The sequence below is a fragment of the Octopus sinensis genome, linkage group LG14 (genome assembly GCF_006345805.1).
Source record: "Octopus sinensis linkage group LG14, ASM634580v1, whole genome shotgun sequence".
In the NCBI taxonomy this organism is placed as follows: domain Eukaryota; kingdom Metazoa; phylum Mollusca; class Cephalopoda; order Octopoda; family Octopodidae; genus Octopus; species Octopus sinensis.
In genome coordinates, this window is record NC_043010.1 from 30961866 (window position 1) to 31028009 (window position 66144).

Sequence of the window (66144 nt, forward strand, 5' to 3'; positions counted from 1 at the left end):
GTGAAGTTTTGTCAGTAACCAGGTCACGGTTTCAAAGTGATGAAAATATTTTGACACAAATGAAATTTAAATGTTGAAGTGAAAGTAACAGTTTTTGTGTGTTCTTGAATGGCTCACAAGCATCTTCTACACTGCAATTGGTTTTTTTTTTCCAGAAAACAATCTTAGATCAAATCACTTGCTATGCAAGTACATCTCCATAGTTTTTTTAAATTACTGTGGATGTATGCCAGCAACAACCTTCTCAGACTCTCCAATATTTTAATTTCTAAACAGAAATAATTGGGGGCAGGGAGTGAGATTGCAAAAATTCATAATTTCCCAACTTCTCTTTTTTATAGCATATATATGTATTTATGGGGGGAAAATATTGAAAAATATCAATACATGCAAGAGTGATAAAGAAACGAAGTGGGTTGTCTTTAGATGGGCTAGAAACAACAACTAAATCACCCCTAAATCACTTTTCCCCTCTGAATATATTAACAATTTAAAAAATTTCTTTTTACCAAAAATGCTCTTCCCATAGTTTTGAAGTGCAAAAAATTTTCCAAAATAGGTCCAGAGTAGGATGATGAGGGAGGGGGGTGTAAACAATAAGAGATTTCAAAACATTTTTCATACAAAGATGACCCCCTCCCCACCCCAACCCCATCATTTCGAAGGTTTTAGTTTTTAAAAAATGGGGAAAATCCCTATAAATTTTCATTAAAAGATACCTATTTTCCTGAAAGTTATGAGGGGAAAAAAGTCAGATTGTGTGAATTTTCCAAAACTCCTTTCACCACCCCCTTGGAAAAATTCTTTCCCATAAATCCCAATATACTCTGAAGCCACAAAATCTAAGCAACAAGAAGGACATCCAGCTATAGAAAATTTGCCTCAACAAATTCCAACTGACCCATGTGAGCATGGAAAAGTAAATGTTAAAATGATGATAACAACAATGATGATGATCTCATTCTTTGTAAGTTCTAATCTAATGTAAGCATTTTGCTAGGTTTCAAACCAGGATATTTTTCAGACTCTAGCTGCCAAGTCTGTACTAGGTACCTGTATAAAGTGATTTTTTCCCCCATCTGTTGCTTAATTCTACCATAATTAGATTTAAATACTAGGTCTCGGAGTGGTTGGCGTTAGGAAGGGCATCCAGCTGTAGAAACTCTGCCAGATCAAGACTGGTGCCTGGTGCAGCCATCTGGTTTGCCAGCCCCCAGTCAAAATCGTCCAACCCATGCTAGCATGGAAAGTGGACGTTAAACGATGATGATGGTGGTGATAATGATGATGTCTCTGCTCTTTGAAAGCTTACTTAACTCACCTAGTTTTATATTAAGTTAATTCTTTCATGAACATTTGACAAAAGACTCTCCATGTGTTTTAAGGAATTTTGAAAATAATTAAGAATTTAGAGGGATTTAGTAAAATGATTCACATTTTGGTATTTAACATACTCAAGATAAATATTTGGTGCATAACAAAAGATTCCTTCATAAAATTATGACAGAAGGTTCTAAATTGACTATGAACATTTTAAAATAGGTAAATTTTTGTATCACAGAACCAGACACCAGGTGGATCAAAAGAGTGAAAGAGTTTAAGTCCAGATTATAGTTTCATTTTAATAGTAGGAGTATAACCTTTTAGCCATTAGATTATTCTGTCAAAAGTATACGTATTCATTCACATTGTTTTAAATTAATCATGCATTATCTCATAGCTTTGAAATTTTGATGATGTGACTGTATGTTTTTACTATGGCATTGGAGGGTAGGTGTGATAGGCTGGATCTGGCTGGTTAAAACATAAAACAAGTAGCATATTTGGACCAGATATAGCCAGTTTAAATGCTAAAGGGTTAATGGAGAAAAGTTTTGTCTATTATATAGGCAAGTCAAGCAACTATATAGAACTTCTTTCCTAGCTCATGACGATGATATATGCATCATCAATTTTATCCTTTTTTTTTCCATAACCACATATGTAGGAGTTTGCTATCACACTACACACAACTAACTAGATATAATGGTTTCAAATTTTGGCACAAGACCACTAAGTCAATTAAATTAACCACAGTGTTCAACTGGTACTTATTTTATCAAGGCTGAAAGGCAAAGTTGACTCCAGCAGAATTTGAACTCAGAACGTAAAGCCACACGAAATTCCACAAAGCATTCCACCCAGCATGCTAATGATTCTGTCAGCTTGCCACCTTAAACTAGCTGGATATAATGGCATCGTATATATATATATATACTATGTTTGAGCATTCAATTTTTTTTTTCACACCTAAGAACAAAACTAATTATTTAATGACACTGATGGCAAGTGCGATCCACACCTGGTTTTTTTTCCATTTATTTAAAAAAACACAACTAGTACAGGCATCCCCACTTTCTCGTGCTATAGAAATGGCAACATTCCAGAAAATCTTATCATAACATGGTATCTTGTAATGTGAAATCTATTTCCCTCATGCACTTCCTTGTAATATAACATGGAAATTAATAACATGGTATGGAATTCCTTGTTACAGCAAGATTTTCAGTAATGTAATACTTCCATAACATGGGGGATGACTATTTATATTCCATGACATTTTTAATGTTTCCAGCATGGTTCCTTATGTTGAAGGAAACAGACTTACCTAAAACGTTAGTTTCCACTTCTCATAGTACACACCAATGGAGAAAGCCTCTATCACCACTTTACCTTCGGTGAAATCTCCTTCAAATTGTTCTTCATCAGTTTAAATAACCAAATTACAGAATGGACAAAAGTCAGCTTTTATACTCTATAAAGTAATTGGTGTTAGGAAAGACATCCAGCTACAGAAATCATGCTGAAATTGGACTGCACAATTGAAATGTGACCTTCTGACCTGTTTTGAAGGCAAGTACCTTCAAATATGAACTGACATGGGCCATGACAACCCTTCAGTACTATTCCAGCTTGGAAAACAAATGTTAAGTAACATTTTAAATACACACACATACACACATGCACATATATATCAGTTCAAAAATGTTTGGGACATATTTGACTTGTAAAAAAGCAACTTCACTGCAATCTGTCATGGAGAAAAATTCTTGCTTTAAGAAAAAGGTGTTAAAAAACATCAAAGTCAGTTCAGAGACTCCATCCACTCTGGGTTGATTGGTAGATGCATTTTGAGCTTTTGCTCTCTGCAGTTACAGATACCAAGCAGGGCAACTCTCAACTGACTGGAAGTTTTAACTTCCTCTTAAGAGATCAGTAAATATTATTTATTGATTACATGGTACAGCTGCTGGACCAGAACAAAATACCTGGACAGCACCCAAAGCAGTAATGCAAAATAAACAAACTTTACTTAGTGGCCATGAATGACAGCTTGGTATACATAGATGATGAAGCATAACAATGCAGAATTGCATGCATCCTACAATCCAGTGATATCATTCATAACCTAATAATGTTTCCACTCATACTGTCTCTAAGGATACTTTCTTCTCTCAAGACAATCTTCATGGTGTATTGTAATAGTTAACATTAGGAAGGGCTTCCAGTTATAAAAACTATGCCAAAATGGACATTGAAGCTTGGTGTGCTCTTCTGGCTTGCCAGCTCCTGTCAAGCCATCCAACCCATGCCAATGATGATAATGATTGTTTATCAGTCTGGACGTACACAAACATGTTAAATAGGATTTCATATAACTCTGTACACATCATCATCGTTTAACGTCCACTTTCCATGCTAGCATGGGTTGGATGGTTCAACTGGGGTCTGGGAAGCCAGGAGGCTGCACCAGGCCGAGTCTGATCTGGCAGTGATTCTACAGCTGGATGCCCTTCCTAACGCCAACCACTCCGTGACTGTAGTGGGTGCTTTTTACGTGCCACTGGCACAGGTGCCAGACGGGGCTGGCAATGGCTACGATCGGTTGGTGCTTTTTACGTGCCACTGGCACGGAGGCCAGTCAGGGCGGCGCTGGCAACAGCTACGTTCAGATGGTTCTTTTACATGCTACCGGCATATACGAGGTGGTATTAAAACATTCCCGGACTAGTTATGTTTAATAAAAAATAACTTATTTACCTAAGTATCAGTCTGATATTATACTAAACTAACAGTACCTGTATAAGACAATACTGATTTAGCTAATATTGTCAGTATGATACTATATTAACTAAGCTAATAATACCAATTTAATACTATATTGACATGTTAACAGTGTTGATATCATACAATGCTGGCTTAACCTTGTTTATCTAGCCAAGATTTATTGATTCTGAAGAGTCAAAACAATATCTACAGATTGTGTCTATCCACTACTTAGTTACAGATTGTGAATTTCTAGTCAGCATCTAGAGATTATATCTATCTAGCAAACATCTATAAACTGTGTCTATTCAGTCAACATCTATAGTTTTTAAATGTTTTTGTTAAAATATGGTCACCAAAGGATTACTACAGTGAAAACATTAAAGACATTATGTAACGTGGAAAAGATAATATTAACTCTATGGTTACTATTACTTTAAATATTTCACCAAGTATGGGAGATAACTTTGGGCATGTTTTGGTTTTAATAGCTCTCCTCAGTGAAACACTGGCTTCATTATACTTGCTGAATTATTGGTGGAAAAATCACTGAGTATTATGTCATTATAGCCGCCAATTTCAAACTGAATATCTAGGTAAAAAAAAAAGACTGTTCTAGTTCCAAAACACTATCATATACAAACCAGAAAATGGACCTCCACATATTTACTCAATCTGCTAGAAGTAACTGCCAATATTTTTCAAATAACATCCAACTGTTTTAAAGAAGGTCATGCGTATCGAGGAACACTACACCTGGAAAAAAACAATGGAATATCGTCGATCTTAAATCAACTCAAAGTTGTCTTAGGACTAATTAAGAGCCACAACAATGTACTAATTAGATATGCCTAGCTGCAAAATAACAGCTCGTAGAAGCTTTCAACAAAAATTAGGGTAAAACTGCTAATAAACTTCAACTGAAAATTAATTTCCATTGATGAAATTTAAAAAATTCGCTATTTTTACCAAATAAAGGCTTTTTACCATGTCAAATTCCCGTTTGTCCCATCTAACCTATCAAAGACTAAATCCATCTTAAGTAAAAAGATATTTTGTTCTATGATGCTGGTTGGAACTGACAGTAAATTTTGTACGAAGCGGTATTCTTTATTTCATTGAAGTTCATTCTCCCTTCCCCACCTTCTACTCATGTTCCTCAGCTTCTTTCTTTTATATGTTCGCTGTTTCTTCTCTCTCAATCTCATGGTTGTTCTGTTTTAAAAATACTTCGTAAATAAAGTACAGATGAGAATGAAAATTAAATAACTTTACGAATTATCACCTTAATGGAGAAGGGAGTAAACATTATCCTAGCAAACAACATATTTCCAAAATTTCTTCAATAAATTCTCCTGTCAAACAAAGAAAAATTCCATTGATCACTTTTCCTTGTACGTATGTGTGTGCGCGCGCTACAAAATATCAGGTGAGAAGAGGGCTAGTGCTTCTATACTAAACAATATGATAAATATTTTGGGCAGTTTTGCTGGTAGGAACAGTCAGCTCATAAAGTACAACGTTCTGAAATTTAACTTTCCGAACTAAACTTCATTAATTTCCTCCTTCTGGTCAGACTTCGTTAACGAACTATGAGCGTGCCCCCTCACCGAGTAATGAAAGCAATTAAAAATGAATAGACCTAGATAATATAACCTTAAATTGGAAAAGTGCGCGGTACGCTGGTAAATTCTTGCTGAAATGGGTCAGCAGCCAGGTTTTGATTCCCTTTTAGCTTACCTTATTACATTAATACCTGACAAAGGCTTGAAACAACACAATCCACATTTATCCCTATTCCATAACACTGAGACCTTTTCATTAATTCTAACATAATATTTCCAACAGGCATTGAAATGATAGTGATGGTGGCGGCGCGATGTAGACTGCCCCAAACTGTCTACACCACCATTACTATAAAAGACAGACGAGTTATACACTTACAAAAAAAACATGAAAACTAGCCTCTAGACAGTTATTTTATTTCGTTAGCAGTATTAGTTTTGCTAACTTACCCTTTATTTGTTGTAAATTGGTAAGTGTAATAGGCCGGAAGTAAATTCTACATTGCTAGGTAGATTATGTTAACGAAGTAGTCAATGTTAATTGTTACATATTACATTCACCTAGCGAGTTTGAAATGGCAAAAATTAATCATAAAGAAGCAAGACATATCGCTGAGAAAAAAAAATTATTACAAAACCCATTCCAGAATATTACATTTCATTTTTACTTAAGTTGATTATAAAATAAAGGAAATTAGATGGCGATCGAGAATAAAAGAATTAGAGTAAAGAACAAACATGGAGACGAAAAGGGGAAAACGGTAAGGGGAGAAAGAATAAAATACAGTGGAAGACAAATAGAGTAAATGAAGCGGGTGAACAGACAGATGGGTGAGGTAAGAAAATGAAGAGATGTGAAGAAAGATAAGCGCGAGTAAGGAACAAAAGCGGGAAAGATGATGTCAAAACGAGAGAGAGGGAGAGATTGAAGCTGAAACAAAAGGAAAAGGATGGGAAACGTAAGTAGTAAGGGGGACTTTTTCACCGCTTACACCGGGTCGCATCAAATTTTATCACCCGCAGACAATGGTACGGAGGAACTGGCGCTGTAGTAATTCGTTCTGCGACTACTTGGTGACGCGATCCTAGCTGACGCTTGGTTATCCCTCCCCCAACGTTGTGTTTGTCCTGGTCGGGACTGTTTATGGTGTGTCAGCGGGCCAGCAACCGACCGCAGCCAAACTGGCTCTCTTAGCAACGGCCCCGCCTCTCTGTAGCCGAAATACTAGTGAGTACTTACAATTAGTTCCTTCATTCTAACACATTCTCGGCAGCACGTCACAGTCGTTTCCTGCATGCATGTTTCCACTTAAATTAAAAAAGAAAAAACAGAGGGAAGCAGTTAAAGAATATATATATATACACACATACTAAAAGTACACGCGCACACACGCATACATGTATATATATATATATATATATACACACACACACACACACACACACATACATATAGCAAGTATGGTTGATTACGAGATAAGGGGATTTGAATGTATAGTTAATAAGAAACATAGGTTTTAAAATATTCTTATTTCTTCCTTCGGATTTCAAAGACAAACAGACACGGAAATATTTACACCTTGGCAAATAAAACGCTAATATTTATAGCCCTTTTATTTTAAAATATTTCAGTTGTTTGTTTTCTACACTTTATTTGTGTATTTATTGATATTACTTTGTTAAAGAAATAATAGTATTTGAGAAATGTCGGCAGTAAGATTCCGAAGGAAGTCTTTGTGAAAGAGGTGGGGGCATGTTAAAAATAAATAAATAAAAATGCATAGACTTCGGTGTATATTTGTGCGTCTGATCGTATAGATTTTTGGAAATCCTGTATTCTCTCCTACCACATCTGTTCATTGCTGACCCATATCTTCCGATTTTCGGCGTAAGAGGGTCTGTACAAGAAGAAATATATAAAGGAAGCAAATTAACGAAAAGCTTACACTAATGTCTTCTGTAAGAGTACAAAAGTGTGTACATGTGCTGTGTTTTTTAACAAAAAGTTATATATATATTCCTCTATATGTATATAATATATATGCACGCGGGAATTTTATGTATTGTGTATATGTACGCGTGTGTAATATATATATATATATATATATATATATATAATATATATATATATAGGAAATACAAGTGTTTTCTTGGATGTAATCATCCCTTCAAGAGGTTAACATATTCTCTAATTAACTTATATATATATTCTCATTCGTATATCCATATTGAATTGATGTATGTATTATATGCATGTGTATAAATAGTCATTATATAACTACATGCGTTTGTATGTTTTTGTATATATCCATGTACGTTTGCGTGTGTATTCTGTTACATGTAAATATTACTAAAATCAATCTTTAAAGTTTATTTATTAACTGATTTGTGTGTATATAAACCTCTAGAGGAAGAGAGTGGTTTAAATTCTGTAGAGACTATTGATTTATGTAGATAAATTTTTCACACATAGAGCTGCAAAAGAGCAACTTTTAGGGTTTGCTTTACCTGCTGAACGACAGTTTGTACTTTGTCACTCGTAGCGGGTTGCGCCCGTGCTCGAAAGAGAATATTCTTCAGTCGCCGGATCCACTAAAAGGGTACCTCAAAGCGTTATACTTCACAACGTCAATCAGCGGCAGGACTATAAAGAAAATTCTGCATTAGTTCGTCTCTAACCAGTCTTGCTACGAAATATATTGATGGAGTCCTTACTGATATCCCGATGTCAATGGGTTATTAAATTATGTATTTGAATTGTAGTCTTTATACTTATGTAGCTATATGCACACACAAAAGATTACCGTTGGGTTAAATAAATTACTTCTAAAGTAAAATATATCTATAAGTATTAGCTAATATTCTATGTGATACAAAGGTATAAACATTTTGAATTTATGCACGCTATGTTCCTGGATAGAAAAAGTAATGTGCTGCATAATCTGCATGCCAAGAATGTGTGATATATGAAAATTGGTTTCTTTCATTTATTCGAGCCCTTACCAATAACTAGTTTAAAAGCTGTCTCTTCGTAGTCAAAGGCAGTGTCATTAACTGAAAATATCTCAACACAATTCAAATTACTTCGATTATCCCACTTTTTTCTGCCCGCTGTGGTGTTTGGAATAAAGACAATGTGTTTATGTCTATCAGTTATTTAATATTAAGTACGTATGTGTAATATAGGAATTGTGTGTGTATGTGTAGACATATATATATATATATATACATATACACGTGTGTATATATATATTTGTATACGTGTGTATATATATATTTGTATACGTGTGTATATATATATTTGTATACATGTGTATATATATATATTTGTATACGTGTGTATATATGTATATACATATTTGTATATATGTGTATATATATATTTGTATACGTGTGTATATATATATTTGTATGTGTGTATATATGTATATATATATTTGTATGTATGTGTATATATATATTTGTATATGTGTGTATATATGTATATATATATTTGTATACATGTGTATATATATATTTGTATATGTGTGTATATATGTATATATATATTTGTATACATGTGTATATATATATTTGTATATGTGTGTATATATGTATATATATATTTGTATACATGTGTATATATATATTTGTATACATGTGTATATATATATTTGTATACGTGTGTATATATTTGTATACGTGTGTGTATATATATTTATTTACGTGTGTGTGTGTGTGTGTGTGTATTTGTACCTATACATATATACACATGTATACATATTTAGAATTCATTTTTCAGGACTCAAAGCACACACAAAGTTAAATAATAGCATGTAAATATTGGGTTGAAGACCCCTTTTGGATATGAAAAAAAGTTGAAGGCTTCCTGTGAAACTTGAACCCTCATCTCCTGTACACATGACAGGCATTCTGCCATTCATTTTTCAGGACTCAAAGCACACACAAAGTTAAATAATAGCATGTAAATATTGGGTTGAAGACCCCTTTTGGATATGAAAAAAAGTTGAAGGCTTCCTGTGAAACTTGAACCCTCATCTCCTGTACTCATGACAGGCATTCTGCCACAAGCAGCCTTTGACTTTTTCTGTCCGACAGGGTTTTTCAACCCACTATTTACATGCTATTATATATAATAACTTTATGTATGTGCTTCGAGAATTTCAAAAAAGAATTAGTTCATGTTCTCTCAAAAGTTATGAAATTCTTCTGATGTTATATTTATCTGTATACAAATATATATATGTGTGTGTATCTATATCATTTGTCTTTTATTTGCTTCAGTCATTAGACTGCAGCATGCTGGAACACCTCCTTGAAGAATTCTTAGTCAAAGGAATCAGCTCCAGTCCTTAATATTTTTTAAAAACCTGGTACTTATTTTATCAGTCTCTTTTGCCGAACCACTAAGTTATGAGAGGAGATAAACACACCGACACTAGCTATTAAGTGGCGGTTGGGGACTCTATCTTCTATTAAATTGCTGTTTCATTAAAATTATGTTTCGCAAAAATCCCAAAAGAATTATCTCTCTCCCCTTTCATGCTCTACCCTAACACTGGCATTGTCTCTCTCTCTCTCGCCATGTTTCGATAACCATTTGCTTCTCCAATCACTTACCTCCTCCTCCACCATCCCACTCTATATAAACCTACTCTCTTGGATTCCTATACATTTCAATAACCCTGCCAAAAGAACACAAACCCAGAAGATGTTGTTCAGATAAGGAATCTTGCTTTTTTTTTTAAACTCAGTACATCTATCACCTCTATTTCTAGTCCTGTAAACATAGTTTTCATCTTCTGTCTTAAAAACAAACTTAAGTTCACACGAATACCCTTGTTGTCACTTATTCATGCATCTATTTACTTTTGTCACATTGTAAATTATTCATTTCTCTAATTTTTTTGTCACAGATTGGCTGACCAAAAAGTCTAAGAATTTTAAATTCTGTCTACTATTAATATGCCATTCCTAACACCAGTATTGCTATTTCGCAGTTCGCCCGCCCTCCCTCCCCAACCACCAGTACCAGAAGTCCCTATCCTCTGACAGCCTTCAGTTGTCTCTCATGAAGACTTCTAAAGGCTTAATCCCATCCCCACCCCTACTTAGGCTCTATCTCCTATGTAAGGTTGTGATCATATAGTACATAAAAATGATAGTGTAGTGTATGCAGGTTGAAGGCTGTTGTTTGTTTATGAATTCTGCCAAATGCAAGCTTTCTTTTCAGGTACATGACACTGCTGTCCCCCATCCCAGGGTCACGTGGGCCCACACCTCCCACACCCTCAGGGTTGGCACAGTGAAAGGTAGGTCTGGTGAGATTGTTGAGATGCTTGAATGGGGATGTGTAGATTAGCACTGCATCCAAGATGTAAGGTGGAGAGAAGACTCTGCTAGGTTTCTCACAGGCAAAGAACATAGATACAAGATCTTCTGGGCAGGGAACACTGATGGGATTGGGAGCGTGGGTATACTTCTTGCAGAGAAATGGGTTGATAAGGTAATCGAGGTCGTGAGAGTCTGCAATAGAATACTTAGGATTAGATTAGTACTACATTATGGGTTAGCTACCATTATCTTAGCCTATGCCCCTCAGCCAGGGCTACCTGATGGACAGAAAGACCAATTTTATGACACTCTCTTGCTAACTACATCGTCGACGAATGACAGGGACCTTCTCTTTGTGGCTGGTGATTTCAATGGACATGTTGGACAACATGCAGGGGCCTTCCATGGCATACATGGAGGCTATGGTTTTGATTCCCACAATGAGGAGGGAACCAGGCTGATCTTGTGGTTTGCAATACTAACTTCAGGAAACCTACCAGTCACCTAGTCACCTACCGATCTGGTAGACACACTAGTCAGATTGACTACATCCTCACCAGGAAAAGGGAAAGAGGGCTACTTATAAATGCCAAAACCTTCCCAGGCGAAGAATGTACCCCGCAACATAGACTGGTAGTTAGTGACTTCAGGATCAGAGCTAAATGGATGCCCAGAAGATGACCAGCATTGGAGGAGAAGGGTCTGGAAGCTTAAAGATCCTGTGAATGGACAGAAATTTTTAAACATATTACTCAAAGCTTTTGACGAAATAGAGGGGGATATAGCATCACATGACATGGAAGACAACTGGAGGTTTCTACGGAACAACCTGCTGAGGGCCACTGACCAGATCTGTGGATGGTGCAAAGTCCCCCCTCGACCCAAGGTAACATCGTGGTGAGACAATGTTGTTGACAGAGAAAAGAAACAGGTTTGGAAGAACGGTGGTGGCAGGGAATCATATCAGACTGCCAAAAGGGGAGCTAGGAGACAGTTTATTTAGCTAGGGGCAAAGCAGATAAAAAATGTGCCGTGAGGACCAAAGACTTAAGGTATTCTGTGCTGCGAGACAGTGTGTGAGAGAGAATCGTGATGTGGTAGGAGAGAAATGTATTTGCATGGATGATGGTTCACTTGCTTTAAACGAGGCTGCAAAGAGAGAGGTATAGAGACGCCACTATGAAAGGTTGTTAAATAAAGAGAATGAAATGGGAGAAAGAGAGCCTGCCAAATGCCGACCCAACAGAGGGACCAGCTATCCGAATTGACAGTGCCTTGGTATAGATAAAGCAATTAAGGTTATGAAGACAGGGAAAGCCCCTAGCCCATCAGGAATCACTGCAGAGATGCTCAAAATATCTGGCAGTGTTGGCTATAGCCTAGTCACCCATATAGTCAACCAGGTGATACATGAATTTGTCATACCCAATGACTGGTGTAGCAGCACCATAGTCTACTGCTACAAAGGTAAAGGTGACGCATTAGATACAAATAATTACAGAGGTATCAAGCTGTTGGATCAGGTAATGAAAGTCACAGAAAGGGTTGTAGCCCAACTAATTAGGGAGAGGGTCAGTCTAGATGAGATGCAGTTTGGGTTTGTGCCAGGGAAAAGCACCACTGATGCTATATTTCTGGTAAGACAGCTGCAGGAGAAATAACTAGCTTTCGTTGACATGGAGAAAGCTTTTGACAGGGTCCCCTGATCCCTTATTTGGTGATCAATGAGGAAACTAGGGATATATGAATGGTTAGAGCTGTACAAGCCATGTACAGGGACACTGTCAGTAAGGTGAGGGTTGGCAACGAGTACAGTGAGGAATTCCAGATAGAGGTAGGAGTCCACCAAGGTTCAGTCCTCAGCCCCCTCCTATTTATCATAGTCCTCCTGGCAATAACAGAGGAATTCAAGATAGGATGCCCCTGGGAGCTCCTCTATGCTGATGACCTTGTTCTAATTGCTGAGTCACTATCAGAACTAGAGGAGACGTTTCAGTTGTGGAAGCAAGTATTAGAATCAAAGGGCCTTAGAGTCAACCTAGCTAAAACCAAAGTCCTAATAAGTAGGAAGGCAGACAAACCACAAACCCCTTCTGGTAGATAATCTTGCTCGATCTATAGAAAAGGTGTAGGTAGAAATTCTCTAAGATGTACCCAGTGTAAGCTATGGACACATAAGAGGTGCAGCAATATCAAAGGAAGGCTAACTGTGAAGATAGTTTTTATATGTGGCAGATGCTGAGGAGCAATAAACACTGAAAATGTGCAGAAAACTTATGTCACATTCCAGGGAGAAAAACTAGAAGTAGTTGACAGCTTTCATTACCTAGGTGACCAAGTCAGTAGTGGAGGTAGATGCTCTGAAAGTGTAGCTGCTAGAATAAGAATAGCTTGGTCAAAGTTCAGAGAGCTCCTACCTCTGCTGGTGACAAAGCTCAGAGTAAAAGGTAGACTATATGATGCATGTGTACAAACAGCCATGCTACATGGCAGTGAAACATGGGCCGTGAGTGCTGAGGACATGCGTAAGCTTGCAAGGAATAAAGCCAGAATGCTCCACTGGATGTGTAATGTCAGTGTGCATACATGACAGAGTGTAAGCACCTTGAGAGAAAAGTTGGACCTAACAAGCATCAGATATGGTGTGCAAGAGAGACGACTGCACTGGTATGGTCATGTGGTGTGAATGGATGAGGACAGCTGTGTGAAAATGTATCACACCCTAGCAGTTGAGGGAATCTGTGGAAGAGGTAGACCCAAGAAGTACAACCTTCAAACATTGGGCCTCACCAAGGCAATGACTAGTGACCAAGACCTTTGAAAATATGCTGTGCTTGAGAAGACCCGGCTAGCCAAGTGAGACCATAACCTGTGGCCTATGCCAGCGGTGTAACCAGCATACTTATGCGTACCTTTCTTTCATTGAACACTAATCTTTGCTTGCAAAGACCTGTTGAGGCAAGTGAAATCACAATCAAAATCAAATTTGCTGACGTGGCCGATGACAGCACCGCCTGACTGGCACCCGTGCCAGTGGAACATTAAAGCACCATCTGAACGTGATCGTTGCCAGGACAACTGACGGGCACCTGTGCCGGTGGCACATAAAAAGCACCATTTGAGCGTGATGGTTACTATCGTTGCCTTACTGGCCCTCGTGTCAGTGGCACGTAAAAAGCAACCACTACACTCTCGGAGTGGTTGGCGTTAGGAAGAGCATCCAGCTGTAGAAACTCTGCCAGATTAGATTGGAGCCTGGTGCAGCCATCTGGCTTGCTAGTCCTCAGTTAAACGTCCAACCCATGCCAGCATGGAAAGCAGACGTTAAACAGTGAAGATGATGATGATGGGCTCCTTTCAGTTTCTATTTACCAAATTCACTCACAAAGCTTTGGTAGGTCCAAGGCTGTTGTAGGAAACTTGCCCACGGACGACACATTGGGAATGAACACGGAACCAAGCTTCTTTCCATACAGCTATGATTGTGCCTTCCTCTCTCCATTGTTTTCTTTCCACTTTTCCTGGGTGTCAAACCAATCCACCTTGTTTCTTATACTCTAACCTGTCTCTGTCTTTTGTTTTTTGTACAATTTTGAACTGTATATCTATATATCTCAAAGTTAGATTAGGCCAGTTTATGGGATTACCTTAGGTTTTACATCCATAAAGGGCTTAGCTTATGGTGTATCATCAGATCCCAAAACCTGTTGGCTAAAGGCCTCTCTAGCAAGTTGCCTACATACGCCATAATGGTAAGCCCTTTATGGATGTGAACGTTAAGATAATCCCATAAACCAGCCTTATCTAACTTTAATACATACTCCTTTATAACTTAGAGTGCGCTTCTTTTCTCGGATTTATGTTTACGGATGATATATATATATATATATATATACACACACACAAATGTACATGTGTGTGTGTGTGTGTGTTAGGTTAGAAAGAAAGTTATGTTGCATATCAAGCTGGGAAAGAAACAAATGCTTCTTTGGTCTTAATTGATATATTTAATCAAGATAATAGTTTCCCTCATTATTGATAACATAATTCCATTTATTTGGAAAATTGTTGATCCCTTCAGTATAAACTCCTTCAGGTTTCAAAGCAAAGAAACACTGATTATCATTTCTAACCTCTTCATAGGCTCAGGAACATGGGGCTCGGGGAGAGCTAGAGCACCCGTTAAAATTTGGGGTGCTAATGCAAACACTATACACCTTTGATTGGATCTGGGTTTGCACCCTCTAAACAAACATTGTTCTCATGCTTATGAATCTCTTCATAATTAATAAATTGTCTTCACTAAGAATAAGGTTACAATAATCTGAAAAGATGATGAGATAGAATAAGGTCAGAAGAGTAAGGAAAATGAGGCAAAACTTCCATATTTAGTACCATAATCTTTTTCTGAGTGACTTAAGTAATATGTATGCTTGGATTATCATGTAAGAGCAACTCCCTTTTGCAATTGACCAATAAGGGCTTTTTTCTTTCTTTTTTTTACAAATTTTTATGCAATGCTTCAAACTGACAATACTTTTCTGCATTGTTTCATTTTGGTTTAACACTTAATGATAGATGACTCCTTTCATATCCCTCCAAACACTCAGCATAGCCTTTTGGGTGTAATCTTGCAGATGACGCAAAAGTCTCTCAGAGGCTACAGAACCCTGGAAACATTGCGCTACTGCAGCTGGAGTTGAACACAATATACAGGTGGATTGGGGACAATAACTACGGGTTAATGCTGGAAAACTCCAAGCCCTGCACTACCAACACACTGCTGAATGAAATGCAGACAGGATACACTGGCCCATGAGGGTTTGCAATCCCTGAATCAAAGTCAATGTGCAACCTAGACATTGACATGTGTAATGATGCATATTATTAATTTGGTTATAAAATGCAGGCAGCTGGCCAGAAGGATTCTCCAAACTTTCAGAACAAGAGAACAGGAAACTATGATAGTCATTTGAAAGACATATCTCCTCAACCACTTAGACTACTGCTCCCAACTATGTATAAAATTAATGGCAGAACTCAAAGTAATCCAGTGAAGCTATGCAAAGAAAATTGTCTCAATGCAACATGTCATCTACTGGGAAAGGCTGAAAAAGTTAATACTCTGCTTCCTAGAACAAAGGCAGGAAAGATATGCAATGATATACACCTGAAAAATCCTTCAAGGACTTGTACCAAACTTTGGCATTGAAAGTTATGCAAGCAGCAGAATGGGGTGCCACTGCATAGTGCCAAAGTTCCCCACATTGCCACCAAGATACAAGATCAATACTGCTACAGTTTGGGTTTAAAGGGCCCACAGCTCTTCAAGGACTGAGAGACCCACGTGGTGCAGATGTGTCTTCAAAACAAAACTGGATCTCCTCCTGTCAAGGATTCTGGATTAGCTTATGTCACAACAAGAAACGCAGATGAGGGGAACAGCATCAAACTGCTTCATTCACTTAATACCACATATCAGGGGAGGTTTCAAATGGTGCAGATATAGCAAAGCCATTTGTGGTGCCCCAGTATGGCCTCAGCTCAAACTGGAACCAGTTAAATAGAGTAAAGATTGTGTGTGTGTGTGTGTATATATATATATATATATATATATCTATCATCATCTTATAACATCTGTTTTCCATGCTGGTACCACCATCAACCACAACAACAATTTCACTTGACTCAACAGGTCTTCTGAAGCACAGCATATTGCCCAACGATTGATGGGTACTTTTAAATGAACCAGTTATGTGAAACTGGCATCATCTGTGGATATGATCTCACTTGGCTAGCTGAGTCACTTGGCATTGTTTCTGTGAGGCCCAACGTTCGAAGGTCATGCTTCACCACCTCATCCCAGGTCTTCTTGGAAAATTAGGATGTTAAATTTTTTTATCATTTTGGGAGTGTGTGTATGCTGAGTATGCCTCAATCTAAGAGTGTCCTCAGTAAGGTTTATGAGGGTCAGCTGAAAAGTTTTTTGACTGATCAAGATACTCTCATGGAATGTGACCAAATTAGGTTTATTTTACAACTTAGTCCCCCCCTTGTGGTTCACTTCTTCCATTGGTGTTGTAGTGCTTAGATCCCATTGGTGAAGGACCTTTCATCCTGCTGGTCAAATAAGTCATCAACAGTAGATATGACATCATCATCACTGCAATACTGGTTCCCAGCCAAGTAATTTTCATTTTGGGGAATAGATGAATATCAGGTGGGGCCAAATCAGAAGAATAGGGAAACTGATCAACCAATTCAAAGCTACAGTCACATACAGCAGCCATTGAAACCATTGATGTCTGGAGCGTTATCCTGATGAAACAAAAACTCTTTCATAAATGCCTTAGAAAATTGGCATAGTACTTTACATTGCACATGTGGCCCTTTTGAAAATAGTCAATAAACACAATGCCTTGTATATCCCAAAACACTGAGGCCATCACCTTTCCTGCTGATGAAACAACTTTGGCCTTCTATGGAGCATATCATGAGGTGTGTTTCCACTGCATGGATTGTCTCTTTATCTCTGGTTCAAAGTGCTACACCCAATATTCATCCTGGGTTAGGAAATGCTCAAGGAAAGTAGCTGGATTTACCTCAAGCAGTATCAGATTTTCCCATGATATGATCAGCCTGGTGCACTTTTCATCAAGTGTCAGAAGACATGGCACCCACTGAGTAGAAACCTTCATCAAGCCAAGTTCATTGTGCAGAATAGTCTCAACTCTCTCACAAGATATGCTAATAGCACTGGTGAACACAATCCAGGTTTTCTTCAGTGGTTGCAGTTGCAGGAAGACCAGACCATGGGTCATCTTCAAGAATCTCCCTTTCACTCTTGTACAGTTTATAAACTGGAGAGTCATCCCCTTATGTAGCCACCATGTCAGCATGAATGTTCTTGAAGGCCAAACCTTTTTTCTGCAGGTACTTGATAACATGACGATGCCATATTTTGTCCATTTTCAAGAGAGGTTGCTATTAGTTTTGAAATCTTCTTTTAAGAGTCACATGTCAGTTTACCTAAAAAGAAACAATGCAGTTATTTATAAGAATAGTTGAAATTTATGCAAGCAAGATTTCACAGCTCTAGCATCTCTCCTTCATGAACTTTTCAGCCCACCCTTGTATATAGTATTTTGTATTAAAGCTATTAATACAAGTACAACTCTTTTGTCGGATCTTTTTGGTTTGAACGGCAGTTTTTTCTAGCAGTGTCATATGAAATTGTCACCCATAACTATGACCCTAGTATCGATCTATTACATTTCAATCTGTTTTAGGTTTAGGGTTAGTTGGGGGTGGGGGAAGGGTATTTTTTTTTTCTTCACAAATGTAAATAAACCCAATCTGTTTCTTAAACGAGGGACATATTCATACGGCACAGAATGTTTTTTTACCTCAATAGACGTATTTGATTGGTTGAAATTGCAAAAATTGAAGAAAAAAACAACAAATATCTTACAAACTATAGAATTTTCTCAATAAAGCCAAGCGAAAAAGATGTTTTATAAACACATTCTACCAGAATACGAAGTTTAAAATTTTTTAGTTACCTAGAAATTATGTTAAAAACTGCCGTTCAATCCGAAAAGATCCCTTTCATCAGCTAAGTGGACTGGAGCAGTGTGAAATAAGTGTCTTGCTCAAGGACTCAATATGCCACCAGTTATCAAACTCACAACCTTATGATCATGAGCCAAATACTCTAACCACTTAGTCACATGCTTTAAATATATTAATTAGGCCTTTCCTAAGGCGGTCCAATTGGTGTCCATTTTGTTACATGTTGGAATAAGACCGTTTTCTCTGTATAATCCTAACTATACATTTAAAATTAGAAGCTATTTTGTTTAAAACCTATAAGGTTGCTGATTTCTGTTCCATCATAACAGCCCATTGAAAGATCAAACAGTTCTGGTTCATTATGTTTTGCTCAGAAAGACTTGTCTGGGGTTGATTTCTTCAACTAAAACCCTTTAAGGCACTGCTCCATTATAGCTGAAGTCAAATGACTGAAATAACTAAAAACATAAAAGAATATATATATATGAAGAATATTCCTATACCACCAAAGAGAATATACCTAAAAAAACTCATTGTAAAAACAGAACATCTAATAAAATGTATGTGCTGGAAAGTATACTTCTTTGAGAAGGGAACCCCATCTCATAGAAGAGATTTTCTGATATGCGTAATGACATTGATGTCCAGATGTGCTTTGGCAGCACATCTGCAGGCAAAGTTTATCCTTTTCATTACTGTATTTATCTTGAGATGCTCTGTGTTTCTTTCAATTAATTATAAACAACAAAGAATTTAGTAAAATCACTCAGTTATCACGAAGCTAGTGTTAGGAACATAAATTGTGACTAAGTTTTGGCGGAAGATTTTAATTCAAAACTTATGTAAACAAGACATTTGTACTCGGAGTCAGAGCCAGTTTCAGCCGGGTTGGTAATGAAAGGGTTAAAGCTTCTAGTAATAGAAGGGTTAAAATCAATAATATCAAATTGAGTAAATTTACAGTTCCTTTCATTGTGTAAATTTCCAAACCAATTTGTCACTGATGAACTATTCTTCCAGAGGAGAAGATTAGTAGCTTTAATTATTTTATCATTAATGGAGTCTAATATAGTCTTACTAACTCTGCCTAATTCACGTCTGGCAGGGGTTGATAAGTCTAAATTTGGAGTCAGCTAAGTTAGCCATATAATACTTTAGAGTGACATGGTGAGTCCTAGGAGCTAACCATTCAACCCTTTCATCTATTTTAGTTTTGACACTAGTTTTTTTTGCTTCAATATTATTATTGTATGTGCTAGTGTTGTTGTTTTTTTATGGTTTAGCTAATTGCTAGAGAGGAGTTGATTATACAAATTTTTCTCTACTTCATCAATGTTTTTTGTTTTGTCTGGGAGTACATGCAATTTGTCTGATACATGGAAATGCTTCAAATCATTTAAGAGTGTGTTGGAAAAATTTCTGAACTTTACCTTTTTAACTATGTTCAGTAGATTGTTTTCAAAGGCCTCCAATTCCTTAATTTGAGGTGGATACTTTTCTTTGGTGGTAAATCCATATTTGAGGTTAGGAAAATTTCCCTGGGTTCCCTTCTCAAAGAAGTATACTTTCCAGCACATACATTTTATTAGATGTTCTGTTTTTACAATGAGTTTTTTTAGGTATATTCTCTTTGGTGGTATAGGAATATTCTTCATATATATATATTCTTTTATGTTTTTAGTTATTTCAGTCATTTGACTTCAGCTATAATGGAGCAGTGCCTTAAAGGGTTTTAGTTGAAGAAATCAACCCCAGGACTTATTTTTTGTAAGCCTAGTACTTATTCTATCATTTTCTTTTGCCAAACCTCTGTTATGGGGATATAAACACACCAGTATCAGTTATCAAGCAATGGCTGGGGGACAAACACAGACACACACACATAAATACATACATATATATATATATATATATATATATAATATATATATATATATATATATATATATACCATAAATCCTCGTGTATAATCTGCATTTTTTTCCCAAAATTTAAAGGTCAAAATCCCTAGTGTGTACTATATACGAGGTTAAAAGTGAAAAATATTTTCTAAGCAATGATCAAGTCTCTATTTGCTGTCCGGCAATGTTTATTCAGACGCATTTTGTGATGTTAGATGCGAAAATACCTAAGCTAAGCCTGAAAGCAATGAAGTCATAAAAGAATCATCAATAACTTGCAGTAAGCAACATTTATTAAAATGAAAGTATTCAGAACACAGAATATCATGTAACAAAAGCAATTTGCAAACATTTACATTCCCATATAACAATTAAGAACATCACCATTATTATATTACGCATGCGCGGACATGTTTGTTTGACTAGATGCTGCTGGCTTAATTACCTCTCATCCATATGGTTAAAGCTTCAGTTCCACTGCATGGTACCTTGAGCAGGTGTCTTCTACTATAACCCCAGGTCAACCAAAGTCTTGTGAGTGGATTTGATTGATGGAGACTGAAAGAAGCCCATTATATATGTGTGTGCGTGTGTCGTTACATTTATGTTTGCCCCTACCACCACTTGACAATTGGTGTTGGCTTGTTTACAACTCCGTAACTTAGTAGTTCAGCAAGAGAGACCTATAGAATAAGTACCAAGCTGGAAAGAAAAAAGTTCTGGGGTTAATTTGTTTGATTAAATTGTTCAAGACAGTTCAGTGACTCACAACTATAAACCTAGTTCTTCATTCATACTTTAACTTCTCTTCACACCTCATCTGAAGTTATCACTCTCTTGTTCTCCCTTTCAGTTAAGGAGGCTCTTTAGTCTTGTGAATTACTAGGTATCTTCACTGGTGCTGTTGGCATGAATAAAATAGCCAGTCCACTCTGTTAAGTGGTTGGTAAAAGCAGAGATATGGTCCTTCTCCTCGTTAAGTCATGTCGTACCATCTGGGCCATGCCAACATAGGGAGCAGAAGTAAAATTATAAATGATGAATACTCTAAAACAATAACCCTTATTGAATTTTTATAATGGAGCTACACAGCTGCTTGCATTTAGAAGAAAGGTTGAGAATGATCTGTAGGAACTGCAAAGGGATAAATAGGTGATGAGATATTCAGATGGCCCCTCATGGAACAAGATGTATAGAAATAAGAGGGGACAGCAGAACTAGGATTGTAGGTGTAGTGGGGACCATACACCTTTTGTGTATTTGAAAATGTTCCTGCACATAATATTCTGTTGTTTTTTGTTTGTTTGTTTGGTTTTTTTTTACTTTATTTGGGAGACTATGATAGTTTTGAGAATATACTGTTAATGAAATTAGGTTCAATATCCTTATAGTGTTAGCATATGAAAACAAATCTTTAGTGATTTTAATTTTAAAATTAAGTTGTAAGAAGTGTACAGTCAGCATAGATTAGGATCTGTCTAAATATGTACACAAGAAAACACACATATATTTCAACTGTAATCTTTATTTATTTTTTTCTTTGCATTTATCCGGTCATTTCATAATTTTTTGTTTTTTTGTCTTTTCAAAGGTTGCTGGACATTCTCAACCAGGTGATGTTTTTGCTGTGATTTCAAAATGGGATCTTGCATTCTCTCATCTGTTATTGCATCATTGAACGCTTCAACATCAGAATTCAACCCAACAGAAACTAAAAGATTATTTCGGTAGTAAGAATATGGACTCGCTAGCAGCCGACACCCAGCAAATGCCTTGCCCAACTGCAGACTTATCAGTAACAGCTTCCCAGAAGCCGTACTCTGGGGTTACTTCCCCTCTAGTATCACCCGATGTTCCAACTTGTTATTCACAGTTACCCCCCTTGCCTGTATTGCCATCTGATGGCACTCCACCGGATAACTGCCAAAAATTAAACTCGGGGAACAATTCAAACCGAGTACAAGTGAAAACAGATCCGGGGGAGATGACTAACCCAGAAAGTACATCGACCAAAAAAAAGTCATCGACAAAAAGCTCTGAAAAACCTTTCAATTGCACCATGTGTGGGCAGCACTTTGCACGTAAAGACACTCTGCAGTGTCACAAGCGGACACATACTGGCGAGAGACCATACTCTTGCGATTCGTGTCCATTACATTTTGCCCGACGCGATACGCTGCAGTGCCACCGTCGAACTCATAGCGGTGAGCGTAGGTTCACTTGTGAAGTGTGCCTGCAGAAGTTTGCTCGCAGGGACACACTCCACTGCCACCAGCGGACTCACAGCGGTGACAAGCCATTCAGCTGTGACTTGTGCATTCAGAAATTCGCCCGACGTGACACCCTGCTCTGTCATAGACGAACACATTCTGGTGAGAAACCGTTCGTGTGTCAGTTTTGCGGGAAAAGGTTTGCACGCACAGACAAGCTGCACCGTCACAAGCGCACCCATCTTCGAGGTAATCCCACCACAACACCTGGCTCTCATTATAATCAGAATACAGCATCTAACTTAAGTGCTGGTAACAACCTGCATTGCAACAACAGCAGTTGCAACAGTAGCAACTGCAGCCTTAGTGCTATGCAAGGTCCTTGCAATGACAATTGCCTAAATTACAACAATAGTAGCTCAGGTGCAAATACACCATGTACGAGTGCACTCTGTAATAGCTCAATGGGTTGCACCTACCACTGTAATGGTAGTGGATGCAATCAGGTAATTCCTGCAAATGTGCAGTGCAATGTATCAGGGTGCAATGGAATTTCATGTAACAGTAACATTTCCAACAGTGTGCCATGCTGCCCAAACATGATCAACACAAGCGGTTCTTGTGGAAACAGCAACATGTGCCTCACTTCCAACAGCCCCCAGTGCCATGACAGAAGTTCTGCATCTGTCAGCACAGACACTACAACTGCCTCTTCTGTGGCACCCACCTCTCTTCCTGCTGCTTCAGGTTGTGGTGGTCAGACCGTCGTGCTTTCCCACCATTCATCACAGCCTACAGCTGTAATGACAACTTCAGCAGCACCAATGTTCACGACCAACTCCACCAACAACCTCACCAGCACAGGAACACTACAGAAACCTGATCGGTTCCAAGCCAATTCAGCCAACCAAATATGGCAGATATTCTACTGAATAGAGAACCAATTCAAATGTGGTAACTGAACACTTTCAACCTCATCAGATATCAGATTGGCTATTCTTCACCTATTACTTGATGCATCAGATACACTTCCTGTTTTGTTTTCAACTGTTGGAATATGGTTTGTGAGCACTGCATGTTCCAGTGTCTCGAAGGTTTTCAGATCCTGGGGGCTGGCAGCAGTGCTACACACCTATTTGCATTTTCTGTTTCTATGCAAATTGGTTCAAAAATCACATGGACGCACGTGAATATACACATGAGTGTGTGTGTGTGTATGTTTATATATACATATATGTCTGTGTATGTATATATATAATATTTATAAACATAGCTTAAGTCAGGAAAAAAAAAGATTTTATTGTGGGATAGAATCTGTTCTTTCACTCTGCCTTTTGCTCTGCTTATATCTTACATTGTTTACATCATAAGAATTTAGAAACTTCAAGGGATATGAAATAAATTGTTTTGTTTGTTTTTTTTCCTTAATGGTCAAACACAAAATAAAGCTATAAATAATAGCCAGTAAATACTGAGTTACAAAGCCCCATGGGTAGAAGAAGTCAAAGGCTTCCTTCAGTTTTTTTTTCTATTAGAGGAGTTTTTTTAACACAGTATTTATATACTATCATTTATAGCTTTCTCTTTTGAGTTCCACCATTCAAAACAATTTATTTATCATTGTGTGTGTGTGTGTGTGTGTATATATATATATGTATGTATGTATGTATATATATATATATATATATGTGTGTGTGTGTGCCAGCATTTTATTTATTTTTTTTATTATTTCTTTAAAAACATAGAATGTAACGGTGAAGAAAACACTTTTGTATTTTATACCATGAGTCGAGAATACACTAGATTTTATGTTTCCCTATCACTACCACTTCCACCACCCAACTTCATTTCAATTTTATAAAGTATGCTGTTTTTTTTACCCTTTCTCCCATTTACTTTTAAATTTGAAGAAAAAAAATGAAAAAAAAAATAACAGGGAAATGTTTTAGTCTCACTAATTGCATAACTGTTCAAGCCTGTAATACTGGCCAATATGTGTGTGTGCACACATGCATATTTCATATTATTTATGTGTGTGTGTGTATGTGTATATACATACACATAGACACAAGCAGACATGTATACATACATGTACATTATATATATATATATATATGTACATTATATATACAAATATATATATATATATGTACATTATATATACAAATATATATATATATATATATGTACATTATATATACAAATATATATATATAATATATATATATATACACAAATATATATACAAAGATATATATATACACACAAAGATATATATATATATACACAAAGATTATATATATACATATATACACACACACACTCACACATGTGCACACACAAAAAAGATAGGTAGATATATTGGCAATTAAAATTTTTAACCCTTCCTTTGCCCTATTGTTTTGTCAAACACACAAATATAAGAATCACCACTCACTGCATATTGTTCCATCAAACAATGTTATCAAACATCTTCATATGCAGCACAGTGTGCAGTCAGACACTGTTATGAAACTTCAGCCACCCCTGTTGTTCCATCAGACACCATTGTAAACCTTTTCCCCCAACCCCCCACTACATTTACTGTACTTTCAAACACCATTATATGAGTAAATAAAAAAAAAATAACAAAACAAAATGACTCCTACTTGTATCGTCAGACATGCTTTAAAAAAAAAAGAACTCAAGGTAAAACTCACAATTACAGTGATAATTTGGTGATGGAATTCTGGATTTGTATATATGTATAGCTGTATTGTTAAGAAGCTCACTTTGTAAAAACCTGATTTCAGGTTCAGTTCTACTGTGTGGCACATTGTACAAGCGTCTACTACAGCATTGGGCCAATTAATGCTCTATGCTTGAATTTGGTTGACAGAAACTGTGTGAAAACCTGTCATATGTGTTTGCTTTATCTCCACCCCTGTCCCCATAACTTAGCTGTTCATCAAAGAGACTGATAGAAATAAGTACTGGAATTGATTTGTTTGATTAAACCTTTTAAGGCAGTTCCCCACCATGTCTGATGACAAACAAGTAAAAAATAAAATATAATTGAGGTTTCAAATTCTGCCAAAATGGTTTTTGTTGCTTTTGAGGTCCTTTAACTAAATACTGGTCATATATATGGGTTCTGAGGTGAAAACTTTAATCATATATTATGTGAGCTGATAAAATTAGTGGTAATCACAGAATGGTGTTTTGACTAAAGAAACTTGATCTCATCCAATGTGAAGTTGATAAAACCAGTACCAATGATATCATAGGGTTTGAAGTGAAAATTATTTATATGTGGTGGTTTGCTTTCTCTACTAAACATACATTTATAACTGGCCACTAATGCAGAACTGGCTATTACAACCTCATGGCAATAGTAACAAGAACAAGACAAAAAATATGTGCCACACAACCATTATAGTAAAGTAGTGTATGCATGAAAATTGTTTTTCTTAAACATGTTTTGAAATAGTAGCCCTAAATTAAGATATACTTTTGCAAGAAAAGAGATGACTGTGACTTTAAAGTTTAAGCCTGCTGGCCTTAGCAGGTTGAAACTCAGATGTTGTAATAGTGTACTCTACAGAAAGTATTGAGTAATCCTTCAATTTAATGTAAAACTATTATAACTTCACATTTTATATATATATATATATATATATATATATATATAGGCACATAAAAAGCATCATTTGAGCATTGAGCCTCACAGAGGCAATGACAAATAACTGAGACCTTTGGCAATATGCTATGCTTGAGTAGAAGACTGATCAAGCCAAGTGAAATCATAGTCATAGCAGATATTAGTGTCATTCAACTGGCACCCGTGCCAGTGGCATATAAATGCACCCATTACACTCTTGGAGTAATTGGCATTAGGAAAGACACCCAGTCATAGAAACCATGCCAAATCAGACTGGAGTCTGGTGCCGCCCTTCATCTTACCAGCCCTGGTCACTGTCCACCCCATGCCAGCATGGACAACAGATGTTAAATGATGATGATATATACATATATATCAAAGCACAGAGAAACAGAACTGTCTAACCTCTTATTAAGCTACTGGACTCATATAAACACAGTCCTATTACCATGTCCATAACAGCAGGACAGCAAATATACAGTATTATCACCCTGTTAGTCTTGTCATACTCACATCACTTCATGATTGTCATCTTACAGCTGATGAGAGGATATGAGATGAGTGCACATGGTATAGACTAGGAAGCTTGAAGGAGGAGGAGGCAGTTGAGTAAGTAGTGTAGAGACAGCATATCTGTAGGCCAAAGGCTGGACTGTTAAACATACATATTTCTATATACCATAGACATCATATTAAGACCATAATCAACCTCACACACAAATATGTGTATATGTCATATGTGAAAATATATACCGAAAGTTACATGCGTGTGATAGTATTTCATGCCATAACAATTAGCTCTGTAAAGTTATCCATTTAGTGTTCTATATCCATCAAAGGCCATTCACATCTTACATTTTCAAGATTTTGGATTAGTAGTCAGTATCAGTGAGGCAGCACTCTACAACAGATGTAACTTATTTTTAGTGCAGTGTACTGGAGCAATGTGGGAGGAAATGCTTTGCCTATGGACACATGTCACCTGATCTGGGAATTGAACTCACAACCTTATGATTATGAATCCAACAGCCTAACCACTAGATCATGTGTGTTCACTGAAAAGGTAATCTATTAAAGTTGGTTTTCACTCAAAGTTTTAATTATTTCACTTCATGTACATTGCTAATGTCTTTGACATAAGACATGCAGGTACAAACATTATATGGTTTCATTTCTCCTTCCACTATTAAAACGCTTGTGTGTGAAATCAACATTACATATTGTAATAGTGGAACGTTTAGCTATCTCTTCCCTTTAACAACCAGTACAAAAGGGGATATCAGTGAATAATAAACTAAATGCCTTCACATTTGGTTTGATGTTTCATTACTGTGAACTGAAATCTTGTCAACTTTTGTTGTATTTTACAGGTTGTGACATTGATTCAAGTATGAGTAACATACTTGGATTTGGCCACTTTTTCGTATTATCTGCTGGTGGATTAGGCAACGATCCATTCAAATTTGATTTACAAGCAGAGACCATTTCTCATATAGTGATGAGGCACTATTTCTTTGCATTGAGAGGTTATAGCTCTGGTAATACAGATGTGATTAGAATGTCTCAGAAAATAATCACAAGACAGATTCTTTAAGCCAAGCAGGAGACCTAAAGGCAAGCTGGTTGGATAATATTTATAGTCTGCTGGTGATGCTTGAGAATCCAACCAAAAGGTATGATAGTCACTTCTGATAGGATCCTATGGAGGTGATACCTGGGGGAAGGGGGACGAGGACCTTGGGAATAGTGGACAGAGAAAATGGTTGGATGAATTTTTTTTTTTCTGAAGGAAAAGGCTGTGCTGAGGATCTCCAAAACCAGTGAGATTGACATGGTTAATGTGCCTTTTGAATAACTGCAGGGAATAATATAATCAGGGAGGCCATTCCAGAGAGATAATATTCTATGAAGAAAGGATTGTGCAGAGATCACAATTGAGGTGGTGACAGAAAGAGAGATAAGTTGGGATTGGCTGAGTGAAGGTGGCATCAAACCAGAAAGTTCCAAAGAGGAGAGGCCAAGTGAGGAGCAGTAAGAAAGGTAGAGTGTAGACCAGAGGCTGAAGTATGTTGGCAAGCAGTTTTGTCCATCAGTCAGACAGCAGGATTTATATATATATACTGCCTAAAATATTTTTTTATGTAGAAACAGTACCATTCCAGATATGGGAGTAGTGTTCCAACCTAAGGTTTTACATCTGGTGTCAACATATACATTCCTTTATTCTTAGCTTAACACTTTCAATTAAAACCAAGATATTTCAAAGAGACAAAACGAAGTTATGAAAACTTCAGTGTTTAGATTGACAAAGATTTCTTGCTAACAGAGAGAAATAAATGCATGCATTCCCACACTCTCTTATAAACAACTTATCCCTTGTCTTTAGCAGCAGACTCAACCCCATCATGGTCTTGGGAATTTGTTATTTGTAATTTCTCTATGTCTCTATATGTATGTATATAGGCTAAATTTGAGAGTGCATAAAAGGAAAAGAAAACACTATCCCATCCAAAATAAAAGTATTTTAAAAAGTCAAAAAATATTAACTAGTTTATGGCTGGGAGATAATAGTTTACTCAAAGAAGCCACTCTCAGCTTTCAACACATTCTCAAGATAACTCCTCACTGTGTCCCTGGGAAGGTCTTCGAGCACCTTGATCTTGGCTACCAGCACATCCTTGGTGTTGCAGGCAGCGCAGTTGGTGTCATTCTCAACCATACCCCACAAATAGTGACCCATGAGATCACAAACAAGGGGATTAAGAGGCCAGAAATTGGGGCTGGTAAAGTTGTAGAATTTCAACAACCACTTCTGACTCTTTGTGCCACACTTATAGTCTTCCAGCAGTAACCCTCTCCAGCCAGGGCTTGACCACAATCTCCAACAGCTTCACATAACAATCTGAATTGGGTCTAAGACCCTGTTCAAAGATATGGGGATGAATTCCAACATGCTGATACAGTCAGTACAATTACATGTCCCTTCCTGTTGGCCACAATTTTGCAGCTGTCCGTGTCACATTGTGCAGCCTTTACAGTGTTCACAGAGCATTTGAGATGTAGTCATGATGTCAGCATTTTGACACCTGGTGCCAATCAGCAAGATACAGTTTACTCTTTTTTTGTATTCACATGGCTTCCAGTCCATCTCCACTTTAACTTCAATCTTTATGCTCTCCAATGCCGTTGACCATTCACCATCACATCAAGCTGTTCTTGTAAAAGAAGGAGACATAAAAAAAAAATCATCAAATTTAGCCCAAACACCTTTTCTCTCTCGCTATATATATATGCATGCATGTATATACGTGTGTATCAGTGGCATGCATTTACTTCTAAGGTTGGTCAAGCAATAAATACTTGGTACACATGGCAGAGACGTAACCCTCCCCCTCCCCCTACCAACCACCCACTTTTAAAATAATTTTTGTTTTTACGAAAACTCACGTTTTTGGCTAGGGAGATTTCCAATTCTGAAAAAAAAAAAATTGGTGAAAATCACAACTTGAAAGTTTCAATTCCGCTCTCCCCCTTCCCATTTCTTCATTTCTCACTTTTTTCAGAAATTTCGTTTTAGGAAATATGTAGAAAAATACAGAGATTATGATTCTGAAAAAACATTTGTTTGTAATATTTCATACACAGGTCAGGCGGAATTTGATGAGGCAGATTTTCTACAGACGCCTTTCCTGTTGCCACGCCTCACCTGTTTCCAAGCAAGGTGATACTTCTCCGTCGCTGGACATATTTTTCACGGAAAACTAGAAACGATTTAATACTAAGTACTTCATAAATTATTCTGTTACCGAAACGGGGTTTGGTGTGTTATGGCGATAGCAAGAAATGAATTGAGAGAGACAGAGAAAATACAGGGAAAATATAAGAAATAATAATTACGAATAAAGATGGTAGATTCAATAACAAGAAGCATTAAACCCAAGAGAGAAGGAATGAACTTAATGCAAGAAATGGACTTAAAGGTGTTGCATGACAAAAGAGGAAGATGAAGCTAATTGGAAAAGAATGAGAATGGTTAATCGAGAAAGAAGATAAAATAAAAACAATGATGATAGGCAAGAATATGTCACACAAGCCAAAATGAGAAAACAGACTAGAAGAGGAAACATCGTCAAAAAGAATGGATAGGATTTCCCAGATGTTCTCCGTGTTAATCAACGGAAACTGGAAAATAGATCTTATTTTGACTAAGTATCATGAAACAAAACCATCAAACTGTTTCTTATCATTATGAAAGTGAAATAATCGAAACGTAATTAATTCAACTCGAATGTGTCAACAAAATCATATTAATTTGTAAATATTGTTTACGTTTTAAATATTTTTGAATTAACTATCACGACAGTTACATATCAATGAAATACTACTCCGCCCTGAAGCTATTTCCAGTTTTCGTGTACCTCGAAGTATTTCAAGCGCTTAAACAAAAGAAATACAGGTGATTATGATTTTATAAGTGTTTCGCATTCTGTTAATCAGGTTCTGGAAACATTAAATAAATTAATATTGCTTATTGTGGTTTTGCTACTGATACAAGCCATCATAACTCAGAAAACTTTAGTTAAAATTATATTGGCGTGCATGTCCAAAGTAGTCTTGAAATAAGAATAATTGTTTAATGAGAGTGCATTGCATTGAAGATTGATATTATATATATATATATATATATATATATATTGGAGGTTGCAACTATGATGTAAAAGGAAACAATATCTTCTTAAATATAAAGAAACAGTTTCTGTGGCTCCTGACTACTAAACCACAAATTTGAACTGTATAACATGACAAATATTTATGCTCAGAACGTAGGTTCGCGGCAAAATTTTCTAAAGGACCATAAAGAAAATGTTGCTGCGAATTCTTCCGTTCGCCTCATCTGCTCCTCAAGCTTTGATAGGATTAGCAAAGTTGTATTAGATAAGATTCTACCCAAACTTCGTGCTAAATCATATGGACTAAAACTACTGAGGCTATCCAATGCTTTACTACCTTAAGCCCCAAACATACATTTAAATTCATTCAGGTAGATATAGACTGATATCATTCTAGCATACCCTTATCCTGTTCGACAAACATGTCATATTTGCAATGAAACATTCTAACCCCACTCGATGTTAACTGCTCCATGATCTCTGGGACCAATTCCCTAATATATCTGGCGGTCTATACAGGGACGTCGCTCTGTTTGCAATCCAGAATCGTGAAATAGAACAACTTAGGAAAAGATTCAGATTTTTTTAAATAGACGTGGGCCTTACCGTCTCTTACAGTAACAGCATTAAAACAGCTAATTGCTTAGAGGTCACTCTAGATTTACAAAACAACACTTTCTACCCGTACCATAAACCCGGTGAGAACCTTAACAATGTTGACTTTTCCTCCAATCTCCCCAACCCACCCCCATCAACCCTAAAATCCACCGTGGACAGCGTATCTTAAAGGCTTTCATTCCTGTCCGCCAGTAAGAAAATATTCGAGCAATACGCTGAATATTATAACTACGCCCTGCAACGTGTCGGATATAAGAATCTGATCGAATATATCCCTATATGGGACGACCTTCCATCTACTAAACCCGGCACCATGGATGCATCTGCCCCTTTAAATAAAACATAAGTGTCTCACATATTCACCGTCCCCCAAATGTTACCGTAGTAGAAAACCTAATAGGCACTACTCCCACCCTGTGATCCAGGATCCCAAATCCACCGCTGCTCATCGAAATCAGCACCAGCGCACACCTCCGTACCCTAAGCTATACTCGGGTAACCTTCTTAACCGCAATAAACGGAACAGGACACGCGACGTTTTCTAGCTATCGACCGTGGTAATGCCGCGAGCATGTTGGCTTGATTTAGTAGGGTCAGGTGCGGTCCCAGGAATTTTTCGAAGGGCGGGTACAAGGTCAGAAGGGATTACAATTCCAGGAGAAAAGGGTGTAATAACATTATTTAGAAGGGTGAACCTCTTTTCTTGAGGGGTGGGGAGCACGTGCCCCTCAGGCCTCCACCCACCCTCCGACCCTGATGGTATGCGGCTAATTGAAGCACTTAGTGTTGAATTAATGTCTTCTTTTTCTTTCTTTCTTCGCTCGTGCTTGTGTTTTCTTCGGGTTTGGATTGGTATATCTTAATGTGGTTTTGCACCATATATGTATCATATACATGCGTGTTATATATGTAATAATTAAATTCTCTAAATTTTCAATAAATTTGCTACCATGTGTGGTGCGACCGACTAATGTTTAATAAAATTCTGGAATTGTCTCCCTTGCCTTTCTTGACCTGAGTTAATACAGGTAGATAATGGTTTTAAAATCTTTTTAGTCAAGACGGAAGGCTGTACCTATGACTCTCTACAAGACCTCTGTGTCACGAGGGAGGAAAGTTTCCTCAAACCAGAGACCTGGCCTAAATGCTTGCAACGCAGTGCATTCTGCTAAAGGCACCCAAGTATTTGATGGTGGTCTTAAACCGGGCGATGGATTAAGTATATCACCCATTAGTTTTTATCTCAGTAGGGATGCAAATTAAATTGATTGAAATGTCTTAGCTCATTACACTTAATATGGTAGAGTCCACTTTACTATTCCTTTTTTCAACAGCAGATACCGTTGGGCATTCCTTCTTTAACTCCCCCATAGACATCAAAATCTGAACTTTGTGTCTTAATTCAAATAATAAGAATAACTTGAATACATTTGACATTTTTTGTGAACATAGAGTACAGATAACTATCATCATGAAAACAAAAACTGCTTCAAAACTCTTTATTCACATAAAATCAAGTAAATGTTTCGTTTTTGGATTTGGTTTGCAAGATTCTTTATATGAGTTCGTGTGTTGAAGCATATTCTGTTGTGTCTGGGGAGAGTCATTTTCTTTTTGTGCCTTATAATATAACACACTCACAGGCAGTGTAAATAACGGACAGAGTCAAAACTATTGAAAAGGTTGCAAGACGCAACGAAAATTTTAGGAAAATAAAAATAAGAAAAAAGTGGAAATTTTACCGGTGTGTGTGTTATATTATAAGGCACAAAAAGAAAATGACTCTCCCCAGACACAACCAAATAAATGTTCAATTTCAACATTTCAGCATTTTAAATATATAAATCAGGAGAAAAAAATATGCGTTTAACCGGCAAGTTTAATCATTGCAAAACAGTTTGTCTAGGTCATGCAATTAACCGGCGCATGCAATTATTCGATATGTATGTAATTAAGCTGATTTAAATGCATACATACGTAAATAAATGGCATCAGGTTCAAAACACAAAGAATGGCATACTGAACCATCCAAAAATCTATTAAAATTCTAGAATATGCTCAATTTTTAATACAGTATACTATTAAAAGGTAATCAAGTCAATTTAATGAATTTTAATAATCACAAGTTCTTCATTATCTAATAAATATAATTTCATAAAATATTATTTACAGTACATGTCTACAAAAATATTTAATAAAATATTATTTACACGCGTCTACAAAAATTCTGTTGTTTTATGTCGATAAAATATATCATAAAACGGTAATAAATCTTAGCAGTCACATACATAAAACGATTTATTTGGAAATTGTATGAATGTAGCATATCATTTCTTATGTTTGTTTAAAGGCTGACTATGCGTCCCTATTTTAAATGTCTAGCAATTATCACTAGGTAGGAAGGCCCGAAGACCACAGCAGGTTGAAGTAGAGGTTGTATATGACTGTAGAGTAGCGTTAATTGAAGGCAGCCGAAATCTTCCCTCAGCCGGCTGAGAAACACTAAATGAAACCAAATCTTACTGATTGACTGACACTTCTTGTCCTACCTGTGGTTACTCAAATATTTCCCAGCGTAGATTACAAACATCGCTACCTAAGAGACTACATATAAAGAGATAGAGAAATAACCCTAAGGAAACTACATATAAAGAGATAGAGAAATAACCCAAAGTATATCATTGTAAAGTGAAATGGAAAGGAAAGAGAGAAGACATTACAATAATAATTGAAAACAACAACAAAAAAACCCTTGATGTTCCTTACTCTATAAGATTTGGACCTTATTAGTAGTGGGGACCTAACACCGGTTCCAACGCAAACACACAGACAACTCCCCTCCAGTGGGCGAAAAAAATTCCAGCTCAAAACAAGAAGAGACGGCACTGACGAAAGGTAAACAAAGCATTCATATCATATTTCTTCTTTCTCTTCTTCCTTATTTCTCTCATTCAACACGCTCATATAAGTGCACACACTCATACATATATGCATGTATATATATATGTGCATATCTATGTCAACATTATATGTAATTTGTTTACTCTTTTTGTCTCTCTATCATCCTCTACTTGTCTCCATCTCATTATCCATTTGTCTTTATCTTTCTACTCGTCTTTGCTAGCTTGCATGAATGTTGTTGTTGTTGAGCCCAAGGCCAGCTCTGATCCAAAAGGCCTATTACGAAAGGCGTTCCAACCGTGATCATCCCATCTTTTATTCTTATATAGTGTGTTTCGAACAACATTATTCAGTGTGTCCCTCTTTAAGACAAAAGGGTGTGATTCGACAGGGATTTAGCTGCTATTTCTAGCATGCCGAGCAACCATGAAAAAGTTCCTTATTGAATAATGTGTATTTCTCAAAATATAATCACACACACACATAGGCGCGCGCATGCACACACACACACATACGCACTGAACTCATGTACCTACCTTATATTTTGCCTGTACGTTTATAGATATAACTAGCCCCACCACGAAATAAGAAAATCATCTCGTATATATATTTAATTACAGTTATTTTATATACATATCTGTATGTATTTATGTGTTAGCATGTGGTTGTTTATTCGCATCTTTATTCTGATGTGTGTTTGTGGTTCATATGCTTATCAGGTGTAGCGTAAATGTGTGTGCGTTTTTGACATATGTAAATTAAGCGTGTGTGTTTATGTGTATGCATACATATTCAAAGAGGAAAGGGGAGCGTAAACCGGAAACGTACTTTAAAAATCATTAAAATATTTTGGAATTTTTAATTATATTTCAATTATATATTTTGCTCAGCTTTATTATTATTATTTTTTTTTTGTAAATCATTAAAACGGTATTTTTTAAAATACGTAAATTCTAAAATTTTATTAAAATTTATATGCATTGTTTCCAACCCTTTTAACACCAAGCATTTACTCACACGCATACACATAATGGAACATATATATATATATCACATACACAAACACACGTGTTGTTGTTTAGCATCTGGTCAGTCGTTATCTAACTTATTCCATCCATATATAAGACGGCGGGATGCGATTTGGCTGTTATTCTTAGTTGGTCAAGCGACTGCGTAGTCTCTCCAGACGTTATATATGTCTGTATGTTGTTTAACCACAGGTCAGTTCTAATTAATCATACTCTGATCAAACATAGTACAACCGTCTCGTCTCTTATTCTGACAAAGATGTATATCAAGTACATTAAACAATTTGTCATTTTCTCAGACCACAGTATATAGTAATTTGAGGGAGTTTTAGCTTATGTTTCTAGTACGTCGAACGATTTCGTTTAGCTCTAGATTAGCACCAATTAACTAGGCTAGTTATTAAAGGTACTCCAGGGTAGAAGCTCCTTGTTGGTGGGGGTAAATGACCAAAGGAAATCTAACAGTGACCATCCTGTCTTTATTTCAGGCTGTGCATCTAGGACGATGTTATAAAATGTATATCTCCTTTTTGTTAAGATGCTACGATGTTATTTGAGGGAGATTTAGTTGCTATTTGTAGTTGTTCAGGTAGCTACCACATAGAGAGATTATGTGAAATTTTAGAATTGAGCATATGAAATAAATTTACATATGTTTATGTGTCTGTGTATGCGAATACATATGGTTAAATGTTTAGGGTATTGACTTTATAAAGTAATGGCACCTCATTTCACATTGCTCTAGTCTACACAGCTGAAATGACTGCGGGTTGACTGCTTGTGCAGCTGTCCATCCAGCTGTCATGTCTTTGATTTTTCTACAAGGACAAGGGCAAAGATGAGAAGGCAAGGGCATCTCTGTTCACAACTAAAACATAACCACATAAAACAATTTGCCCTTGTCATGACATGACAGCTGGATGGACAGGTGCACAAGCAGTCAACCCGCAGTCATTTCAGCTGTGTAGACTAGAGCAATGTGAAACGAGGTGCCATGCTCAAAGACACAATACCTACCAAGTCAAGCTTGCAAGTGATAGCTGCATTTTCTTTTTCTGCTTATATATATTAGAAGTACTGAAAAGTAAAGTCATATCATCAAACAAATAATCTGTTGTCATACCACAAATAGTTTACAGGCCAATAAAAGATATCCTTGTAATCATTCAGTCAGCATAGAGTTAATGGCCAAAGATTAATGTGGACATGTGCTCTGTATGTATGTATGTTCTATCTGATAGCTCATGCTTTACAAATTCTCTAAGGGTAACAATGCAGCCTGTGCAAAGGGAAATATATATACTGTATATCCTTATAGTGTGTGTTCAGAAATGCCAAAGGTTGTTTAACAAATTCAAAAACAGTGATTTCAATCTTTTGAATGGGTATCGATCAGGAAGACCAACTGTTCTCAATAATGATAATGCAGTGAAAACAGCAATTGAAGAAGATCCATATCAAAGTATTGGGGACTTATCCTGGGGGCTTCATAAATCTTGGTCCACTGTGCAAGATCTCAAGCAGATTGGGAAAGTGTATGGAGAAGAGAAGTGGATACTACATTATAATGATTGGTAATGTAGGGTTAGTTCAGTGAAGAAAACCCAAGGGAAGGTAAATTCATCAGGCTGAAAAGCTCTACCTCACTCTCCCACTCACCAGATCTCGCATCATCAGATTTTCACTTATTTGGTCACTTGAACACTTTACCAGTGGAAAAACATCCGGAAGCAAGGACAGTATTGAAATGACACTCCAAAGATTATTTTGCTTGAGGAATCAATAAGTTGGCTTTAAGGTGAAAAATGTTATTGATAATGATGGTGGTTATATTGTAAATGAATAAATAATTTTCAATATGCTTTATGCTAATCTGAACTCATTACATAAATGTAACATTACATTTTGGTTCTTCAAATGCATGCATGTATAGTGTGAGTTGAATGTAATATTTGTGTTTGTTGAGACTATACTAAAAATTATGCTCCTGGAGTTCTACAACACATGTAACCTACTCGTTTGCAATACTAACTTCAAGAAGCTGGCCAGCCTTCTGATCATCTTACCAATCAAGAAATGCATAAGCCAGATAGATTTCATTCTTACCTGGAAACAGGAGAGTTAGAATGCCTGTGAAAATTAAGTATTTCTCTTGTGAAGAATGCACCACCCAACCTAAACTAGTAATTAGTGATTTTAGAGTGATAGCTAAATGGAGCAAAAGGCAGTCAGGAAGAGGAAGATATGGAAACTGAAAAAGTTGTAGGTAACATATAGCAATAGAGAAAAGACGTTAAAGAAATACCTGCTGCGGCAACAGACCAGATCAATGGCTGGTATAAGATTTCAGCCAGATGAAAGGTGACCTGTGAGGAATAGTACTGCAAATAATTGTAAAACCTAAGAGGCGAGCTGAGAAAGACTGGAGGAAAGGGAAATACCTAGTTGCTAATAGAGAAGTTAGACACCAGATATACTTAGCAAGGAGATAAGCCAAAAGTAATAGGTTTACACACATTTTGTGATGTGAAGACAAAAGGCATAGACTATTCTGGATTGCAAAGGTAGTGTATTCAAGAAAATCAAGAGTTGTTGAATTTAACAGTCTACTTGCCGTTACCAACACTGAAATAAAATAGGCATAGAAATGCTATTTTGTTGTTGATTGAGAATTAATGGGAGAAAGAAGGCCCACCCCAACGGAGGGACCTGCCATTGAATTTGACAACAGTACTATTGCAAGCATAATTTTGTATATGAAGATAGTAAAGGCATGTGGACCATCAAGAATAGCTGCTAAAATGCTTTAAATATCTGGAAAAGTGGATGAGGGCTAGTCACTTGCATAGTCAGATAGTATAGAGAAGTATCACACTTGACTGGCAGAGCAGTATTATTATCATCTGCTATGAGAACAAAGGAGAGGCACTAGAGCAGTGGTTATGAACCAGGGTCCATATAAGATTTTTGGATCCACTCAAGCAAAATAGTAAATTGGAGATGCACAGTATTATTTTAAAGGTCTGTGATAAAATTCCAATTTAGATGTATTTATTGCAGGAAACAGCTAAGTTTATTTCTCTAGCATTTAATTTGACATGTTTCTGGTTGCTGAAATATATTCTCTCAGAGAGTGCTATTACAAACCTACACAAGTGAATGCGGACAAAATAGGAATTTTGAACAAAGTATCTAGAAAACTAACTTTTAAACATTGAATGGTTATGGAGGTCCACCAGAATATAAATGGTAATCAAAGAAGTCCATAGATAAAAAAATGGTTGAGAGCCACTGCATTAGGGCAGTGCTCCGTAACTTTTTCTTACTTGCAATACACTTATATTCTTTTCAAAATTTGGCAGCACAACTGAACTAAAAATATAACTAAAAGTATAGGGGACAAAATTATATTCAGGATGCAGCACACCTAGCATCGTCTCATAGCACACCAGTGTGTTGTGACATACCATTTGCAGATCATTGCACTAGAGGGAGAGGCAACTACAAAGGTATCAAATTGATGTACCAGATCATAAAAGAGTTAAGGCACAACTGATTAAGAACAGAATTGGACTGGATGAGATGCAGTTCAGCTTTTTGCCTGGAAGAGGTACTAGTGATACCTAATTCTACAAGAAACAACTGCAGGAAGAGTACTTAGCTTGTAGTAAGCCGCTATAACAAGTGTTCATCGATCTGGAGAAGATATCTAATGGTCTGTTGCTGGGTTGTTGCTAAGGAAACTAGAATCAAATGAATGGCTTGTAAGAACCATGTAGACTATTTACCGAAGTGCTTTCAAAGTGATAGCAGTGAGTTTAGTGATGAATTTACATGCAAACAGAAGTCCATCAAGGCTCAGTTTTTCAGTCCCCTCTTATTTGTTATAGGCCTCCAGTCTATAACAGCGGAGTTTAAGACTGGTTGTTTGTGGGAAGTCATGTATTTTGATTTCCTAGTTCTTGTTTGCTGAATCTGTAAAAAATTTTGAAAAGAAATTCCAGACATAAAAACAAAACCTAGAATTGACAGATCTCAAAGTAAACTTTATTAAGTAGGAAAGAATACAGGAAAATGGCTGTGTTTGTGATGTAGAAATGGTGCTCTCTGCATAAAATCATGGATGTACAAGAGGCGCAGTAGAATCATAGGCAGCTGGTAGAGAAGATGAGAAAGAATGGATTAAGATTCCTCCTTTCTTCCATCCTAATTATCCTCAAGAAATTTGCCCACATTAAACAATAGCCTGTCCAGCACTGAGTGATGAAAGAACTTCATAAAACAGGTGTTGCATTTATTGCACATGATTTTGTGATTAAGAAGCTCACTTTGTAACTGCATGGTTTCAGGTTCAGTCCCACTGCATGACACCTTGGACAAGTGTCTTCTATAGCCCCAACTAACCGATGCTTTGTGAGTGAATTTGGTAGATGGAAACCATGTGGAAGCGTGTCATATATATATATATATATATATATATATATATTGAGAATAACAAGATAGTCAGAATGTTGGATGATTATATATATTTTCATTTACATTTTTAGCGCTTCCTTTCGTTATCGGACTTATCAAAAAAGTGGTTTTCAGTAAGTTTACTTTGCCTTTTTTTTATAAAATTGAAACTGATGATGTTTTAGAGAGAGAGAGAGAGGAACAACCCAAACTTCTGAAAGACAATGGAACTATAGTTCATAAAGAAGTTCTCACCAAAATTAAGTGGTTGAAAAAAGGAAGGAGCAAACATTTGGATATATGTGGAGAAGGAAAATTCAAAGAATGACCCAAGGTTCCAAAAGACAACAGAACTGTATTTCATAAAAAAAGTCCTCAGTAAAAATTAAACAATTGAAAAAACTACATCAATATACAGGGATGCTCCATCAAATCAAATAGAATAAATCAGAGGTCCAACAACAACATACTAAGATACTATACCCAACCAACATTCCTGGAAAATATGATTGAGAAATAATGTGGATACTAATATACCCATGTTTGGCCCTCTCCAAACATCACCTGTATGAAATCAATCATCACTGGGGAGAAGGTATATTTCCATGGACATTCCGACTCCCCACCTGCCATTCAGATTATATTTATGATTCTTTATGATTTGTAGATTCTGATCCTTTGATTTAGATTGTATTCATAATTGTGAATATATTCATTTAAGAAAGGTATATTTTCATTGACATTTAGATTTCCCCCTCCCCATTTTTTTTACACTCAGATCCTATTTATAATTTTTTTAAAGAAATTCAAATCACATATATGATTGAGAAACACTTTCCCACACTTCAACTTTTTTTCAGATTGTATTCAAAATCACAACTATACCTACATAAAAATCACTCTTTCAAAAACATAGCTACACACAGCTATATCAAAAACAACATCTGGAATTTGAATCAAAAAAATTTGACCACATCCATACAACCATTCTCTCCCCCTTACATTAATGAATATAAAAGAATTAAATAACAAGACCTTGAAATGTAATTATAATTCTTACTGGAGAAAATCAAAAACATCCCGTTTTCCAATTAAAGAATTTGACCACTTGAATACAAATCCCCCCCCCCCCCAAGGTCACTAAGTTGAGAGAAAAAACATATTGAATCCAAATCAAACAAGTCTGACCACACTGATACAAAAACCATGCCTCCTTTACCTCCCCCTCTCTCTCAAATGTTTCTCTTCTTTCTTTTCCCTTCCTTTGCAACCCCCCCCCAAAAAAAAAGAGTACAATCCAAAAACACACTCCTACTCGTTTTCTCTTCTCTTCTCTGTCTTCACTATCTCCCACTCTCTCACCCCTGCACCTTTCTTTCTAATTTGTTTCTTCTCTCTCTCTCTCTCTCTCTCTCTCTCTCTCTCTCTCTCTCTCTAATGTCCCCATCATCAGGATGATGCACTCCTTGGTGGCTGCCATCATACTTGATTCTTTATTGCCTACCAGGGGCCAACACAGATGGGACATTACAATCTCAGAGGTCAGACACAACGAAATGAAATTTAGAAAAGAAATGCAGTTAAAAATTTACATGCAATGAATGATAACAACACAACAGACAACACAAATGGTGTGGTGTTTGGGTTCAGCTCCAACCTCACAAGCCCCAATTCACCATTGATATCTTTAAGACACTTTATGGCATATTCACACGGTTACAACCACTCTCAACACTCGTGCTACATATTTCCATTTTTTGTTAAACATTTTCTCCGACAGATACCTCATCTCCAGCCCTATTTTCCTTTTCAAATGAAAAGTAAAATACCTTTGCAAGGCAAGACCAGAGATAAAGCTGCCTGTCATTACTCCTTTCATCCTTGTCTTCCATGCCACCTCTTTCGCTAATGCTACTAGGGTGAGAAAACAATTCTTACCTTCATTCGACAGAAAATCAGGCAGGTCAGTTTTCATAATTGTCTCAGTCGATAGCTGTATTCTTCTTGTACCTGACAACAGATGTTCCACATAAGCCCACATCTCTGACACACCTGGACACTGAACAATAGCATGAGGGACTGTTTCTCTATCCAGCTCACATCTTGGGTGGGTTGGCGCGTCGCATTGACCATGTTTTGCAAGCTTATCCTGAATGGGCAAGACTCTTCTGTGATATTGCTAGGTCAAGGACTTTTGGAAGTTATCCAGTATCCTCAACCCAAATGTATAGAAAAACAGGCTGTCGAGATGAATATACCCAAGACCCAAAGTCTCCCCCAGGGCATCGTTACATCCAGCCTCTACTAACCCTCTACAGAAAAATGCTGTAGAACCACCACCACTGGCATTTCCTGAGTGATGGAATAGCAGGAGCACCTTGTGACACTCCATATGCCACTCACTCAACCAAGATCTACAAAAGCACCAGGCTTCCCGTCCACTGAAACCAGTGAATGAGGGAAACATCTGTTTCGCCAGCAGAGACCACACCAGTTCACCATCCAGAAGAATCCAGAGATGCCTCAACCTCAGCACATGTGCATCAACAGCCAAGGCATCCCTAGTCCTCCCTTTAACAGTCTTTGACAGCAAATAGAGTTTTACAAGTGGCTTCAAGCCCTTCCACAAAAAGTGAAAGCGCTGTCTTTCCAACTTGATCAACCATGAATCTGGGCAAGGAACAATGGTTAGGCGGTAGGTAATGACCAATGCGATGAACACATTCCCTTTCGCCCTCCCTTTCAGGGACAGCCACTGCCAAGACCAGGTCCTGACTATGTGAGCCACCCTGCTCGAAACCTCGTCTTAATTCTCTACCTGGAGGTCTGGACCAAACCAGACCCCTAGCAACTTAACCGGGACCCCCCGTCCAATGTCCTACAACGCTGTCTGAAGGCATTGACTTGCTCCTCCAGTTGCCGAGTTGCAAGCTGACTGATTATTCCTGGTTAATCTTTGCTCCTGCCACTGTCTTATAATCCTCAATGGCCTTGCCTACCCTTGTAGGTATTCCATTTTGGTCATGCTGATGGTGATGTCATCCACATAAGCTGAAACCTACTCTCCACATCCTGGCTCTCTCAGGATGCCACTCAACCTTTGCAGTAACGGCTTAAGAGCCATCACATACATAAGTGTGAGAGTGGGCACCCTTGGTGAACCGAGCATTTGATACAGAACAGTTTTGATAGAAAACCATTCACCTGAATGATCAAGTCAATGTTTTCATACAATTGTATAATCCACCTAAGGAAGCCAAGACTTAGGCCAAACTGTGCAAGAACAGTCACCAGGTAATGATGGTCAATCCTATCAAAAGCTTTAGATTGGTATAAATTTACCAATGCCCCACCTTTGCCAGATTTACTCTCAAACCCTTCTAAGGTGTAGCAGAGAAGGTGGAGATTGTCCTGGTTACTTTTGCTGGGAATGGCACATGTCTGTGCTTCCCCGATCAGACCATCCACGACGTGTGCCAACCTTTTTGCTAGCACCTTGGCCAAAATCTTCACTTCTGAATTTAATAGAGTGATGGGCCGGAAATTATCCATATGATCCCCCTTGCCCAGGTCCTTTCTGATCAGTGTCACCACTCCCCAGTGCACAGATCTGGAAATAAACCCATTCTGTTGCCAGTTCGCATATACACTAGTCAGCAGGTGCCCAAACAAGTCTGGCATACACTTATATAACTCGTAGGGTAGACCATCCAGTCCCGGTGACTTACCTACGCCACAGTCTGCCAAAGCCTCAATCACCTCCTCGGGTGTAATCAGCCCTTTACAAGACTCCGCATCCTGCCCTGAGAAGCACAGCAGCCGAGAAAAGAAGTCTGCAAAGTCCCTCCTACCATCCTGTCCATCGCTCCCCACAAAAGGTAGGTGGAGTGCTCATAAAAAGCCTCACACATTTCCTCGGGTTTGTTTATCAATACACCTTGATGATTTACCAAAGATCAAACTGTGGAATCATTTCCACATTGAGCTTCCACTTGGGTCCATCCAGCGGCCTTGATCCTTTTGCAACCCACTGCACATAGTCTAGCCCTGACAATGCACCCCATGTATTGGGTTTCAAGGTGCTGGTTTAATTCCTGTCTCTTCGCCCTCACCTGGTCTGCACTGCCATTCCTCATGGCTTCCTCTAAGTTCTTAACTAGACCCTCTTCTTCCTTACATTCCTTAGCCACTAAATTTATGCTATACCGAATAGACTCAAATTTTATCACTCATTTTAGGGCATACCACCATTAGTTGTTAATGATGGCTCCTATTAATACCGTCTGAATTATCAACTTAATCCACTTTCTGTACTCCTCAATCACCAACAGGGATGCATTGAGTTTCCAGTAGCCAGATCCCTGTCTATGTACCTTATCTAAGTTCAGAGTACAGATAACCATCTTGTGATCACTGTAGCTGACTGGATAAAACTGTGGACACTTAATTATGCGCTTGTCTACTTTTCTAATTAAAATCTTATCTATATATGATCTGGAAGACCTGTTGTTATTTGACCGTGTACACAATGGAGCATCCAAGTGTTCCAGCCTATATGGATCTGCTAGCTGAAAATGACTTAGCAGATCCCGGAAGCCAAAGTTACATATCCTATGAAGTCTCAAGTCAACACAATCTATGCGTGCATTGCAGATTGTTTTAAAGTCTCCTAGAAAAATTAAAGGATGTGACATGCCTAGAAATTTCTCTAGGTCACAAAAATACTCACTTTTTTTACCAGAAGCATTGGGTGCATAAATTGCAACCAGCCTGATCATCTTGCCACAACTGACTGTCAAGTCCAAAATGACCAGTCTACCTTTTGGATCAGAAAAAATTAACCTTTTCTCCGAAACCTGGTTTCTTTTTAATAGGACCAACACCCCACCCCACCTGTCACCTGACACAGAGAAATGTATTTCTTGTAGCTGTTCAGCAGAGGGAGCAGATCTCTTGGCCCCTTCAACCGGGCTTCTTTGCAACAATTACATCCAAATTTTGTGATGCCATTTAGGAAGCGCCCTTGTTCCATCTCGGCATCAGCCACATACATTCAAACAACCAATGTGAATTGCCATATCTTACCTCAATTTTTTTTCTTTATTCCATGGTATCAGGTGGAGGGGAGTCTCCACCTCTTCTTTTTTCTTGGTTCATGGGATCAGAGTAGGTAGTCCTTCAAAAATTGAAGGTAAAAAGTCTTTCCTTATCGTCCCTCCAGAAACCCTAAAGTTATTACTTTGGATTCTGTAGTTTTTCAAGTCTGTCTCATAAATGTCATAGTTTTTGTATTTCTCCGAATGCTCATCATTCCTTATGGCAGTTTTAATCACCTTCGTGCTTCTTACTAGTTCAACGTTATCTGTTTTTATAGCTACTAAGCCCTTTTCTTCTTTCTTTTCTTTTTTTGCCATCTTCTTTGGCCTCTTGTCCGATGGTAGTTTTGGTTGGTGCTGTAGGATGCTTCTTTCTTTTGTTGCCTGCTTGGTTCTCTGTTTTCTTTTCCTCTTCCTCCTCTTCTCCTTCTTTGCACTTAGCACGGATGTGCCCCAGTTCACCACACTAGAAACACTGTGGCTTCCAACCCTCCACAAACACTACAAGGTTTTCATCCCATCTCTATTTTTTTTCAGGGATTTCCTCCAATATTTGCAGCTCTGCTTGAATTATTAAATTGACTGTTTGTCCATGCCAGTTTTGTTTATCTGTGACTGATGCCTGGTGGAGTGTGATCTTCCCTCTCTTCTATTTGTTGATACTTTTGTTTACCTACCAATGCATTGTTTCACTTTAAGGATGCGTATTTACTCATCGATTATATTTTGACTGTTGTCCATTGCTTCAAATATATTTTAGCATTGTCGTTCTAGCCGTTTTTTAAACAATCACAAGAAATTTCGCTTTCATGTAAAACAACTATATTTTGTTATCATTATCCATAAGCTACTCCCAAAACACTTCAGTAGCTTTCCTTTGCATTGCTTGCAAACTTATATGCTCTATTGATCATAAAAGTGCAATGACCTTCACAATAACAAACTTTCAGTTTGGTTTTCCGTTCCTAGGTTAATTGGAAACAAAGATTGCCATGCTACCTATAAACCTCTTCAGTAGTCCATTTGGTAAAAAACATACCACCAAAGTAACTTAAACCATCCAAAGGAGAGGTGCGTTTGCTAGTATATGTATGGATGGCTGGATGGCTGGATGGATGGAGAGAGAGAGTTTTTGAAGTGATATACAGATATTGTATACTGAGAATAACAAGGAAGTCAGAATGTTGGATGATCATATACATTTTTATTTACATTTTTAGCGCTTTCTTCTGTTACCTGATTTGTCAAAAAAGTGGTTTGCTTTACCTTTTTATATAAAATTGAAACTGATGAAGTTTTAGAGAGGGCGAGAAAGAATGGGAGGAAAAATTAGAAAGGAAGGTACAGGGGATGAGAGAGGAGAGAGTGGGAGATAATGAAGATAGGGAAAACAAAGTAGAAGGATTGTGTTTTGGGAATGTATTGTTTTTGTGGGGTTTGCCAAGGAAGCGAAAAGAAAGAAGAAAAAGTTTGAGGAGAAGTAGAGGAGGCGTGGCTTTTGCATCAGTGTGGTCAGACTTTTTGATTCCACCTATTGACCTTTTGGGTGGGAAAGAAAAGGAATTTTTGTATTCAAGTGGTCAAAGTTTTTAATTGGAAAACCCAGATGTTGTTTTCCATTTTCTCCAGTAAAAATTATAATTACATTTCAAGGTCTTGTTTTTTAATTCTTTTGTATTCATTAATGTTAAGGGGAGAGAATGGTATGGCTATGTTTTTGAAAACATAGCCATACACAGCTAATTCAAAAACAACATCTGGAATTTTAATCAAAAATGTTGACCACATCTACACAACCATTCTCTCCCCTTTAATGAATACAAAAGAATTAAAATACAAGACCTTGAAATATAATTATAATTCTTACTGGAAAAAATCAAAAACACCATCTGGTTTTCTAATTAAGAACTTTTACCACTTGGATACAAAAATTCCTTTTCTTTCCTACCCAAAAGGTCACTAAGTAGAGGAAAATAACATATTGAATCTTAATCAAACACTGATACAAAAGCCACGCCTCCTCTACCTCCCCTCCTTCTCAAATTTTTCTCTTCTTTCTTTTCCCTTCCTTGGAAAACCCCCAAAATACACTGCTACTTTCTTTTCTCTTCTTGATCTTCACTATCTCCTCCTCTTTCATTCCTGCATCTTCCTTTCTAATTTGTCCCCCCCCCCTCTCTTTCTTTCTAAAACATCAGTTTCAATTTTATATCAAAAGGCAAAGTAAACTTACTGTTAACCACTTTTTTGATAAATCTCATAACTGAAGAGAGTGCTAAAAAATGTTAATCAAAATAAATATAATCATCCAACATTCTGATTACCTTATTATTCTCAATATAGTGTTAAAAATGTAAATATTTTTATTTACATTTTTAGCACTTTCTTCCATTACCAGATTTATCAAAAAGATGGTTTCTGATGATGATTTACGAAAAGGGAGGGGAGAGAGCCCCCAAAATCAGAAACCTTAAAAAACAACTCACAAGAGAACAAAACATTCTCTGTAAAGGAATGTGGAGACAGTAGATGGGGACACCCACATAAAATTTAAAAGGGGATTCTTATTCAAAATAAATGCAAATATGAGCTGCAAGACACAAAACCTCATATACTGCATTACTTGCTCCAAATGCAAGGAGAATTGTATTGATGAAACCAATAATTCCCTTTGCCAACGCGCAAGAATCCACAGACAGTACATCTGACAAGAAGAGCTATGGAAGATTCCACTGAGCAAACATTTGAAAATATATGGAGAAGGAAGATTCACATCCTCCCCTTTTACAAATGCTTAAGGAACGACCCAAACTTCTGAAAAACAATGGAGCTACACTTGAAAAAGAAATTCTCATGAAAATTAAATGGATGGAAAAAGGAAACATTTGGAAATATGTGGAGAAGGAAAATTCAAAGTTCTGAAAGATAATGGAACTATACTTCACAAAAGAAGTCCTCAACAAAAACTAACATGACTATATATTTTTTTGAAAGTCCACCTAGGAGAATTGCATATGAATATGACTGTATATATGTTAAAGATGATCTCAAACCATTGCTAAAACCTTTTTACCACATTGTTGTTGGACCTTGCAAGACACTCCAGATTCTGAAATTCTATAAGAACAGCTGTTTTGTCTCTTCTTGGCTCTCTTTCTCCTTTAGAAAATTCTAGGTTTGAGCTTTAAAATATATTCAAAACAAAACAGCCAACAAGAAACAGATGAATTTGGATATATAATTGTGACAGCATTGTGTATTGCTTTTTCAAAATTCTATTTTGCAGTCTGAAGGACAAATACTCAGACAAAAGTCAAGAGTAGTGGCTAAAATGTGTAGGTATGAACATGCGTGCTTACGCGAATACTATGAATCTTTTTACCCCCTTACTTGTAACTCCCTCCCCTCACTTAGTGGTCATTCAAATAGCTCTTTTGTCTTAATAGCGGTCAATCACACAGTAATTAACCTTTGTATAATTTTTCATAGCATTTTTTCTGATGGCCAGATAACTGAAGAGATGGCGGCGTGGATTTCCACCTCGGCATCCGAAACTCAGAGTTTTATGACGGCTACTGAATAATTGTCACATATTACATTTACAGATATTCATAAATATATATGCATATATATATATATATATATATATACACACACATATATATATACATATATATTTATATAGGCATCATCATCATTGTTTAACGTCCGCTCTCCATGCTAGCATGGGTTGGACGGTTCAACTGGGGTCTGGAAAGCCAGAAGGCTGCACCAGGCCCAGTCTGATCTGGCAGTGTTTCTACAGCTGGGTGCCCTTCCTAACGCCAACCACTCCATGAGTGTAGTGGGTGCTTTTTACATGCCAGACAAGGGTGGCAAACGGCCACGATCGGATGGTGCTTTTTACGTGCCCAGTTGAGGCTGGCAACGGCCACAATCAGATGGTGCTTTTTATGTGCCACCGGTACGGAGGCCAGTCAGGGCGGTGCTATATATACATATATATACTTATATATACATATATATATAAATATATATATGTATATTAATAGTTATCGCCAAGCTAATATGGTAGTCTATAAATAAAAGACTAAAGCTGCCGCTGATTAGCTCCAAGAGGCCATCGCCTCTAGCTAGCTATATGACACACGAACCTGCGTCCATTATAACCTTCGAACAGGGGAGGTCAGCCGCTTCACCTTGCTGGTCAGACATCTGCAGACATGTTTCAGGGTAGTTGCCCTTTATCAATGCAGGGTAGTCAGACTCTTTTTTCCACCTTGTTTCACATTTATGTGTTTACTCCGGTATGTATGTATATATGTGAGAACAGTCAGAATCAAAATCAAAATGAAAATCAAACCAAATCAAATCAGATATCAAAAAGCAGAACCAAAATTGAGGTCGATCAACATCAGTGGAAGTTGCAGCTGTGGTTAAGCGAACCATCCGATCATGGCCGTTGCCGGCACGTAAAAGCACCATCCGCTCGTGTCCGTTGCCAGCCTCGCCTGGCCCCCGTGCTGGTGGCACGTAAAAGCACCATCCGTTCGTGTCCGTTGCCAGCCACACCTGGCCCCCGTGCCGGTGGCACGTAAAAGCACCATCCGTTCGTGGCCGTTTGCCAGCTCCGTCTGGCACCTGTGCGGGTGGCACGTAAAAAGCACCCACTACACTCACGGCGTTAGGAAGGGCATCCAGCCGTAGAAACACTGCCAGATCTGACTGGGCCTGATGCAGCCTTCCGGCTTCACAGACCCCCAGTTGAACCGTCCAACCCATGCTAGCATGGAAAACGGACGCTAAATGATGATGATGATGATATATATATATATATATATATATATATATATATATATATATATATATATATACTATGTCTGAATTATAAGACTGGATGGTCACGAGGGGAACGCCATTAACCACTTGACTGCATGATTAGGATTGACCTCAGGTTAAACACCAACGACATTGAAATTCATCTTAAGAAGTCACTGTTGTGCTAGTTAAGTCTGGTACATCTTGCACTGACCAGCACACAGTTTGACAGGTTAGTCTCTCTCTCTCACCCTCTCTCCTCATTTCTATTTTCTTTACTTCTCTCGTTCTTTCTATTTACCTCTTTCTCTCTATCCCATTCATTATGTTTCTATTCTCGCTTGTCCTTTCCCCCTATCTATTTTTCTCCTTACCTCATTATTCCACTTCCAGCCACCCCAGTTTTTTTATCCTCTACATGTTTAACATTCAAGCTATCAAGTGTTTTCAATGCTATATCTATCTATCTATCTTTAGTTGTTTATATATCTATGTTTAGCTATCCAGTCTTCAGTATATTTATATCTATATATCCAGCTTAACTATCAATATTTTCATTTATCTATCTACATATATGTCTAGTTTTTGTTGTTTTTTTCTCTCCTGTCTCCCTCCATCGTCCGACATTTGTAAGCGCTGCTGTGAAAATTTTCTTAATGTTTGTTTAACCTGAATTTATATTTCTTTTAACCGCAGCACTCTCTCTCTCTCTTTCTTTCTCCTTCTCTCTCTTTTCCTAAATCTCCATTCTCAATTATCTATCTCTTACTATTTCCCTGTGTTTCAAATTCTGCCGCCTACCTTCTTTCACATTCTGTATCTTTTGTTATTTTTTCCTCTATTTACGAGTATATACCTCTCTTTCTCTCGGTCTAAACTTTTCTCTCTCATATATCCCTTCCATCTTTCTGTCTATCCGGCTTCCCCTCTCTCTTCCGTTCCTTCTTTCTTTCTCCATCCATTCCTATTTCTCTCAGCCAATGTTTTCCTGCCGTTCTTGGCAAGACTTTCCTTTCACTGTAAAACATCGGACAGTCTTACCGAACAGATTGCTGGTGAGTACGGAACTTTCAACAGCTGCCACACTTTTAATACCTTCTTTCTTTTTCCTTCTCTCCTGCTTGTTCCTTTTATTTATTTTTTATTTTTGCTCTGTTTTATTTTCTTTTGTTTTTCTTTTCTTTTTTTATTTCTTCTTCTCTTTTCATTCCAGTGTCTTTTTTTCATTTCGTTTTCTGTTTATTTTTGCAGTTTATTCCACTACACTTTTCTCTATTTCTCTTTTCGTTTTTTTTTTTAATCTTTTAAATGTATGGCAATAATTATGGTGGTGGTAGTCGTCATCGTGGTAGAAATAATTGTTGTTTATCCCCATATCAGCAGACCTGTGATCGATAGCATTCCAGTCACGACCATTCCATCTGTTTGGAAGTATCTAGGATTACATTATCCAGTAAGTCTCTCTTTTAAGATTGTAGAGCATTCTTTGAGACCGATTTAGCTGCTATTTCTAGTAAGTCGCTCAACTATATGAGGGCCACCCGCTTTGACTCATGGTAGAAATATTATTACTAATGTTGGTGGAAGCTCCAGGTCAACTCTGATTAAATACACCTATGATCAAAAGCGGTCCAGTCGTGAATATCAAGTTTTATATCCAAAGATCGTGTGTCTAATCGTACGTTGTCCAAAAGGGTGGAAATTTAAGGAAAATTTGGTTACTATTTCTAGCAGGTCCTATGATCTCGTAGAGGATTTCTTGTTGACTCGTGGTAATTGAGTGTATTGGTGGAGGTGGTTGTGGGTATTAGTAATGTCACTAGTGGTGGTGGTAGTGGGATGATGGTTGTGGTATATTGCTAGAAATACTACTGGTGGTGGTGGGACTCCGAAGAAATGTTATTAGCGGTGGTAGTAGTAGTGATAACTGTGGGTATTGATAGAAATATCATTAATGGTGGTAGTTGTGATGGTTATAGATCTTGGTAGAAACGTTATTTGTGGAGGTGGTGGTAATGGTGATGGTAGTGGGTATTGGTAGAAATATTAGTAGTGGTGATGTTTGTGACTCTTGGTAGAAATGTTATTGGTGGTGCTGATTGTGGTGATGGTAGGTATTTGCAGAAATATCATTAGTGGTGGTGGATGGTGACGACTGTGGGTCTTGGTAGAAATGTCATTCGTTAGTGGAGGTGACGGCTGTGGGTCTTGGTAGAAATGTCATTCGTTAGTGGAGGTGACAGTTGTGGGTATTGGTAGAAATATCATTAATGGTGGTGGTGGTGGCTGTGGGTCTTAGTAGAAATGTCAGTGGATGTGACGGTTGTGGGTATTAGTAGAAATACTAGTGATGTGGATCTTGGTAGAAATTTTATTGGAGGTGGTGGTAGTGTTGATGGCTGTGGGTCTTGGTAGAAATGTCATTTGTGCAGGTAATGGTGGTAGTGATGACAGTTGTGGGTATTGATAGAAATATCGGTGGTGGTAGGTTTTGGTAGAAATGCTTTTAGTGATAATGGTGATTGGTAGAAGTGCTTGTTAGTGGTGGTGGGAGTGTTAGAAGCGTTGGTAATGGGTGTTTCTAGAAATATTAGTGGTTTTGGAGATGAGTTTTGGTAGATAATAATTTATCTATTAAGATTCATTATTAGTTGTGATGGTCTTGTAATAGTGTAATAGTGGTGATGGGTCTTGGTAGATATGGTTAAAGTATTCCAAACATGATCATCCCTGCCACCTTTAATGTAGACGATATATCTAAGACTGATTAAAGGGGAAATGCTTAGCGGCATTTCATCTGTCTTTATGTTCTGAGTTCAAATTCCGCCGAGGTCGACTTTGCCTTTCATCCTTTCGGGATCGTCGAAGAAAGTACCAGGGTCGAACTTGAAACCATTATCCAAAGTGTCATAACCTTTAAAAAAGACGATGGTGTATGCTTTGAGGGAGAATTGGCTGCTATTTCGAGCAGTTCAAGTAACCACATAAAAGAATCTCCTCTCATTAAAGATGCTTGCACTTAAAATTTCCAGGTGGTCACCCATCTTAAGTAGTGCTTAAATGTGTCCTGGAGTTGTTTAACTCACTAATCGAACGGGAACCGGTATTTTCGGCGTGACATGACTAAAATTATTATTAGTAATGATGGTGGTGGCAATGGTGCTTGGACAGGCGGTAGTGCTGGTGGTGCAGGCGGCGGCGCTAGTGGTGGTGGTGGATAGTAGGGTGTTCTTACAAATCTTGATAACGAACGTTTTGTTATTGTTGTAGGTAATGCTTGGTTAGTCTGCTGGGAAGGCGGGAGAAGTATTTGCAAAAGTGATGATCGTGATGGTGACAGGTCTGGGGCTGAGGGTTAATTGATTAGAAGAGTTAGATATTAATAAAAACACTGTTGTTGTTGTTTAGCCCGGATCCGCACTGGTTGAGCAAACCCATTAACAAAGGCACTGTAAATCCAGACATCCCGTTTATTTAGTTTTTCTAATATCAGATTACATTGTCCAATGTGCCCTAGATATTTTTAAAGTGGGTGGAATGTGTGATTTGAGGGAGAATAGGCTGCTTTTTCTAGCAAAGCGAGCGGTCGCGTATAAACCCCCTTGTTGATGTAGGTGGTGTTGGTGGTGATTTGGAGGATGTTTATGAGGGCGATCATTTAATGATTGGGCAAGAAAAGTGAGAGGAGAGTGGCGATCTTGATATTAAAAGCGGCGATGGAGGTGGTGGCGGAGACGAGGAACTGTAAAGAAAAAGTTTCACTTTCCTGTTCCTCTGGAACAGGAAAGTGAGGGGATAATTGAGTATGTAGATACGGAGGTGGGATGTGTGACTACCGCATTCCTAATCTGCCAACTTTTTCTTTTTCCGTTTCTCTAATTCATTTTCTATGCTATTTTATTTTCTCTCCTTACTCTTTCACTTTTGAAATCTGTTTGTATTCTCCCTCTCTCTTTCTCTCTCACTCTCTCTTCCTCCCTCTTCTCTCTCACTCTCTCTTCCTCCCTCTTCTCTCTCTCTCTTTGTGACTATTTCTTACTCCCCCAATTTCTCTATTTTCATCTCTATCGAATCCTGCGATATCGTTAATATAGACTGTCTTTATGTTCGTCTGCTGTTTTGTGTGTATGCGGCCAAGGTTGTTAACGCAGACTAGTAAAACCTGTTCATTAGTGCGGTCGTCTGTCTTTAGAGGAAAACTTCTTCGAACTTCCTATCAGTTGAAGAGAGTAATGGAACCCTACAATGTTAAAGAAACAAAAGAAAAACTTATGGTGGTGTGCAATGATTAGCTCATTCATAGAGCTAAAGTATTAAAATCAGCGACGAAGTTTGCAGTAAGTACGGGAAATAACTCTAGATGCATTTCGCCTCCTTTCCTCAACTTCTTCGGCACTTTACCAAATAAATATACTAAAATCTTGTTGGCACAGTGTATAATAAATACCGACATATTACATTTCCCTTGTATATTTTATTTGCCCTGCATGCATACCTATATAAGTGTTCCCCCAATCCGACTTTTATTTTCACATAAAATATTATTCTTTTACTTGCTTCACTCATTTGACTGCGGCCATGCTGGAGCACTGTCTTTAATCGAACAAATCAACCCCGGGGCTTATTCTTTGTAAGCCTAGTACTGATTCTATCGGACTCATTTGCCGAACCGCTAAGTTACGGAGACAACATCGGTTGTCAAGTGATGGTGGGAGGGGGGACAAACAAGCATACATATACGAGGTCTGATCAATAGATATCCGGACTGTTGCCATAGTAACGAAGCTAAAGCATGCAGAGTAAAGCCGCTTGACACAGATTGACCTTGAACTCTGCTGTGCATATGCAGTAAGTTTTAAGATTCTAGCTCAATTCTGCTGTTTACAGCAGTGCTTGGGAGGAAGGTGTGTAGCATGTGATCATCGCATTGACCATGACAGCGATATCTGCTCAGAGGCCTACACAAAGTTGCAGAAAGTGTCATCAGGATGACATGGCTGAATCACTCACTACAGATTAACTACTTGGATATAAGTTAATGCTGCCGACTATAGATGTGTGTGTGTGTGTGTGTGTAGTTGTGTGGTTAAAAAGTTCACTTCCCAGCCACGTAATTTTGCATTCTGTCCCACAATCTGGTATCTTAGCCAAGTGCTTTCTGCTATAACCCCAGGCCAACAAAAGCTTGTCAGTGAATTTGATTGTCAGAAACTGAAAGAAGCCCATCAAATACACACATAAATGTGCACATGTGTTTGTGTTTGTGCCTTCTTGTCTTAACATTACATGATAGTTGCAAACGAATGTCACCATTATACAAGTAGTGTTATTTATTTCTTCTGGAAAACATGTCTAGTCACAGAGAAACAAGTGAGGGTTGGTGACAGGAAGGGCATCCAGCCATAGAAAATCTGTTCCACCAAATTCTATCCAACCCATGCAAGCATGTAAAAGTAGACACTAAAATGATGATGAGGATATATAGTCAACATCTCCTTTGGACGTCTGCAGAAGTATGTATGACAGAAATGAGCACTGTATCTGTCTACCAGGATCAAAGTCTACAAGGCTGCTGTCATCACTACTCTCTTCAATGGGTCAGAAGCTTAGGTGCTCTACATGAAAGCTTCCTCCTTCACTCCATCATGGAAATTTCATGGAAGAAATACATCACCAACAACAAAGTCTTTCAGTAGACCAATGTTCTGAGCATTAAAACCATGCTGCTGTTCAGACAGCTCAGATGGATAGGCCACACTTCACACATGGTCAAAGCCAGAATGCCAGAGGTTGTATTCTGTAGCAAGCTCAGCTAGGAGTAAAAGAGACAGGATCTCCCCAGGAGCATTTCAAAGATCAGCTGAAATACCAGCTCACCCAGGCAGGGATAGACCCCACAGAGTGGGAGGGAGATGTGAAGAGATTGCATCCAAACTGCTGCAAGCAACTTTGAGAAATCTGGACCAGTTGTGGCAGATGAGAAATACTAAAGAAGGAAAGAGATATCATCACAGTCCCCATCTGATCAAAGCCTACATATTTGCTCCAGCTGCACCAGATCCTGTCATTCAAGGATCAGTTTACTTAGCCACTTAAGGGATTGCTACTCCTCCAAACATGAAGAACTGACATAATTCTGTGTGTGTTTAAGAATGATATAACAAGGATGGAGGGCATCAAGCTTTAATCTACTGTTAAAGCCTGTTATCCTCCATCCTCATATTATTCTTGTATTAATCTTATGTAAAGAGGGGTTCCACGTGTGTATCCCACCCTGGAATATATCCTACTGTAGGATAACATGTGGTAGCCAAATAACAACACAAGAGCTCTTAACTGCACATAATGAGGGTTTTACCAAAATTATACTAAATGTATATGTATGTATTTATGTGTGTATGAATGAACGATAATTACGTATGTCTAGAATACTCAGCCACTTATATGTTAATTTCATGGCCAGGCTGTTCCATTGCTCAAATCCACGGGAACATTCATAACCAATGGAGTGCCCAGCCAAATTGGGGAATTCAGTTGATCAAACAACAGAATCTTCATTGACAAACAATGGAAAACTATCCATCCAGCCACATATATTTATGTACACTCACAGGGTTACTCGTAAGGTTTCTAGGACCCTGGGTACTCTGAATTTCTTTCCTTCAATATATACTTTTAAAATGTTTTGACAAAAAGTAAAAATTGCAAAAATTAAACATAGAGCTACAAATTTATTGAATGTAATAATTAAATGTTTTATCTTATTTGTTATTTTCATTTTTTTTCCTTATGTATTTCTTGGAATATCCCTTAGAACATTGTGCTCTGTACCACATGGTCCCCTGGGTGACTGCCTAAGTTGCTGATATCTTCAACTGACCATGCATGCACGTGCACATACACACATTTTGTTATATTTGAAAATTACTGACACAACACTGTTTCGTTTTGATACAATAATGTACTATAGAATAAATCTATACATTTTAGCCAACACTGCATATGTGAATTAAATAGATTTGGCTATTGTAAAAAAAATGCTTTTTTTATATAATTTCTATTGCTTTGTAGACTGGAAGAGAGGAATCAGCTATACTGGTTTCAATTCTTTATTTGAGATTTCATAAACAACTGAGTACCTGCATATAAATGTTCACAGTGATACACACACACACACATCACCATCATCATTATCATCATTTGTTGTCCCTGTTCCATGCTGGTATGGTTTGGATGGCTTGACAAGGATCTGATGAGTCCAAGGGCTGCATCATGCGCCAGTATTTGCTGTAATATGGTTTCCATGGATACCCTCTCTAAGGTTAACCTGTTTAAAGTGTGTACTGTGTTAGATATATGTATAGATATATATATTTTGCTTATATATATGTACACACGCACACACAACCACTATTATTGAAGGCTCCACTAAATCAGATTTACTAATTTAATTTATTTATTTACTAGCCATTAAGAATGTTTTATGGGGGGGGGGGGCTGACTCTTTTTTCTTTTTTTTTTTTTTGTAGGAGAGTAGATTTAAGGGAGATTTGGTTGCTGATTCTAACAGATCAGTCAACTGCACAGAGGGTGTCCTGCAACATTGCTGTAAAAATCAATAAATGATCTATCCGCTAGCAGTACTGTGTTAAAACCCTCCTTTTGGTTTGAGTCTTGATAGAAATGTTAGCCATGCTGTTGTGTTGGTAACTATTTTAGATTGAATCAGAAAATGTGTGAATTAATTTGTTATCCAACTGAAAAAGTAAACAAATTTGTTGAGTCAGCAGAGCATTTATTAGATAGAATGTCTCCCGGTATTTATTGTACAGTTGGCAATTAACTTTGATTTTTATTCATTCAGGGTCAATAAAATAAATTACCAGTCCAAGGTGATGGATTGGTGGAACTGTGAGACCGTCAGGCTGGATGCCTTGTGATATTTATTTCAGATCCTTGTGTTCTGAGTTCAAATCCTGCTATGACCTACTTGCATAGCAGACTTAATTCATCCCCTGGCTTAGTACCACCACTTAGTGCATTGGTTACTTTTAGAAGAGTCCACTTTGTTGCAAACTTTCAGGTCAAGCTTCCGATTTAAGAATACTTATCTCCAATCTCCTCACAAATCATGTGAAGAGTCAGGGGCAGCTTTCCCTCTTCACTAAAATGATAAAATAAATAAATAACTGAAAATTCTCTTTCAATCTTATTCTCTTAATTCTCTTTAATCTTAAATATTTTTCTTCTTTATTTTTGTATTTTTAGGTTGCGGAATATGTATCCTGGTCAGTCAGTCTATACCATGAGCCAAAAATTCTCCTGTGACGAATGTGATGAAGCATTTCCTTTGTATGACCTGTTGAAAGCCCACATCCGCACAACCCATTCATTGGCTTCACAACAGCAACGTAGTTATTGCTGCGCAATCTGCAACAAAGCTTTCACACAGAGAACAAACCTGCGTACACATGAAAGAGTGCACTCTGGTGAAAGACCCTACAAATGTGCGATGTGTTCCAAGGCATTTTACCAACGTACCAATCTACGAAATCACATACGAACTCACACAAACGAGCGACCTTATACTTGCACGGTATGTGGGCGTGCCTTCACTCAGCGAGGTAACTTGTACCTTCATGAAAGAATTCATTCTGGTATTCGTCCATTTCAGTGCAACATTTGTGAGCGAGCTTTCTCGCAGAAGGGTAACCTTAAAAGCCACCTGCGCACACATGAGCGCAAGAAGGATGCAGGAAAGAACTATTCTAAAGTTGAGGGGAATAACATTACTGCATTTGCGTGTGGCGAGTGTGGAAAAGCATTCCAGCGCCAGTCCTTGCTTAAGTGTCATGAAAAAACACACCAACTTGAACAGCAATCACTGAAACAGAAAGCATGTGAGGATAAGGAAGAAGACATGACATTGAGTAACTACAAACAGAGTGGTATATCTCAAGCTGTCTTTCCTGATACATCTTCACCCTTGCTCCTGAGAATCACCACAAAATGAACCTTTCCAACAACAATCTAATAAATCTTCATTTTCTCTCCTCATATACACCCTTTCCCTTCTCTCTCTCTCTCCATCCTTTGTCACTTTCATGCAGTCTCTTTCTTGCCCCTCTCTTTCTTTCATAGACCCTATTTCCCTGCTCCTCATACTCACTCTCTCTTTCCTCTTAATTCATTACTTCTCTCATATTCTCTGTTCCTTTTTCAGTCACCATCATGTATACACTCTGTATTACATCTTCACTATCATACGCTATATATATCTTAACAGTTACAATATTACACATACATCATGCAGCACATTGTCATTACATCTGCACATTTCTTTGCTAATAGCTGAGGTTAAAGTGGCGGACCACAGACTACATAGGCATGAGTTGTTCAAACCATACTACTACTACTATTACAATCAATCAGCATGTTATCTCTCTAAGCAAAATATAGCCCTGATTTCTCCAGTTTACCTGTCTAACTGAAATGATTTTCCTTCACTTAGGAGGTCTATTTTAGAGTTATTACCCCTGCCTGCCTTGGTGAGAGAGAGAGAGAGAGTCTTGATCTTTTTTTTTTACATGGTGTTAACATTTATTTAAACAGATGCCACTCATACTTCATGGGTGGGTGTCTAGAAGTAGGAATGGATATTCATTTGCAAAAACAATCATTCACACTACTCACACTAGCAATGACAAATATACTTCATAAAACTAGTCAATAAGGGAGCTTCTATGAGGTCGATTGATCTTCCGAAAACAGCAGCCAGATCTCCCTCAGATCACAATAAATATACAACAAATGTAACTAGTCACTGAGAGAACCTCTACAAGGTTATTCACCATGCTGGGAATAGTGGTCACTTATCCTCCAATTACATGACAAATATGCAATATATATAACTAATCGATAAAGGAATTCTACAAGGTCATTCAACCTACAGAAATAGCAATCAAATTTCCCTTAAATTACACCCTACCACTCTGAAAAAGGAAGAATGTGGTCCTATATTTTGCAATGCCTGCGAAAAGATTGGATGGTCATGACTGGAATGCTCTGATGTGTGTGTGTATTATGAAAACATTGAACAGAAAAATAAAAGAAGACAGCTCAGGAGGGACAAACTTTATCAAATGTATTAGCTTATGTGTGTGTGAACGTGTGCAGCCTAGCGGTTAGGGTGTTACACTAATGGTTGCAAGATTGTGATTTCAATTGCCAGATTGGTAATGCATTTTGTTCTTGGAGAAAAACATATATTATTTCATGTTGGTTCAGTCCATTCAGATGTAAATGGGTAACCCTATGATGGACTGTCATTCCATTTGCAGGTGAATGATAACCTGTCCACCTACCCAGCAGGATGACATCATTCTAAAGCTTTAACAATGTGAAGAAGCACATTGTGACCAACAGTGTATAACAACATCTAATAGTCTTGTCTGGTTCATACAATGATATGTATGTATGCATTATATATAGATATAGATATATATATATATATATATATATATATATATATATATATATATATATATAATGTGTGTCTGTATGTATGTATCTATCTATATATCTGTATAAATGTATCTATATATGTGTGTGTATATATGTATGTATATATATATATGTATATGTAATATTTATGTATATATGTGTATATATATATGTGTGTGTGTGTATATATATGTATATATATAATTATGTATATATATGTATATTTATATATATGTGTGTATGTATATGTATATATATATATTTATATGTATGTATATCATCATCATCGTTTAATGTGCACTTTCTATGCTGGCATAGGTTGGATGGTTTGACTGTATATATGTATATGTATATATATGTATGTATGTATATGCATATATATGTGTGTGTATATATATATATGTATGCATGTATATATATATGTATGTATATATATATATATATATGTGTGTGTGTGTGTGTATATATATATCATCATCATTATCATCGTTTAATGTCTGCTCTCCATGCTGGCATGGTTTGACTGAGGACTGGCAAGCCAGAAGGCTGCACCAGGCTCCAGTCTGATCTGGCAAGGTTTTTACTGGTGGATGCCCTTCCTAACAGCAACGACTCTGAGAATGTAGTGAGTACTTTTCATGTGCCAGTCAGACAGTACTGGCATCGACCAGCACAGGACTAGTCGGGCGGCACTGACATCGACCATGTTCATATGGTACATTTTACGTGCCAGTCAGGCGGTACTGGTATCGGCCATGACAATGATTTCAATTGACTCAACAGGTCTTCCGAAACTCAGTTTATTGCCCGATGATTGAAGGGTACTCTTAAATGGATGAGTTATGCAACACTCACATAGGCTAAGGTTACAGCCTCACTAGGCTTGCCGGGTCTTCTCAAGCACAGCATGTCTCCAAAGGTCTCGGTGTGTGTGTGTGTATATGATGAACGGCAACGAGAAACTCAGAGTAACAGATTTTGTTGAATTTTCTGCTGCTGTGTGTGTGTGTATAATTGTTTGTATATATATATATATATATATATATAGAGAGAGAGAGAGATGTGTGTGTATATGCATATATTTTTATATATATTATTTCTCTTTATATAGAATTAAGGATAAAATCACTTTAATGATTTTATCTAGTGGCCAGTGTGAAATATAACCTATATATAAATATATGTATGTATGTATATATGTATGTATGTATATGTATGTATATATATATATATATATATATATGTATATATATATATATATATATATATATATATATATATATACATAGCTGCAGTCAAATGACTGAAACAAGTAAAACAATACATATATGTGTTTGTGTGTATATATATACATACATACATATATATGTGTATGTATGTATATATAAACATATATATATATATATATATATATATATATATATATGCACATATATATATTTATATATCCTTTTACTTGTTCCAGTCATTTGACTGCAACTAAGCCTTTAGTCAAACAAAATAACCCCAGGACTTATTCTCTTTTGCCGAACTGCCAAGTTACAAGGATAAACACAGACACACACATGCATGCACATATGTATGTATATATATATAGATATATATATATATATATTATATATATATATATATATATATATATATATATATTATATATATATATATATATGTATATATATATATATTTATACATACATATACATATACATATACATGCGATAGGCTTCTTTCAATTTCCATCTACCAAATCCACTCACGAAGATTTGGTCAGCCTGAGGCTACAGTAGAAAACACTTGCCCAAGGTGCACGCAGTGGGACTGAACTCAGAACCATGTGACTTGGAAGCAAGCTTCTTACCACACAGCCATATCTGCACCTATGAATATATATATAGTAAAAATGATGATATTTTTTAATAAGTACCTGGTTAGAAAGACAGTGAGAATGATAATTTAAGGTAGATGTTTGATTAGGCTTGTGAGTGCTGTCATCTAAAAACTCTCGCACACACACCTACACATGTATGTATGTCATTGTTCCTACATCTGTCTTTGTTTTTCTATAAATTTGAACTATATATATATATTGAGAAACAGAGTAAGGAGGTGGGCAGAGAGATTGTTTAACCAAGAATATCTCTAAAAGTGTCATATTGGTATGACATCATTGATATTTGACACACTAGTATCAAACTGCAACAAAGACTAGAAATGATCAAAATTTAGTAAACTTCCACTTGACCTTTCAACTTGCTAGATGTAGCAGCCAGATCTCTCAAACCACATTCTACTATCAAAAATGGGGGAAGTCCTCAATACATTATCTAGAGACATAAAACAGGGTAGTCATGATTGGAATGTTTTTGAGCATAGGTCTACTGGATTATAGCTGACTGATCTGAGTCTTAACAACTACTGCTACAATACTAGGTAAACAATAAAGACATCAACACAGTAATATAGAAAGACACAACAGAATTTATTTGCATGTTATTTAACCTATACACTGATGAAACCAAATCTCCCTACCCTTATTAAAATGGTGCCCTAAATCTCAAAACTGAAACCCATTGAGGTGAATCCATACCACATTTCTAAATATTCAACCAACACAGCTGACTGACGTTACTCAATAACAACAACTTTATCACTGTACTGCATGGTACAACACTGGCTAACCAAAGACTGTATATACAGTCACTGAAATTGATGGAAATAACAGTCAAATCTTCCTCAAATTGCATCATATTTTTTTTTTTTTTAAAGTGACATTGGATAATGTAGTACCAGATATTTAATGGAAAGGGCATGGCTAGGTTTACTTTAATCCTAGGTCTGGTCATGTAATGCTAACCTGAGATTAAACAACACTAATACTACATTATATCATGCTATACTATAATTACACTAAAAATATCTCAAGGGTGTCATATCTCATTAAAATCAGATTTCATCTTCATCCACAAAAACTATACTACAGAAGTCACCTCCAACATTATCATTGCCACTGTCTCCATAAAAACCATCACAACAACAACCACAATAACAAAAACATTCCCACAATGTTATTTGTAGTGCCAGATAAAGAGATTTATCTCCAACTACCTGAAAAATTCAATTCAATAACCTAAAATAAATGGCTAGAAGAGAATGATGCAACCTCCTTGATACTGAATTCAAATTCATTTGAAACCAACAAAAAGCCCTTACATCATTGCTTGACCTGCTAAAAATAACAGCTAAATTCCTCAAATCATATCTTTGCCATCTCAAATAAGGCATACATTAGATAACACTGCACTGTGCTGAGTCCTGTCATTTAGCAGACAAATTCCTTGCAAGCCAAATATGCAAAATGGTTTTAATTCCCAGTTGAAACCATTTCATCTCACCTTCTTATATGTTGCTAATGTCTTTGGCAAAAAGCATGAACATCACAGAATCCCTTTCTTTTCTTTTATAAATTTAGGAACTTGGGCCTAGTCAAAAAGTCGAATAACTAAAAGAAACTAATAGTCCATCTAACTCTGAATCTATAAAAACTGAGTTCCTTGATATCAACCTCGACCAACTTGCATAATCAATAACATTATACTCACTCGTTCCTTACTTTACCATTACAACTCTCTCCATATATTTCGTAGACTGGTACGCTGGTAAAATGCCTTCATCGTTTTGTATACAGACATCAAAATAAAATATATTTAATATAAAGTAGATTTAAGCTAATTGTGTTCTTGAAAATTTTCAACCTGATCCCTCCAACACACTCATATGCATACGTATAAATATGTGTATCTGTATGTCCACTTCAATTTATGTCTTTACATATATGTGTGTGTGTGTATATATATATATAATATACACACTCTTGTTTATTTAACAATGTCAGAGGCTTTTACTTTAAAATTGACATTTCTTGTTAAAAACAACTTCGACAGGAGGGAAAATATATTTGTTCTTGTCATATATTGTTTGCCTATTCATGAATGCATATGAATGGGTATATATATATATGAGGGAGTGCTGAAAAGTTCCTAGCTTTGGGTAAAAGAAAATATAAGATTAAATAATTATGATTTTGTTCAACATATTCCCATCTCAGAGTAACAAATTCATTGCAGCGGTCCTTTAGTTTTCTTAAGCCCTGTAAAAGAACTTGTAATGTTGGGCTTCCAGCCAAGCCTTTCATAATAAATAATAGTGAAATTATTGTATACAGTGCTCAGATGCACCACAACATGATACCTTTAAGCCAGGAATTTTTCAGCACCCTTCATATATATATATCTTTTTCTTATTTCAGTCATTAGACTACAGCCATGCTGGCGCACCACCTTTGAAGGGTTTTTAGTTTGAATGAATCAACTCCAGTACATTTTTTAAAGCCTGGTGCTTACTCTATCAGTCTCTTTTACCAAACTGCTAAGTTATGGGGATGTAAACAACTAACACCAGTTGTGAAGCAGTGATGGGGGACAAACGTGTATATGAGTGTGTGTATGTATATATATATATATATATATATGATAGGCTTCTTTCAGTTTCCATCTACCAAATTCACCCACAAGGCTTTGGTCAGCCCAAGACTATAGTAGAAGACACCCAAGGTGCTACGCAGTGGGACTGATCCCAGAAGCAAGCTTCTTACCACATAGCCTGTCCCTTATGGTCATCCCATAAGTTCTGTCCGATTTTACCTTTTTTAAAATTGAATGAAATTTAATAGTATTTTAGAATGTTTAATGGAATTAAAAATTATTTTTATGCATTTGTATACATTAAAACTAATTAAATATTATTTTACAGAATTAAAGAATTAAAATTTCTTTGATAAAAACCCTTTCTAACATGGAAGTATCCAAAGAGCATTTAGGCACATAATGCTTTATGAGTACAAAAAAAGAAAACTCTGCAGCCGAAGCAACTCGAAACATACACTCAGTTTATGGGAAAGAATATTTGAATGAAAGAACTTGCAGAAGATGGTTTGCAAAATTCAGAAGTGGAGATTTCAGCCTTGAAGATGACGATCAAACAGGACGTCCAATTGAGTTTGATAAGCTCCTTGAGGCATTACTTGAAGAAAATCCTACATTATCAGTTGAAGAATTGGCAATAAAGCTTAGTTCAAACCATACAACTATTCATCGTCATCTTCAACAACTTGGAAAAGTTCCTAAACATGGAAAATGAGTGCTTCATGAATTGTCCGAATGCAACCGTAAATCCCGAGTTGACCTCTTCTCTCCATTCTCGCGAACTTATTTCACCCTTTGTGGATAGACTTGTAACTGGTGACAAAAAATGGATCTTCTATTGAAATGTTAAACGTTGTAAACCGTGGCTTAGTAAAATGGAAAAAGCTCAACCACAACCGAGATGGGAAAAAGGTTCCTCTCTCTATCTGGTGGGATTGCAAAAGATAATTCACTTTGAATTGTTACCACCTAATGCAACAATCTATGCTCAAGTCTACTGTTAGCAATTAGAGCGTTGTTTGAACCAAGCTTTGAAGAGAAAAAAAAAGACCTGCTTTAGCGAATTGAAAATGAGTGATGTTTCATCAGGACAATGTGCAACTCCACACTGCAAAGATCGAAGAGCTTGGTTGGGAAAAAATTCCTCATCCACCTTATTCTTCAGACTTGGGGGACAACTTCCGCAAGCCAGGAGGAGGTCAAAACTGACATTTCAGAGTTCTTCGCTTTGAAACCAAAAGTTTTACATTGATGGGATTAAAAAGC

The 66144-nt window shown here is 37.2% G+C and overlaps 2 protein-coding genes across 3 annotated transcripts; both read left to right on the forward strand.

The window, feature by feature from the left end:
- The first annotated feature begins 6463 nt into the window (after positions 1 to 6463).
- On the forward strand, positions 6464 to 24642 carry LOC115219107 (oocyte zinc finger protein XlCOF7.1). 2 transcript variants are annotated; one of them, XM_029789181.2, is made up of 2 exons: positions 6464 to 6879; positions 22050 to 24642. In XM_029789181.2, exon 2 carries the CDS (start codon positions 22197 to 22199, stop codon positions 23598 to 23600), a length of 1404 nt encoding a protein of 467 aa, XP_029645041.1. In that variant the 5' UTR covers positions 6464 to 6879; positions 22050 to 22196; the 3' UTR covers positions 23601 to 24642. The 2 variants fall into 2 exon arrangements, with proteins under 2 accessions (XP_029645041.1, XP_036364711.1); XM_036508818.1 differs by lacking the exon at positions 6464 to 6879 and adding an exon at positions 20308 to 20324.
- A 6100-nt stretch (positions 24643 to 30742) lies between these two features.
- LOC115219501 (gastrula zinc finger protein XlCGF49.1-like) lies at positions 30743 to 59984 on the forward strand. Its single transcript, XM_029789674.2, has 3 exons — positions 30743 to 30764; positions 34371 to 34491; positions 58163 to 59984. Exon 3 carries the CDS (start codon positions 58173 to 58175, stop codon positions 58905 to 58907), a length of 735 nt encoding a protein of 244 aa, XP_029645534.1. The 5' UTR covers positions 30743 to 30764; positions 34371 to 34491; positions 58163 to 58172; the 3' UTR covers positions 58908 to 59984.
- Positions 59985 to 66144: the final 6160 nt, after the last annotated feature.

Excerpts from the sequence above, each read along its gene's own strand:
- LOC115219501 (XM_029789674.2), top strand. The coding sequence starts at position 58,173 with ATGTATCCTGGTCAGTCAGTCTATACCATGAGCCAAAAATTCTCCTGT.
- LOC115219107 (XM_029789181.2), top strand. The coding sequence starts at position 22,197 with ATGGACTCGCTAGCAGCCGACACCCAGCAAATGCCTTGCCCAACTGCA.